Source organism: Lonchura striata, chromosome 15 (genome assembly GCF_050655825.1).
Source record: "Lonchura striata isolate lonStrDom1 chromosome 15, ASM5065582v1, whole genome shotgun sequence".
Lineage (NCBI taxonomy): Eukaryota > Metazoa > Chordata > Aves > Passeriformes > Estrildidae > Lonchura > Lonchura striata.
In genome coordinates this window covers 7619481-7691269 of record NC_140717.1, presented here as the reverse complement: position 1 = coordinate 7691269, position 71789 = coordinate 7619481, and positions in this window count along the sequence as shown.

The following is a 71789-nucleotide window of genomic DNA, read 5'->3' as shown; positions in this document are numbered from 1 at the left end:
TTCCTCACCTCACGAACAAGACTAATTGTTCTTTGTCACCTGACAAAAAGAGTTGAGAGGATAAAATGTTGTGAAGTTTCCCTTAAATTCAGGTGTGGGGAGAATGAAATTGTAGAGAAACTGGATATATCCCATGGAATTAAGGAGGTGAAGAGAGCTCCTTCATCCATCCATGAGGATATTCTCCACCTTGCTGCAAGACAATGCAGGCAAGCCAAAGGTGAGGGGCAACGAGCCATGAGCAGCATCTGAATGACTGCTTTTATACAGAATTGTTACATCTGTGAGATTTTAATTGAAAATACCTTTGAGATCATCCTGCTCCAACACGGGATTGTAGGGATTAGAAGGCACAGAGATTTCAGAGACTTGGCTTTGCTTTGCCACCCAAATAAAGAATTTTTGCTGCTCCTGAGGTAGGAGGATTTACCCACTGAGCTCCTGGAGCAGTATGATGGGAAAAGTCAAACAGCAAAGAAGTTAATGTAAAAGAAAAACAGATGCAAATCTTCCTCTAAGAGCTAAACTGATAAAGAACATTTTTTTTCTTCCCCTGACTTGAAAAACAGTTCTAGTCATTGTGATTATTCCTTATAGGGCTTTTTTTTTTGTGGCTGGAGGGATCCAGAAAAAGAATGTTCCAAATCTCTTCAATAAAGTTCCTTGTGGTGTCAGCCACGCCATATTCCAGATTACGCAGCAGTTAAATTCAGATAAAAATCTGTACTTGCTTTGATTCAGCAAAGCAATTAACCATGTGCTTTAGATCCACTTGGGATTTGAGCATAACCTTAGAGTTAAGCATGTACTTAACATTTTGCTGAGCAGGGCCCTTAGTCTTTAACCCTTGCTGGGACCCTTTACTAATGAATGTTGGCATGGAACAGGCCTGTTTCTCAATAATGTTTGATTTTTTGTAACCTAGAAGTCTTTCTCTCAGCTTCAGTGGGCTTTGGATCAGGGCCCAAGAATGCAATCCAGAAATAATAATTTACTGTATTTACATTGCATGTAAATTATATATGAAGAAATGAAATGGCATAATGAATCAACCACAGGGGCTTTTCTTCCCCTCTGATACCAGAAGAGAAAAAGCCTGTAGGCAGCTCACAACTTTTCTTACTAATACTCTTGAGCCCTTCTCTTATTAAGTCTTCTGTTTTCTCTGGCAAAGCCTCCCATAATGTTACCCTCAGTACAACCTTCTTAGTCCATAAATGAGATTTTGATTCTGCTGTTATTAAAATGTACCATTGAGCACAGGGTTTACTGGTGGGAAAATCCCATTAAGTATTTCTGAAATACCCTTTAACTACTTGATTTTTAAGATGATAGGCAAAACTTAACACTCCTCACAATTATATGTACAATAGCTGGTGCACTCACCAGTTTGGAGATCTGAAGGGGAAAAAAGTAGATATTGAATCTTGTGTTTTAATGGCTTTGCTGAGTGGAGGGTGTGGAGGACCCTGATTTTAATATAAATTACTGAAGCTTTGAAGCTGTTCTGTTCTGTGAAAATACACTGGGATAAGTCAGTCAAAGATCCTTTACAGGTGGCACAGTGAATCAAGAGGTGTGAGCTGGAGCTCTTAAAACAAAGATCTATTTTGTGTGGAAAATTGCTGGAGATGATAGTCCAGGGAGTTCCCTGTTCCTCTACACTGCCACAGCTGTGTCACCAGTGTGTCACAAATGAGTGGTTTAGGTCACTCAGAACAAAGGTATCAGCCAAACCAAGTTTACCAGTAAAGTGAAAGTGCAGCAGAGTTTGTTGGCTACATTCACTCTCCTACTTACTAGGTGGTGAAAGCACACAGAGAAAAATCAGACTAAAATTTAAATCAATTAACCTAAAACTAAAATCAACCTAAACTGATCTATGTGGAAGCTGGGGATGGAAAAAGGGTAAGAATGGGAAAGATTAAGGATAGAAGGGAATAAGGAAGACCCTTCCATTGACTCACAAGGTTCACTTTAAGTGTCTGGGTACATCAGTGAAGAACTTTCTAGGCAGAGTTGGAGTTGGCACATAGACATTTAGAGTGTCTAGTCCAAAGACATGAAACAGAGAATTTGCAATATTTTGTTCCATTGCTGTAGTCTGTGCCTCCATTTACTAATTCATGGCTGATTTTTTTCCCCCAGGAATCATTGAGTTAGAGAATTCTAGAAAGGGTTGGGTTGGGAGAGACCTTAAAGTTCATTTCATTCCACCCCCTGCCATGGGCAGGGACACCTTCCAGTATCCCAGGTTGCTCCAAGTCCCAGACAATCTGGCCTTGGACACTTCCAGGGATGGGCCACAGCAGCCACAGCTTCTCTGGGCATTTTGGTGTTTTTCCTCTCTTGTTGTCCACCTCTGAAATGGCTGATGGTGTTCTCTCCCACAGAATCCAGGGAGTCTCAAAGTACTTTTAGGCTGAACTAATGCATTGGGTGTAATCCCCAGGAGTGAGTGTAAACTGAACCTGTGACTCAAAATCAGTTCCTTGGGCCAGGTAAAACATGGCTACAAAAAGCACAGCTCTTCTTCTTCTTTGGCCAATTGTTATTACTCCATTTGGTGAAACATTAGAGTAAGAGTATATTCATAAATAAATTTAAAAGGATTAATGCATGATGAATAGACTGTGTAAGCATATTACAGGCATGGTTATTATGTGATATAGGTGATCATAAGTCATGGTTAAATGCAACCTATTGACCAACTGGACTCTGTAAAAGTCTGTAACAAGACATTAGCCACTTGTTAACAGAGCTAGTAATCATTTATTGATCTTCCATGCAGTATTTATACATCCGCCACCCTAGAAAGTGTGGAATTCAATTCCAGGATCTGCTTTCAAGTCCCACTTGCTCTAATGGGGGGCACAAATCTCTCACTTCAGAATGTTGTACTGTCAGAAACTGTCAGGGCTGGCAAGAGGTGAGTGCTGTCCTCAAGTGCATGAGGGTCTGGTGTTATTCTACCAGAGTGCCCTGAGCACTGGGATGCTTGGCTTGGAGAGAGAAGGAACTCAGCTTTTGTGCAGGATCTTGATATTTTTGCATTTGGTTTTGTTCAGGTTAGAAATGAAACATCCACATTTGTTATAACAGGTATTGAGACTATCAGCAGAGACAGCCCCAGTGATGGGCTCCCTAAGACACCACAGCTGGGAGTGTTCAGGTCCTCATATCTGCAGAAGTCTCAGTCAAGGCTCTCAAAGAGAAATGAGAAATGAGGCAGACCAATCCATACCTGCTGAATCTTTGTTTATTAATTTCCAAAAGAATTACTTAGCTTGAAATTTTCTCTCAATCTTTCTTCATCCCATCCAAACACAAGTGAGAAAGCAGAGGGATCCTACTGTCCCAACACAGTGAGATAAGAAGCCAATAAGATCCTCAAAAGTCAGAGTTAAAGTTTTAGAAATCACTCGTGACCAGAGATTTGGTAATGATCTCCCTTTGAGAGATGGGTAAGTGGTGTTAGGAGAGGGGCAAATTGTCAGGGTGGTTGGGCAGGGAGAAGGAACAAAAAGGTCAAAGGTGAAGGGAAATGAAAGAGAAAGGAGAGAAATAAGCAGTGTGGGTAGGGACAGAAGGAAAATCAGCCTTGTCAAAGTAAGGCAGTGCAATAATAAATACCTTGGAAAGCCCACAATGCAGTCCTGGAGTGTAGAGTGACACTGGAAAGAGCCCTGCATTTCTCTCCTTCTGGTGGGTGGAAGGAGTGATTTTATCATGAGAGTGAGAAAAAAAAATGATGGAATGGCATGTTTATGAAGCAAGAGAGTAAGGAAATGGAGGACACACAGCCCTGGAGGCTGGGAGAGAATGGCCCTTAATTCCCTGTCTCTCTGTGTTCCTCTGGCTCTGGGCCTCGGAGCACACACAGCCCATCTGATTTAATAAAGGCAGGAAGCAAATGGTGCTGGAGCCATGAGAGACTGCAGAGAGGGGTTGGAGAAGGGTCAAACTCATTTGTCATATGATGGGATGTAGAGTGTGGGGAGGGGGAGATGCTTGGAGGGTTAAGAGGAGTGGAAATAGTTACAGCACTGGAAAAATGGATGTTACCACAGCTGACCTGAGTGCTGTGCTGCAGTGTGACTTCTGGGGGTAAGGACAACATCCTGGCCTTTCATCCTCTCCCCTTTCTCACTTTGGGACGGGGTTTTATAGTTTCATTCTTTACAGCTTATTCAGTGTCCCTGAGAGCTGGCTATATTTAGTGTTTGTAGCACACAGGGACTCAAGTCAGGGGTCCCTGCAGGGCTGTTGCTGCTCCAAAACATCTGTCCTTCACAAACTGATGCTCCCTCCTAACTGAAGCAGGGGCTTCTCAGACTGTGTGTTCCTCAAGCAGCAAGACTCCAAATGAACTTTCCACTCACGTGCAGAGGGACTTCAAAGGTTCTTTGTTGACCATGGCAAGTGATGAAGCACAAACTCGAGAGATAACAAGGGAGAGAATGCTCACCCACAGCTCACACATTGATTCCTCTCACTTGGTGAGAGCCTAAAGAAAAGTTCTGGGATGACCACTGTGTCCGGGGGAGTTTTCCAGTTGTCTTGGGAGCAGGAGCAGCACAGGCTCTGGTGCCAGGCTTGGGGGCAAGGTGGTCACTAAATTTCCAGGAGGGGTACTTGGGTAGTGCCTGGACTTCATCCTGTCATTAATGAACTGCATGAATGTATATCCATTAAAAGCATATAAATAGTTTAAAAAGTGCTTTCATTCATTCCAGGAGGAAGTTCAAGAGTTCTAGGTGTTGTGTTGCATCTCAGGACAAACTTTGCTCATAGCAACAAATCTGTTTATTTCTAATGTTGTCTTTTTTGATTGAAAACAAATTGTTGTTTTGTTTTTGTTTTTGTTTTTTTTTTTTTTTTTAATATGAAACTAAAACCAGGCATTAGGCATCAGGTCAGCAAACAATGAGAACAGATCTGAACTTTCCCTCAGAGATGTTTATTAAAGTTCAAGGGGTTTTTGTCACTCCCTCTTTCTTGCTGTGGAAGGAAATCCTAAAATAGCTCAGTCAAACAATTTTCCTCAGCATATTTCTGGTTCAGCAAGGAATTAGAATTATATTGAGTCATAATAGATGGGAAAATACAATTTCTAAGAGAAAATATTTTCCTAATTTTTCCTAATTTCTCTGAAATTTTAAAGGTATTTGCAAATTTCAGTGTCTTATATACAGCTCTGGCAGCTGACTGAAGCAGGTACTGTTCCCTGAAGTCTCCATTTCTGTCCCCAGTTAAATAAGCAAATTTAATTTGGCAAAAACTCAGCCTGTACCAAACATTATGAACCCACCAGCCCTAAATATAATTTTTCCTTCTTCAGTGTCTGCTCCATCCACACTGTCTCTAATAAATGGGCTGATGAATGAGAAGGCTCAGGCTGATGGCTGATACAGGATCAGGAAAACTCTGCAGATTGACACCCTCGGAATTTCTTGTCCTAGGTTTACTCCAGCATCTGTAGTTTAATGTAGGATCTCTTAGAGATAATGTGATAGCTTCTCTCTCCTGGGGTTCCCTCATCATGTCTCTGCAGAGGATGGGAAAATGTCTTTCGGGGTCCTCTCAACACCCCAAAACCTCAGAGCAGGCTGCAAGCGCTGGCTGTACCAGGAGTAGGGTAGAGATGAGATTGACAGAATCAGGCTGACTGATGGAGGAGGGCTGGGTTTTCACTCTTACAAGTGCAAGTGATAAATGATGAATTAATGCTTATTAGCTATGCTAAATGGTTTAGAGCTGCAGCTGAAATCCTAGGAATGCAGATCCTATCAATTGATGGATTAGTCATAATCTCACACAAGCACTGTAGGACTGGGCTGTTTGAAATGCGACATTTGGGGTGGATTTCATTGCTTGTTTGGCCCGGTGTGTTCAGACACACCAAAGGTACCAAACATGGCCCAAGAAATGGATTCTGGCTTTTTCCATGCTCCAAAATCCGGCTCCTGCCTCAGGCAGGAAGGGTCTCTGAAACTGTACAATTAGGATTATGACAATGTAGAGAGAACACTTGGGTTTGGTGCTTTGATTTGGGGTGATGTTTTGTCATCCTGCTGCTGGTGGTCTTCAGACTAAGCATTTATCCATAAACCATTATACATTTAGCATGGGTTTTCCCTATCTTCCTGTAACCTACATTTACCTCAGTTTTTCTCTGTCAACAATGGCAGAGCCTTTTTAGACTCTTTACCATGTTTTAATACATAATTATTTCAGTTACCCTTGGATAAGGCACCTGCAGCATTCTGGGAGCAGATAGATCCCCTGAGCAGCAGTGATTTGTGCTGTACTATCCCCTCCTTTGTAATTAGGGTTTTCTCCCTTCCTCCTTCACCCCCCCCGGCCTAACTGTCCTGTTTGCTGCCTTCCCCAAGTCAGACAAACGTGTTCCCTGGAAGGTCAGTGTAACCTGTAGGAAATTCCTGCTGTCTCTGAGCTGGCTCATTCATCACTAGTCATAACCATTCTGGAATGTGAACTTGTAGTCTGTTATCTGGCTACTGCTAGTGATGATGCCTGGAGACGACAGCTTGGTTTTCAAAAGCTGGGTTGACCCTGAGGGGCGAGGAAAACTTGTTTTGACAGAGCAAACATGACACGGAAGCAGCACAAGTGCCAATATGTGCAGGAACAAGGTGTTATTTTCTCAAGGTGGATTTTTTTTTTCCCCACAACTGGGGAAGGCACAGCAGTGTACGGGAAACAAAATATTTAGTGTTTTTTCCTTCCCCAAAAATGCAATTAAAGCACAAAGGCTATCTGTGTGTGTATTTTGAATGAGAGAAAAAAAGAATGAAGCAGGTTCATCTGGGAAGGGAGCAAGGTGTGTCCTTCTCTCATTCACCTGTCCCACAGCTAGGTTGTGAGTTAGTGGTCCTGAGACCCCTCTGCTGTCCTGCCCTTGTTCTCTCCTCTCTTTCCCCACCTTCCCTTTGGGATGTTCTCTCTCTGAATGGGGACTCAGAGTGGTCTCTGGCTCAGTCCTATAAAGAACAACAATCTCAACTCTTGACCTTGGTGCAGTCATTGTTCCTACATGTTCTGCTTCCCTCAAAGACAGGACAGAACAGATGACTGTGGATATTTTAAAATGTCAGCCTGACATTGTGGCATTAGTATAATTTAAGCCAAGCACTGCCAGTTATTTCCCTTTGCTTTCTACTGGCTGAATGTCTTGCATGCCTTGTTTGTGGGGCTCAAAGTCATCTGGTTCCATGACACCCCTGATCCTGCTAAGCCACCGTTTCCAAACTGGAATAGCCACATGCTTTTTCCATCACTTGTACATGGCCAGGCCTGTGTCTGGAAGCTGTGACTGTCACTGGCTGTGTCAGAGAGAAGGAAATGTCTCTCTTTCTCAAACCATGGTGTGATGTGGCTCTTTTTTTGGTAAAAGAGCTTCTCCCTGGAAAACAGGACTGCCGCTGAACTAGGAAAGAAGAAGCAAAGTACTGAGGCAAAGCACTCCATGGATAAGGATAATGTCTGTGAAAGCCAGGAGTGGAATTTGCTTCTCAGTAGCCTCACTCCCTTTTTTTTTTTCCCCAATGACATCTGTGGCAGACTGGTTTTAAAGTCCCTGGTTCTGTGTGCTGCTAACACACCTGATGGACCTACGTGGTATTTGAGAATGTAAGTCAAAAATATAAGCAGCAGCTTAGTTCTTACAGAAATCTGTGTTTGAAGGTAGAACCTGAAAATATTTAGCTAAGTAGACAAGAGTTCCTTTCAGAGTCCCTGTAAAGTACCTCAGAAGTCTAAAGATATCTTTCACAACTTCTGTGTGAAGCTGAAAAACGCTTGCTGAAGACTTAGCAGCACGCTGTGATTGTGATAAGATGGTTTATGTTGTGATGCTGACAACTCGCTTCCTCTTTGTGCTGGAACCAGTCCTGACCTCAGAGCAGTGTCAAGGGGAGAAGCAGCATCTTCCCGTGGCTGGTGGGAGAGAAGCAGTGGGAAAGTCCAGCCATGGGCAGTCCCATGCAGGATGCTCCTCTGTGTAACTCCCACTGTCCTCCAAGGTTAATTCCACTGCACAGCTGCACTGCTTGGGGCGATAAGGATGCATTAAATAAAAAGGGATTTCCCTCCTTGGGAATCAAATTAGAGCAGTCCAGATGAAGCCAGTTCTTTTATCTCATTCTCACCCCAACAGGAAGTTTAGACACCAGTCCCCAAAGGTCCTTTTTTGGTCACAAATATCTGCAAGCACTGAACTGCAGGAGTGTGGGGATAGTGCTGAATATCCTGGCTGTTGGGAAGATGGACACTGCTACTCAGTGTCTTGGGAGAAAAATGAGGAGGCTGAGCTTGCAAACACTGCAGATTGCTTGGAGTCATGGATTAATGCCAGGTGTGAATGGTTGAGTGGCTCCTGGGGAGCAGAGCTGCCAGCAGTAGCACTGTCACTGCAGCACTCTGCTCTCTAACATGTGGGAGGCCCCCAGTCTTCGACCTCTATGCAAAGACCTCAAAATAGAGAAAGGAAAAGAAAGAGTACAGCTGAAAGAAAATATATTTGTCTTGTAAAGTTTACTGTCTAAGCATGGGTCAGAGAAGAGAGTTCTTGGTTCAGTGTTATTCCATAGAAAAAACCAAAAATAGCTCCATCAGAAGGTTGAAAATGCTGTATGTGTCTGGTTTCTGGGTAGGATTCTCAGCACAGAGCTAATAGGAAAATAGTACGAGCTGATAAAAATGAATGACTGTTGTTCTGTAACTCAAGTGAGAGGAGTTGGTGGTCTCAGTCCAATCCTAATTAGATCAGAGCTCACAGCATGGAAAACCAGCAGTGACCTTGCTACTGCTGTGGCTGGAGCTGGAACAGCTGATGGGGAATAAACTCCCCTGACACAGAACTGCTCCTGAAGTTGGGCTGGAAGGCTCAGCTTCCAGCATAAGGCTGTTCCCATCACACAAGCAAAGCAGCTGTACAGCACATCAGCTCTTTGTGTGTTTGTTGGCATCAAGACTTGTAAGGCTTTGTTCTTTTCCCTGTATCATACCTCTAAACCCCTCTGGGGACTGGCTGCATTCACCATGAAATCCTATAGAACTGTCTGGTAGCTGATGTAGCAGAACTTCCCTCCAGTAAGTGGCATAAAAGGTAGCACTGATGAGGTGCCTCTCTCAGGATTTTTTCTGTGTGCACTAAAACCACCTTTTAAAGTTGGTTCTGCCCAAGGTCAGTTGAATATGGCCAGTGCTATAGAAGCCTCTAATGCTTTTTGCAACAATAATGTCTTCATTGTCTGTGCAGCTAAATTGCAATCAGTAGAAACCCAGATGTTTGTCTGGAGGGAGACCATGCTGGGGCATTATTTACCTTACAGGTCACACCAGAGATGCAAACAATAGCAGCACAGTTATCCTCATTTTGGCATTAAGCCCATGAAAACAATGGACCAACTTCATCACTGATAAAACGCCACTGTTTTACTGGAGTCTCACAAGAAGAGACATTGCCTGGTAGAAAGATGGTGTTGCTGCTCTTCTTGGAGAGGGTGAAAAAAGATTTTGTCTCCTTTGATACCAACACAAATGGCCTTCTAATCTCCACTGGCACACAAGAACAATTATCAGCTTTTCAAACCAAATCCATATAAAACAAGACAATAATCGTAAGGTTGCCAAGTGACATCCTTAGATCATTTCCACAGGTTTTGTTGTCTTCTGTGTCTGGCCAGAATTCCTTTGGGCTCACTGATGTTGCTCTCTGTGCAGCCCGTCATTTATTCTGTTCGACAGCCAGCATCAAACGCTGAGAAATCCAGCAAGGGAAGGCAGAGGTCAGACTTGTGACATCTTCTGAGCTCCATGTGTTTGTGCAACCCAGCAGGGTTCATTTCCATCGGGGATGGAAGGAGCAGGATTGCTGCTGCTGGGAGTGAGGGTGGGAGTGTGGCTGGGAAGGGCTGTATGCAAGCAGCTCTCTGCTCTGCCTACAGCTCTCATTCCATACTGGTTTCACTGGTTTCCTGGGAGGGCCCATTCTCTTTGTGCATTCCTGTTAGAAGTTTATCTGTGAAATAAATGGGAAAAGGAGGAGGGAGAACCTGTAGCATCCCAAAGGGAGACACTTCCCAGTGAGCCACTCTTTGTGAGCTCTTCAGTGGTTGCAGCCATGGAGGAAAAGGAGGAAAAACAATGAGAACATTTTGGCTGCGTGCTGGAAAACCAATAGAAGTAGTGTGCCTTCTCTGCATGTGGAGAGATTTCAGAAGCCTATTTCTGCTCTTCTCCCCTGACTTGTCAGCTGATGGATATTCATGGCAGAGTGACCTCAGTCTTTGTGTCCGGTTGAGAAGAAATTGTCCTTTTCTTCTCCTCACTCCCTGGTTAGTTTTCCTCAGTCTGCGTTCTGCCCACAGCACTATCCCTTGGGAAATTGTGGCTAAAGTGGATTTGTTGCTGGAGGCAGCATTGTGGCAGTTCCTTTATCTTGTCATGGCATTGGTGGAACTTTCTGTGCCTTTCAGGAGGACACACTCTACAGGAATTACTCATAAAGAGTTGATTAACTGAGCTAATTGTTTCCCTGATTTCATAAGTTAAGGCCTGATATTAACTAAGTCGTTATTAGCAGCTTCTGATTTGGCAAAGAGCACTGAGGTGACTCCTGATTTTCATCTCCATTTCCATGCTTATGCTGTGACATTTCCATTTAAACTCACATGCTTGGAACAAAGATGAAACTTTCATTTATGGAAGCGTTGGGAATGTGTTTGTAAATGCCTGGAGTGTGCTTTAAGAGCCAGGCATAGAAGTTATCAGGTAAATTCAACATACCAAAAATCCCACAATGGAAAACTCTGAAAAATAGATATTTGCTATTCCTTCTCATGACCCTAAACAGGAGAGGAAGCTGGAGGTTTCCCCTAAAGACAAGCATTAAGGTGACTGAAATACTGCTCCTCTAATAACTAAATATTTATTTATAACTAACTAACTAAATTTATTTAGTTATTGAGCTACTTACAGTTTGCTGTCTGCACTCCTGATGTAGTCAGGGCCCAGCACATGAGGTAATGGCTCTGTGTGAAGTCAGTTCAGAGCTGTGCACTCTAGCAGAACCTCCCTTGCAGACAGTAAATCACTGTCCCCAGCAGGTTGAGGACAGCTTGGTGAGATAACAGTTCTCTGTGCTCCTGGGGGCTCCAAGCTGTGCCTCAATGGAGCCTGGCTGCTGAGTAAACACTCAGGGAAACATTTTTCTTGTCCTACAGAGCTTGCAGTCTCAATGGAGAAGGAGAAAAGGGGGAGTCTGAAGGAAAACAGAAGCTGCAGTTGCTCAGTAAACCATACTCACCACCCCTGTGGTGGAGTTTGGGCCCCAGTGCAGTTCCTTACATTCTGTGCTCATGTACAGTCCCAGGGTCGCTCTTCCTGAGTGTTCCTTCACTGGGGAGACCCCAGGGCAGCTCTGCTGCAAGGTCACACAAATGATGGCCTTATGAGAGGTGCATCTGTCAGGAGAAAGATGAGAAGAAACAGTTCTGCCCTGAGCAGTAGATGACCAGGGAAGCAGGAAGTAGCTGATTCACATTACAGAACAACTCCAGACTGCTCATGGCATTAGCCGGGCTGTTCTCACAGCATTTCTGCTGCTCTGGAGACCTACAGCTCCTTTGTGACCATTCTCATTAATTCCAAAATAATTCTTAAAGCTAGAAAGGTGCTTTTCTTAGTGTAGAACCATTTATTTGAGCATACACAGTGGTCAGAAGGCTGATTAAGACAGTGTGAGCATCTCAGCCAGTTACACAGCCGGAGCTGCTTTCCTGCAACTGGAATAAAGAATCCAGATGATGTGTTCAAGATTTATGGTTTCCACTGGGGTTTGTGCTGCTGACATTTGTTCTGCTTCACACGACGTATTCCATCCCATAATGAACTCTGTCAGGAGAAGAGAAAATAAAGCCATTGTCTCCTGGCAAACTCTGCCTGTGCAGTCACCCTTCAGTGCCAGGCATGAATATGTGAATGTTCCAGAGTGTGAGATATAGCTGGGGGCTGCTGAGGTTGATTTTGGGGGAAGGAGAAGGCCTTAGGGTGTGTCAGTAAGGGAAGGAGATAAAGGAGCTGGAGGTTACTCACAAAAACAGGTTTTGGCCTGTAGCTGAAAGAAGACTGTGAACAGGTGGTTCTTTTCCAGATTTCTTGACCCCTAGATTCTCTTCTTCTGCCATGTTATTCAGAGAGTGATTCTGTGAGGTCAGAGATTGATTCCAGGTTTTTGTCTTTCTTTGAATACTTAAATTGGCACCAAAATGGGCAGAGGACTGTGTTCACCGTCATGATTGATCACAGAGCATCAAGGTGGGCTTTGGTCTTGCTGTCCTGCTCTCACACTGGCATAGGCAGAATGTCACCCCTGTGACTGGACATGAGGATCTGGAGTGAAGGGAAGCCCAGACTGGGCAGTAGGGGAAGGTCCTTCACCCAGGGGCTGATCAGGCACTGCAACAGGCTCCTCAGGGAAGTGGTCACAGCACCAAGCCTCTAGAAGCATCTGGACAACGCTCTCAGCCAGATTTAGCTTTAAGTGGTCCTGTGAGGAACAAGGAGCTGGACTTGGTGATGCTTATGGGTCTCTACTAACTTGAGATATTCTATGATCCCTGAGTCACTGGGATTGTGTGGGAAATGGAGTGAGAGAGGGGAGAGATGCTTCCTGCAGCACAGTGCTCTCCAACAAAGGCATGGAATTTCACCTGCAGAACGTGGGCACTTAGAAATGCATTGTCCTAAGTAGAGCTGAGGGAACTTGACGATTGGAAACATTAAAATACCACAGCGAAGGTTGTTCTTGCAGTATTTATGATCAGAGTGAAAGCAGAATGTACCAGAAAGCTTCTGTTGGTGTCTCTTAACTCTTCTCACAAGGTTTCCCATCCTTCATCCTCGAGAGCCTGGGAGAATTTGGATAGGCTTCAATTACACACCCAAACTTTGTGTGATTATCTGTACTGAACATCTGACCCCTTTTGAGGTTTGGGCATCTTTGGGCAAATGGAATCTAGCAGAGATAAAATCAGGCTTTATTTTTCATGCCTGAACTTCAAAAGTACCTGTTTTGGTTAATGAAGCTGTGGCATGCCCGTGGGGGTTGTGTGCCTCTGGGGGTCTCTGAGCAAGGCCAAATCTTTTGCTGAGAGTGGTGCTCCTTGCCAATGTGCTGCCCACTGTTTTTCACAGCTCCATCACTTAACAATACTGTTTTCTGTTCAGATATAAATGTTCTCCTTGCTTTTATTTCCTGGATATCTTATGGGAGTGAATTTTAGCTCACAGTGGTGTTTGCTAATTACTGATTCAGACCTTCTTTTCAGTTGCTGGTCCATTTGTGTTTGTGTTGTCAGGTTTATATCTCTCACAAGAAAAGCAGTTCCTCAGCTGCTGTAAAATATTATTATTCCAAAGGCTGAGAAATAAGGATGGTTTCTGATTTCTAGCTGAGGATTTAGATTCACAGTTGGTTTTTAAAATTCCTCAAATTAAGTGAAACAGTTAAAGGAGAATGTTAAATGAGCATTAGTGAGTAGTGAGAAATCGCTATTATGAGTCTTTCTCATCCTCTGTTATACCAGAGGTCCTAAAATTTTCTGTATGTGCTTATAAATCATCATAGTATTTACAAAATGTCTTTGCTTCTTGAATTACACCAAAGTAAACTCACTGAGATTGATGGGCCTTTGACCTGCAAGTTGCATAGGGGTTTATGTCACAGTGAAGTGGAGGTGAAATGGGACCTTCTTGATCTGGCAACATTTGTGTCTCCACTTTAAACTGATTTTGTTGTAAAGAAATGACCAGACAAGGTATTGTCCATTATCTGGGATTCAGTGAGCCCTCACTCTGCCTGTGTCTCCTTCTGCAGTAACACAAACAGCCCCAAAGCCTCTGTACTCCAGGAGAATACAGATTGCCCACATTTCCATGTGGGGAAAAGAGACCATGTGAGGGGCAGTGTTTTGTGCTTGCTTACACCTCTCTACCTCCCCTGAACCCTTGGAGCTGCTCTGGACTGCAGAGGGCTGAGAGCAGCATCCTTCCTGCACTGCATAAACACGTTGGGGATGGAACAGGTGGCAGAGGAGAGGAGAGAAAAGGGTCTAGACTGACAGACAGACAGGGCTCCATAGACAGCCAGACAACAATTATAAATAGCACCCTTTTGAGCTCTGTTTGATGTGTTGCCCAAGGCCAGGTGGAAAATCTTTCCGTTGCTGCCTCTTCAACTAATCGCTTTCCCCTCATTTTTCAATAAAGATTCCAAGTTTGGTCACTTCTTTGGCACATTTGTTTCCCATTAGAATACTTTGTGCTATTTCACTGTGTTATGCTAGATAATTGCTCTAATAACAAACCAAGAGAAAGCTTTTGAACATTTTAGGAAGTAATTTTTTCCCTTATGAAAATTCAGCGAACACTGACAGAGATCTGGGGAATAGCAAAGGAAAGGCAGAGAGAGGGGAAGGAGTGTATTGACTTTTATTGATGGTATTTCTGCACTTACATGTAAACCACATGCCAAAAATTTAATTGCCGTCCAACTGAATATTTATATAGCACTTTATCACTTTCAAAGCTTTTTAGTGAGTATTGTTCAAATGAACCAAGGTATCCTGTGATTAGGGACACAAGGTTATTGTATTCTGTTGCTGCTGGAAAAGTGAGACAATGTCTTTTTTGACTGGCAAAATGGTTGCAAAGCAAAGATAGGAATTGAAGAGGTCCTCACTCTGCTAAACTTCCCCACTTCCCATATATCAAGGACATGATTGCTTCAAGTGCCCCAGTAATTGTCCAACTCGGCTTCCGCTCACAGCAGAGTGAGTTTTAGCAGAGTAGTGCAGAAGAAAACAATTAGAACATGTTTAGTACTTTCAATAAACTCCCCCTCTGTGTTTGCATACTGCCAAGATGCCTTTCAGAATTTAGTGTGGTCAAGGGGATAGGGAGATAAATAATACAAACTGAGGAAAGGAGGCTTGGGCTGATTTACTGAAGCCTTTTAGCTAAATTCTTTCCACTCAGACTGTGCTAGAGGTGGAGCTTTTGCTCTGCAATGCCTGTTCATTTCCCATCTTACACAAAAAGCTCCAAGTGCACTCAGGACTCAAAGTTTCTGGGATGGAGGTGTCTGAGGTTAGAGAAGATGTTGATGAGGGTGCAGGACACACAAAATGTGTCCCCACCTGCCATTAGGCCTTGACTGGGTTTGTATTTTCCCATCATTTGAAGCTTCAGTCTCATGTTTCACAAAGGTGGAAGATGGTACTTCTCTCCTTTGCAGAGTGTTTTTAAATCTAGTCTTGAAAAACACGTAAGAGCTGGGTTCATATCTGTTGGCTCCTCCCAGAACTAACCTCTGCTCTTGTCTTCAAGCAGGATTTTCACTTATTTATTGTCTTCCTTTTCTTCAAAGCATCCAGATATTTGTGAAGAGGGGGAAGGAAATAAGAAAATAATCTGCTAATTTCACTTATTTGACCTCTGGATTTGGTGCAGATGGCCCAGCTCTGATAGCTCCCCTTCTGTGATTCTGTGGCCTAGATTCTGGATTTCCCTGTGAGCCATGGTGTCATCCTTCCACTGAGCCAGTCCTGCTGAATCCCAAACACCAGCACAGCAATTTCTCCTGCTGGTCATCGCCCCTGCCTTCCCCAGGGCCTTGTTGGTGCCTGGTTTAGGTTTCTCTCTCTGTGGCATTGAGTTCTCCTCAGCACAGCAGCTGCTGGGTTACACAGCCTTGATCCTGCTCTGGGAGAAGATGGAGGGACAGCAGAAGCCATGTGTCTCTCCCCTTTTTTCTTTCTCCTTTCTGGGAAGCTGTTTGGACGATGCAGGATCCATGCAGGAGATGCTGAATCCATGGGTAAAAGGGGCACTGCAGCCTTCAGCCACTTCTCCAAATTCCTGAGCAGCTGACAATCCTTTGATGACAGCCCCAGGGAGTTAATGAACTAAAAGGGCTGCGGGTTATCTGTTCCCAGAGATTGGGGAGCATGAATTAAACGGTCTTTTGGAAGATGGGAAATAATTATTCTTCTGCTTCAAAGCCGTGTCCAATTGAATGATGTCGCCAGCCCAAATCAGCAATCACAATCTCTGATGAAGACCCATTAAACAGATTGGGCTGAGTAATGCACAGGAAAAAATGTCAGGAGCATCTTTAATTCTGAGTCTCTCAACCCTACAATGGTCTTTCTTTTTTTTTTCTTTCTTTCCTTTGCTTTTTTTTTTTTTTTTAAAGAAACTCTTTAACTGCCTCAAGCTTTTCTACCTCAGCACTTCCAAGCTGGAAATAGCTAGGAATGCATTTCTGCACCATCCCTGATGTAAAGGCGAGGACGTGAGTAGCCAAGTTTCCTGGGGTATCATCTGGGATATATGAAGGGTATTGTTTAGGATATGTGAAGGAAAGAAACCTTTTGGGAAAAGGCTTGGGCAAGACCAGCCCCTCCTCTGGGACATTGTTCTCTAGGTCACTTCCTTCTGGCAGGGGATGGGAAGGAGGGGACTTCCCCTGGGCCAACACTTTCATACACTTTAAGAGGAGGGAGAGTGTTGAGTGATCCTTACTGAAAGAAAGACACATTCTTCTGTACTTTAGCTATTGCAAAAGTGACATAATGAAGTCAAACATTAGGGCATGATCATTAGGGGAATTCATTAGGAACGCTTGGCTGTACAGTGAAGTCAGTTGGAAGTTATGAACTATAACTCCTTAGTGTTACTGGAGAGAGGAAAATCTTATTGCAGTGGTTTGCTTTTTCACCACATGAGCTGCAACTTGAGGGATGTTGCAGCAAAGGTAAACTTTGCCACTTGGTGCATCTGCCAGAGAAGCAGCTCCTTGGGTTGCGCTGCAGGTGAACTGACTGGATGAAGTCCAGCATCTCTTCCAGAGGGCAGCAAGTTCCAGAATGAATGAAAAGAGACTGAGAAAGGCCCTATTTTGGAATAAAGGGGTTGTCACTGGGGTATGCCTGGTTCCCTAGTGTGGCCCTTACTACTTGTATAATCTGCCTCCCCGCTATACCTCATCTTAATCCCTCACAGATCAAACCTTTTACATCACAATATTCCCAAAACAAATCTGGGAAGAGGCAATGGCTCATGTGTTTTGCAGAGATGGAGCAAAACCCCAGATGTTTTAGGGCTGTACTAAACAGCAGCCCTGGACTGTTTCTGAGGCTGTAGCTCTGGGGTTGTGTGAGGATGCTGAGAGGAGCTGTACCCCCAGCTGGAGCATCATCACTCCAAGGCCCTCACATCTGGCTGGGTTTCAGCTGCCCAGCTTTGCTCAACAGCCTGTCATGTCTCACCTGGACCAACCTCACTGGCAACAGTGAAAAGATGTTGCTGAGGCAATTTACCTTAAAGGTGACATCCAAAACAGGTCAAATGGTCAGGAAATGCCAGTTTCTTTCCATTTATGATAAAATGGAATTAAGGGGTTTTTTTCTTACCTGTAGTGACACCACAGCAATGGAATATACTTAACCTCTAATCTCATTTTCCTTCCTTTCTCACAGAGACTCCCAGATTTCCAACTGTCACAGATGTAAAGTTTGAAAATACAGCCTGAGTGGTATTTGCCTGGTTGTGCAGTCTGTCTGAAACACAAATTTCAAACCACAGGCCTCCCATTGGACACAAGATAACAGAGATGTGTGTATGGCAGGACCATGGAGCTTCTCCCTGGAACTTGGCTTGGCTTGGCTTGAGCCCAGAGTCAGTGAGAGGATCTCCACATACACTGGTCAAACACCATGTCCTTAATGCCAGTACTGGATTGTCCACATAAAACCTGGGAGAATGCCATTGGAGTGAAAATTAGTAGAAGTTGAGCTCAGGAGGGTTCCCTCAGGTCTGGAACCCTGTTACGGGCAAATTGCACACTGTGAACACCACAGTGCTCTCTGACCTGGTGTTGAGGAGTTACCAGTTGAGGCCCACTAGCCAAGATTTATTTATTGAAGAACAAAAACCCACTGACACCCCACACATCCATGGATCAGCCCTTCAGATGTCCCACTCAGGGCACTCAGAGGCACTGCAGGTGGGCTCAGCAGCTGATGCAGTGTAGTGAGGAAGGGCTTCACAACAGAAATGAAAAATATCTTGGGAGAGCACAGAAATCATCTGGGGACTTGGAGTCTGCATTGGCTACTCTGGTGCTGGTGACTGATGGGGATCAGAGCCCGTTGTCCTCTCTGGGGTGTGATGTGTGTGGGGAAGTCCTGTGTCCACCCGGATGTGGGCACGTTCCAGCTCCAGAGCAAACAATGCCTGCTTGTTTTGCCCAGCAGGTACAAACGCTGCTTTGGAGGCTGTGTCATGGCCTTGGAATGTGATTCGGTGTGAAAGACTCGGCTGGCCGTGTTTTACAGGGGTGTCTGCAGCGCCCTGCTCGGGATGGGAGGGGAAGGCTGCAGGGCACGTATTCCATGTGCAGGAACACTCTTCTTTCAACCTCTCTGTGTGTGGAGGGTTTGTTTTCTAAAGGTCTTCAGCATTTTTTAATCTCTGGTGGGGTTCATCCGCTCTTCTCTACTTTGTCCTTTGACATAGCTGAAAATTAGTTCTGTAGTTAGCTGAGAAGCTACCTGTGCTAGAAAAAGTCATTCAATGACCCCCACTGAATATGATACTCCTGGGAATAACCCCCGAGATTGGTCTGACTATAGGAATCAGAAAAAAACAGGGGTAAAGCAGGGAGAAAACCAAATTCCATGTAAAAACATCTTTTGCAAGCAGTTAAATCCAAAGAAACTTCTTCTGCCTCTAAAAAATGAAATGACAATTGTTGTTTCTCCTGATGACTGGTCTTTCCTAGACATGGTCACAGTTGGGTACAGAACGTGAGCTGAACTGTGGCCTCCCCCAGCATGATGTCATATAGTTTGAAAAATAAAGGAGGCTGAGGAATGAGTGCTGTGTTGTGCTCTGATGGGCTAGGCAGGATTTGTTCTCATGGCCTTCCTGCAAAGAGGAACAGTCGAGGGTTTGGACCAATTTGTTCACCAGTCATCCTGGCCAGCCCTGTGTAGCTGGGTAAAATTCACTGGGGTTAATGGGATGCATTCTTCAGTGTGGTTGGATGGGAAATTTGGAGATGCTGGAAAACTGCCTTGTGCCAAGCTGGAGTGAAAAATCCTGAAAAATGTCATGTGCTGACAGCTAAGAGGGGAAAAAACGTTAAGTTTTGCTTGGTTGGAATGTTTTGTTTTGTATCTCTATGTAAAGCTGAGAAAAAGGGGATGAATAAAAATGAAACATTTCAAAATTTAATTAAACCGTACAGAAAGCTCATTTGAAAAGAAAGCAAATGTTCAGTGACTGTTCAAGCAGCATGTTTTGCTTAGTTGGGATTTCTTTTTCCACAAATATTTTTTTTTCTTTTTTTCGCTTGTGTCTGGGAATTTAGTGACACCAAACCATTCCTAGAAAAAAGGTTCTGGTTTGGACAAATCTAAGTTTTTCAAGAGCAACATATTTTGTGAGAAAATTCCCTGCTGCTTCTGCTCATCAATAAAGTTGATGAGTTTAACCAGTCTCATGGCTGGCTGGGGGAAAAAAAGATCCCCCAGTTAGTGAAGTGGATAAATAACTTGGCACAAAGTCCCTCTCTGTTGACTCAGTTTACTTTGTGGACCCGGGCACGATTGTCATAATAAATTAAAGCATGAACATTCCCATTTGTCACTTCACCGCTTCCTTTACTGCCTTCCAACATGTGGTAAAACCATTAGTTTTAACAGAGAGAAAAGAGCAGAGAGGGGAAAGAATAGTGCTGGAATTATGGGGAGAGAGGAGAGGATTTGCAGGGTCCAGTGGAGGCATTGCTGAAGTAGCTCCAGTTGCGCATTTACAGGGCACAGTCTTATCAAAGTCATTGGGGTTTGTCATCTCCCTCTGCAGATAGAAAGGACATTGTGGTTCTTCTGGGATTCACTATCAACACCTTCCAAGTGCTTAGTGTGGCCCCAGATCTAAGGGCAGGGGCGGACTCCTCTTGGTCATGCCATGTCCCAGGATTTAATGAGCTGTGTCCTGCAGAGCTGCTCGTTTTCCTGTGCCATCCTCTGTGGGGATTTCCTAAAGCTAAAGGAGGATGTGCTCTTATCAGGCCCCTTGTTGACAAGGTGTGAACAGATTCACGGCCATCCCATCCCACCTGGCCTACTGGGCTTTCCGGGGAATCCCCCTCTGAACGGGAGCCTGCAGGAACAGAGCGATTCAGCTCTAAAGAGGAGCAGAGGTCACATTCACAAAGGGAGAAGGGTGCAGGGGGGTGTTTATGTGTGCTGGGAAGCTCAGAAGAATGCGAGTCTGGGATTTGAAAGCATCTCACTCCTGAATTATGATTATTTATTGTCATTATAGCGCCTAAAGGCCCAGCCTCGTTGTGCTGAGGACTCTGCAGACACAAAATGAAGGCACAGCCCCTGCCTTGAAGGTGAGTGAGGAAAACCTCCCTAAAGGGGGCTGGGAACAGGTGTGGCACATATCCATCAACCTGATGAAACTGTTTACAGGGTGTGTGTAAGTGTGGGCAAGTGTAGGAGAAACAGCAGGAGAAGGAGAAAGTTGGATGTCACTTTTCATCTCCCTGGCTCCCCTTCTAAAGTGAAGAAGGGGTTTTACTTTTTTGTGCTAAATATTTTTATTCTCACCTTTCTTCTCCGGTAATGATTATCCACAGGTAAGATAAGAATTAACAGAGCATTTTTAGTGGTTTTTCTAAAAGTCTGGATGCTGAAAGACATGATTGAATAATTTATTCGCTATCTTTATGCAAGTCACTGGACTTTTCTGGAAGGTAATTCAGTACCTAGACCCCAAAATCACTCTTTAAAAACATAGTGCTTTTGATCTTTTAGTGCTTCAGTTTTACTTAGCCTGTGTGGATAGGAAAGCAAAGGAGTAAAGAAAGAAATTTTTGCATGAGCTGCAAGTTTAATGAAGCCTGGTGTCCCCATGGACTTGTACCTTCTGTCTTACAACCCAGCCAGCTCATGACATTCCTGTCCTTGCTGTGTCCCCACCACCAGGACAAGGCATGGAATGTGTTATTTGAAGCTTTTGGGTCTTGCTGCTGCTCCTGCCAGGGAAACTGCTGAGTTTCAATGCCTCTCCTTCATTTGGAGACTCATTTGAAACCTCTGCCCCTCGATCAGGTTTGTCCAAGACTGGACCACGGGGCCCAAGTTGTGACATCAGCGTCACACAGAGGTGGAATTTTTAGGGGGAATTGGGTTTGCATAGGGATTCACTTTGCTCCTGGAAACCTGGGGATAGAAACTGCAAGATATTGAAGAATGCTGTGCATGTTATGGGTTAATGAAATAATGAAGCTCATAAAAGAAGGGAACAGAATATTTTGCACCTTGGTGGGACATGGTGGATCTTGAGTCCTTCAGACAGAAAAAAGAACAGGAGAGAAATGTATAATTTTTTTTTTCTTCTAGTTCTTAGAACAATCACCAACAAGAAGAAATTTAGCTATTCTTAGTTACATCTCAGGACTCTGCATAATCTTTCCTTCTGAATTATGGAATATGATAGCTTTTATTAAATCCATTACAATTACAGCTCTCTCTCTGCACAGATTTAGAGTATGGAATAACTAGGGTGCATAATTTCAAATAAATATTTAAGACTTTGATGCATGATATAGTTTTAGACTCTTAAGAGATTGAATTATATTTCGATAGGGCTGTTTTCTTCTAATTCACACAAACTTTCCTATCCAGCTACTTTATAGTGCTGAATACTATTAAAAAAAGAATTTCATTTTGAGGAAAAGATCAGGGCTGGTGCTGTTTTGCTCAAGATCTTGTCTGTGGTGGTGATTTGGGTCTTCTAAAAAGTAGCCAGACAAGAAAAGTTTTGTTGTTGTTTTTTTTTTTTTTTCAGTTTGGACTAATGTTAGGATGAGCATGCAACTGGAAAAATTGCAAACAAAAATTTTGTCCAAAAAATTAGTAAGTACAACATTCAGACAAGGTGATATTATTGCAAAATTTGGATTACGCATCTTTGCAGGGGGCCCAGGAGTAACAGGAGAACAGGAGATCTGAACTTGGTTCTTGCTGTGGATCTCCAGCAAGTGGCTGGTGGTGGGTTCTCCCTCCCTGCTCTGCAGTGCCTTGGCTTTGTGCTGGCTGCTTCCCAAACCCCAATAGTGGTAGGAATACCTGATCCCCACAGGAGCAAGGACAAGGACAGTCAGAAACTCCCAGAGGAGGCCAGCAGGGACGGATCACCTTGCAGGTGTCCAGGCATGTGGCAGAGGAGCTCCTGAAGACCCACATCCTCATCGCCTCTTTGAGAAGCAAGGGCAGCAATTTCTGAGCTTGAGGCCAAGAGGGAAAACCCCCTGTGGATGACTTCATACTCCTCCTTTGTCTTCCCCACACCTGCTCCCTCTTCTCTTCTGCTCTCCCCACCCACCCTCCAAGAAGATGCTCTGGGTGTTGGCTTTGCTCAGTTGCCAGTGCTCTGCGGAGACGTGTTAATTATGACTGGCAGCTTTTAAAAGCCCTGTTTCAACACCTTGCTGTCACCACACCTCATACTTCAGCAGCTTAGCACATGTTCCAAGGTGTTTAAAGAGCTTCCGTGAAGCCCTTTTCCAGGCACCAACCTCTTGCCAGGAGCAGTAGCTCCTGACCGCACTTTTCTGGCTGCGACCTTGTTGGTGTTTGCCTAAGACATGTAAATGAGCAGCGCGGTCGTTAGCGAGAGAAATGTGTAATGTTTTCCATTGTGTGGCAGGCTTAGAGCTGACAAGAGCCCAGCTCGTGTTCCAAAGTCTAAAGCAGTTGGCAGGTTTCTCAGTACCAGTTTTTTATGCCCCCGAGTGGGTCATGGAGCGGAAAAGGCGGTGGAGAGGGAAGGAGAGGGAGGAACGTGTGTGGATGCGTGGTGGGGGGAGAGTTAGCAGGAGAGAAGGGCCATTTGCAAGCCACCAGCTCCGAATGTCACTCGCTGGGCCTTGTGGTGGTGCTGAAGGGCCCGTTGGAGCGTTTGATTGACTCGAGGCTTGATGCTGCTTGCCACTTACCAGCACTTGTCTTTGCTCATTAGCAGGGGGACTGTGGGCAAATATTTAGATATTCAAGAGAGGAAATGTTAATCTTTGCAGTGTTCACTGAATATTTAAATGAGGCAGCAGGCAGTTCTGCTCTGTGTTTGACCTAGACTTCTAGTGCTGAGCAAATGCCTCAGTATTGGGATGAATTTAGTGCTGCACCTCCCTGTTCTTGGGGTTAGACTTGTGGGGTGGAGTCCAGACCCTCTCAGAAAAGGCAGCACGGTCAGTCTGCACGAGCCCAGCTAAATGTAAATGGCCCAGGAGCCTTGATCTGGCCAGTTTTAGGCACAGAGAAGTGCAGCCCCCATGGCGTCAGAGGGACATTGGCTTGTTGCAGACACTGCCCTAGGGAGGAGATGGCCTTGCACTGAAGGTTCAAGGTAGCAATGACTGGAGGGCTGGGCTCTTGGGGTGCTCTTTTTGATAGAAAATTAGGACAAAAAGGACATTTCCTTAGAGTTTGGACAGGCAGCTCTCCCAAATAACAGTGTTAATTAAGAATTTCAGGTATTTGGAGATGAGCATGGCACTAGACCACTTGTGTCATTGGAGTATGGATTCAGGTGGATTAGTCTGCATTGACACACTTGAAGCAGGTAATTAAAGTGTCTTGTACCACATTAATACTCAGAACTTTTCTCTGTATTTGCTCTAAATTGGCATCATTTCAGTTTTCTTTCTTCCTTTTTTCACTGCTAACTTCCAGCATTATTCTAGACAACAAACATGGAGGCAGCAAAATCTAATTGCAGAATGTTGCAGTGTTGCAGGAGATGAATATTGAAGTAGATGTTCCCAACATCAGCACTTGAATCTTGATTATTTTATGTCACAATCAGATCAGGAATTTTCTGTGTAGGATATATATCCTTTGGGATATTTAACATCTACTGTAGCTCCTTAGAGAAAACTCTAGACTATGAGTTATGAGAATTACATTATTGTATGGGGTTAAAAGACAAATATATCCACATACAACTTAATAGAAGGGCCAAGAGGATTAAATCTGGCAGCTGCTTATTTAATTGAAGATTTAAAGGAATATAGCTTAAAATGAGCAAGATATAATCTTTAACAGGAGTAGGTGAGTTCAGAACGTGCCAGGTGCTGAGCATCTACCCTGATCTGGCTGTATTTCTGTGTTTCACAGCCTCTTTATTTAAGGCAATTCAGTTAACCGGGAATTATTTTCATTGGATTTTATTCAGTTACAGCAAAATTACCAAGGAAATTATTTACTTATTCCTAAATACAGTCACTGGCTACATCCTGACAGGATGAAGTGAAAAACATTTATATAGATTTTATTATTGATGGAGTTCCTAAACACAGTTTATGTTTTCTGACTCTCTTATTCCAGTAGCTGCTAGTCAATTAAATATTTCTCCAGTAAATTTGAGGTTTAGAGAATCAGTTGGGATTTGCATAACTCCTTTTAGTGGGAATTAAAAGCCAGTTACTGTAGGTTTAGGCACATCTGACAGTTCTAGCCCTCTGTTCACAGCTGTGCCTTCCTACCTGGGATATCTTCCTGTTTTTCCCTTGGGCATTTTTTCTTTTTGTCTTTATTAGTCTTTTTCTTTCTGTCATAGCATTGCTCGGGGAGGACAGCCAGTCCTTGTTCCACTCTCCATCTGACCTTCACTCGAGGCAGGGGGTCAGGATTGCAAGGTATGGTTTTGTTCCACATGGGCCGGTTATCCCCTGGGAATGAGAGGCAGCAGAGATCTCACTGGAGCCAGCACAGCAGTGATTTTAATCACATCCACAGCTTTTAATCACACCCCTGCACACAGACTGGCAGGCTGGTGGTGACAGGTGAAGATCCCACGTTTCTCCCCTGCTTTCACCGTTTTGGCTTTTTTAGGTTGGCAGAGCAGTTCCATGTGCTCAGGAAATGGCTGAGTGTGTTGGATTTGTGCAATGCCCTCTCTGAGCTGCTTTCTTTGTCAGACTTGTGTTGCTGCTCCTCCTGGCTCAGGCTGGCACGGGGAGCCCTGGCCCGTGGCTCTGTGCAGATTTAGGGCACTGCTGCTCTAGGGGGTGACAGAGCTGGGCGAGAATAGCCCGTCCCTCCTGTGCCCGCAGTGTCAGCTGCACTCAGAGCATCACACCCAGCCACGGGAGCTCCTGGAACTGCTTCCACCGATCACTCACAGCCTTCCCTCCTCCCCCCTCTCCTCTGCCTGCAGCTGCTAGCACTACAATGCTGGGACAACTTGTGGGGACAACAGGAAAATAACCCTGGAAGTGTCCAGCACCAAACAAATTCCCACCAGTGGAGTGCAGCTCCTGCACAGAAGCATCCTCATCTTTGTGCTGTGTGAGCGTTGCTCTCCAGTTGCTGGGACACCTCCCACTAGACCAGGCATTTGAATTTAATAATTGTAGTCTTTTCTACATTCTCCCCTCCCATTTAAGATCTGTTTCTCAGCTGCTAGTACCAGACTGGAAATCTTAATTCAGAAAGCAGCTGAGACTCTGTGCAGTCACAGAAAGTTAAATCTCTGTCACTTCTTGAATTCTACCTTTGATGATTCAAATATAAAGTTAATTCCCTAATACTTGTTAGAGGCTGGTGTAAAACAGATCTTTTTTACTTGCTACTATCTAGAGAAGTTTGTCTGATAAAACACTCTCACCAGGCTGAGACAGTTGGTGCTGTTCAGCTTGGAGAAGGTTGTGTGGAGATCTCACAGCACCTCCCAGGATCTGAAGGGGCTACAGGGAGGTCTGAGAGGGACTGTTCATCAGGAACTGTAGTGACAGGACAAGGGAGAATGGGTTCAAAATGAAAAAGGGAAAATTTAGGTCAGATATTAAGAAGAAATTATTCCCTGTGAAAGGGGTGAGGCCCTGGCACAGGGTGCCCAGAGAAGCTGTAGCTGGCCCTGGATCCCTGGAATTGTCCAAGGCCAGGCTGGAGAGGCTTGGAGTGCCTTGGGACAGTGGAAGGTGTCCCTGCCCATGGCAGGGGGTGGGATGAGATGGGCTTTAAGGTCCCTTCCAACCCAACCCGTTTTGTGATTGATTTGGACAGGCAGTAACATGCTAGGACAGATTCAATGTTGGCTTGAAAACCCATTTACAGAGGCAGGATGGATTCTGTGCTGCTGGAACTATTCTTCTTCCCAAAGGAATTTACATTTCCTTTAGCCCTCACTACTGACTTCCCAACAGGAATTATTGCATGGACTTTTACATAGCAGTGAATGTCTGTCCTTGTGGAGAGACTCTCCTGTCCCCAGGACTGTTCCTCTCCTGTTTTTTCCCTACATTATGCTGTTATTGGCTCACTGATATTGGGTTTGCTGTTGTTGGTTTGGTTTTGTTACTTTACAAAAAAAAAAAGTAATAATAAAAAAAATGAACATTCCCTTCATTCCCAACCAAACTCAGAAGCCAGAAACAAAGCAGGCAGTTTGTGATCCTTGATTGCATGTGGCAGGAAGAAAATATTGAATTGAGTTTCCAGTGTGAGCCATTGTGAACTTGAAAGGGATGTCGTCAAGTAATTTGTTTTTCCCACAAAGTGTTGCAACCTTCCAAAGAGAGAAGAGTGTCTTTTTGGTGTGATGTGCGCCAGACTCCAGGAAGGAAAATGCTGCTGAGGCAGTGCCAGCTGGCTCTGATCCCAACCTCCATTCCCAAAGCCCAGGCCATGGCATCAGCAAGGCTGGCACGGGAGCGCAAACTAAAGAAATTCAGTGGCTTGACTGCCGGCTCCCTTTGGAACAGCTCCCACCTGAGGGAGGGGATGGCAGATGAGGAGGTGGGTGAAAAAAATCTTTTCCCAAGTAAAAACCATTGAAAAAGAAAAAGCCAGTGAAGCAAGTTGTTGACAAAATGTGGAGTTCTGTGGAAATCCAACACTCCAGCAAACAGTTGGTCTCAGTGAGAGATTTCAGCAGGAAAGGTCTAAATCCTTAATTTTTACAAGTAGCAGAATGGTAAATGTTGGCAGTGTTGAAACATACTGATAATAATTATATTTCAGATTTTTTTATGGGATGGTAAATTTCTAATTCTAAGACTGAAATGTTTAATTTGTTTGTATTACATTTATTATTATGTCAATATTAAATCCAGTAAAAACATAACTGTTGATATCAAAATGAAACCTTTGAGCTCTGCTGGACAAACTCTCATTCCCTCAGGGTTGCTGGATTTGGGTAATTCTCAGTTTTCAGTTTCAGGTTCTGGTTCAGTGCAATTAAGGAGTTTTATTTCTTTGATGATGAAGATTCCTATGGAAACTGCTTCCAGACCAGTTTAACCAAGGTCTGCTTTGGAAGCATTTTAGCTATGGAGACACAATTTTGTCTTTCCATGTATTTTAGAACAAGAATAAAACCTAGAAAAAATACATATAAAACACTTGGGTTGTAGTGTGAGGGTCACATTACCTGGGATACAGCCCCATCCACCCTCTGTGGAAGGAAACAACTTTGTGGGAGGGAAATGCTTCCATTTTGTCTGGAATACTTATTAGGAATGCATAGGAAGGATAAAACATATCCCAAAATTCCTTGACATTCTCAGGAGCAGAAGTTAAAGGTATATTTTGAATCACTGGAGAAGGAAAGGAGGCAGTCAAAGGGAAGAGGAAAGTTCCAGAGCAGCAAAATATTTCTTTGCTCCATCTTTCTTTTTTTGCAGTTCCTGCTGCAACCTTTTCAGGTAATAAAGGTGAGGTGCTTTGGTGCCAAGAAGTGGGAGAATGGATGGATTACATGGATCACATCCAAGAGCTATGGAGAAATAAAAGGTCCAAGGTGTGACTTAAACAAGCACCCTCTATGAAGTTTACTAGTGGTTTACTAGAGACAGTTTTTTCTAGGTCTTCAAGTAATAACCAAAATTGTAATTTCTTAAAGTTTTTGTTTCAGTTTCTTGGGTTTTTGTTTGTTTGTTTGTTTAATTTTTGGCAAACTTTCTGCAGGCAAGATAAGGCAGGATTGGGCCAGACAGTATTATACTGAGCTGTGCAGCTGAGTGCTGTGTCTTGTCTTGGAAATTACTGACTCCTGGGCTATATTTCAGTACCTGGTAACTAAAAATGGCTTTGTGGTCAGAAAGACATTGATATTTGCTTCAGAGGTAGTAGGTATTGGCAGATGCCCAATAAAAGGCAGAACAATTATATTATCTGTCAAGGAGACAGGATGGTGGGTTTTAGGGCTGCTGCCTTGTTTTATGATGTAGATGCCCACATCTGTTAATTCTATTCTTAATTACCTGTATCAGTCTGGGTTTGCTGCTTTTGTTTGATGCTGTGTTTTATCTGCAATTGCCTATTTACTTTTATTTTTTTTTAAAGCAAAAGATGTAAGAGCAACTCTTGGAGTCAGTCTTTATTGACTGCCAGTGTAGTTCCTGGTGACCCTGACCCACATCAAGAGATTGTGCCCAGGCAATAATTAGTGTGCCACAAGAACCTCCGTGTGGACCTGCTGATCACACCAACATCCCCCAGAGCTTCCTGTGCTTCCAGGGGAGCTGAGCAGAGAGGAGGAACCAACAGGCCTTTTCTACTCCCTTTGTTCTGTTCTCAGGCCACCCAGATCTGTTCGTGAGATAGATCCTGGTGCTTCATTCCTGCACAGCTTTTGTTTAGGGTCAGGTGTGCCCTAAGCCCCTGCTCAAGAAGAAGCAGCTGCAGAAGGACCAACTCATGCCGTTTTCTCCTTTGTGGTCACAAGATGTTGATCCTGCCTCACGTGGGGTTTGGGGTGAGGAGACCCCATCCCTTTGACCTTGGAAGGCAAAGGGAGCTCCCTGGCGGTGCTCATGCTCCTGCCCCCGTTGCGGCTGGGCTCGGGGTGTGGTGTTTCTCCTGCTGTGTCACTGGGGTTTATGGCCCTGCAGTGACGCAACCCTGCAACGTGCAGGCTTGGAAGATACGATCAGGACAAACTGAGATCTTGGAGCTCAGGCCCCAACAAGCAGCTGGTGATCCTGATCACCTGAAGGGCAGGGAATGCTGTGCCTGCACACACCCTCTTAATGAGTGCACACTCTCTGAAATTTGCATTTTCCTTTGCAAATTTGCCCTGAAATGGCTCTGAACCCAGTTCAAAATGACCTTGGGTCTCTGGCTCATGAACCGTTTGTAGCTGGGAGTGGATCCACCTGCAGATGTAGGTGTAAAAATGTCACATCTCCCAGAACTAACCCATACATATCTAGAACTGTTAGAGGATACATTATCAGCTCTTTGTTTCTTTCCCTTGACTTCTTACTCTTTTGTCAAGAATCTCTGAAGCTGTTTTGGAAATCCTAGTCCCCAGTAAGTCCCAGAAAGGGAGAGGCAGCAGTGCTGGAGGGAGCTGGCAGCGAGTGGAGCGAGCACTCACATGGCCTGAGAACCAGTGGCCTCACCAGCCTATGCCATCCTGGCATTTGGCACAGGACCTGGCTGCTGGACAGGTCAGGACAGGTTTGGCCAGGCCTATGACTGCCAGACATCCCCCAGCCCTGTCTCCATGTATCCCTGCATTTCCACATTCCTTCCTCTTTTTATGTGGACGTCTTCCTGTGCCTGTGTCTCCCCTCTCCCTTCCCTCAGACATCACTGCAGTGTGTGCATTATTCTCAAATGAATGATCTTATTCTGATAATTCCCTGCCAGAGGGAGGAACCTTTTTGTTCTGTTTTTTCTCTTCCTGCTTTTCCTCGTGCTTCCTTTTCTGCTTTCCTTTATCAGTCCTCTGCTCCTTTTCCTTGGCTCTCCTGATCTGATCACATTACTCCCATTAAAACCAACAGCTTTTTACCTGCTATTGGGAGAACTGTTCTCTCCTGTCCTTTGCTCTGTGGCAGCCCCTGAACTTAGCTATTTCCTTTGGTGTTTGATAAGTGTGGAAACTCCTTTGGCAAGCACTGGTGTAGCACAGGACTTGCCTGCTCCATGTGTTTGAGTGGATATTCATAGCTCCTCTTGGATCATCACACTTACACACTGTCATAGCTCAGTCCTGAGAGCCCTGCAGAGCTTTCACTGAACATCTAGCTACAAAATGAATTTTATGAGCCATATTATGGGTATGAAGCAGCTTTTATTAGGGAGGGATGTGCCAGGTAAAACCTTGCAGTGAAGATTTCCCAGTAGGAATGCACACTGCATCCTATTTTCAGTGGATGTAAAAGATGGTTCTTCCCTTATTCCTACTTCTCATGAAAGCTGAACAAATTTTGCATTTTTAATTCCTCCTCTGGGTAGAAGCTCTGGTGAGGCAGGTGATTGAAGCTTAGTGGTGTTTGCTCCAAAACACCAAATCAGCAGGTGCTGTATGATCCCTAAAGGCTGCCCGTGTTCTTTGTGGAATAAAGACTCTGAAGAAAGGAGAAGGAAAAAAGCAGCTCTGTTTCCTTATTGCCACTGAATTCAGAAGAAAGCAAAAGGGTTTCCTTTGTTGAAGAAAAGCCAGGCCAGCTTTAGCAATGTCTATGAACACAAAAATATGTTTCTGTGTTGGTATTTTTGTATTGTGTATGTGAGATATTTTTATAGAGTTTTGGACTTACTTTATTTACATATATTATAACCTCCCTACTGAGTAAACAAGAGATGCCCAGCTAAGCAAACAAGCCCCAGGGTGATGGGAGAGGGAGAGAGAAAGGAGAGGAATAGCAAGAGGGGAAGGAAAAGAGAGGTGGCAATAGGAAAAGGGTAAACAGACAAGCACTAATTAAAGCCTTCATCACAAGCAGGGAGATGTGCGAGGCTGACAGTCAGTCAAGCAGATAAGGGAAGATGAGTTAAAATCTAGCCCCAGGTTTTGAAGGCCCCAGGGCCCTGGCAGACAAGAGCACAGTGAAGCACAGGAAGCCACTGAAAGGTCATTTGCATGAAATGATGTTCAGGATCTTTGCTTTTGTTGTTGCCCTGATGGCTTTAACCCGTTCCTGGCACAGGAAACACGCAGAGCTAAGACACTGCACATGGCTGGAAGGCTTCTCTTGGTGGCCTTTCAGGGACCACTTCTCCAGGGAGTATGTGGGGAGGGAGAGAGGGCTTGCCTCCCACTGAGGATAAGGGGAGCTGAAATTCCTTGGCAAGGGATGGCCTCACTCTCCAGCAGAGCATGAAAGGGAGAAATCATCAGAATAGGAGACTCTGGACATGAAATGAACCACAAGCTTGACAGGCTGAGGGAAGGTGCAGTGACCTGCATTGGTCAAAAATATTCAGATATTTGAGATATTTGTGCATCTTTCCAAGAGCCCTGGACATAAATCGAGGTTTCCATTCTGGAACAATGTCAGAACCTATTGTCACTCACCCTTGCTGTGGTGTCACAAACACATCATGACTGTCAGGAGCACTGTGCAGGTGGCTCCTGTCTGCCCCTTCAGCTGCTATTGAAAATACATCCCAAATTTTTTGCTTAGCAAAGAATGGGCAAATTGTAGTTGCAATCTCTTCTCCCTGAGCTACTCCAGGAAACAAGATCTTGCTCAGCTCATGAAGGGAATTCTGACACTCTAATTACTGTTCTATGTTCTCAATGTGCTTAGTCATTTAGGCAGGTTGTAATTCTTAGTGGCACAGCAAGAGAAATGAGCACGGAAGTGCTCCCCACTTTGGAATAGTCAGGCAGCTTCACATGCTTCCTTCCAACCCCCACTTGTATTTGGACTTTTTGGAAGTCCTAGTCATTACTCTTCTGCTTTTTCTTTTGAAACAGAAGCTGGTTAGAGCCAAGTTGAGTAGATTAAATGGGGATCTGGGCTATTGGACTTCTGAGTTCTGCTCCAAACCGCGGCCACTTCATTACTGCCTGACCTTCACCAGCTCATGTCAACTCCCTGAGTAATGTATCTCTCTGCCACAGCAGGGCAATAAGCTCTACTTGCCTCCAGGACTGAAGATGATTGGAATGATTGTCTCTGGGATTGCTGGGTTTCTCTGGGATCCTTGGGTGGAAGGGCTAGTGAAGGTAAAGCCGTGGTTAACAGGGGAGCAGTCAGTGGTGAGGCTGGAAGTTCAAACTCCAGGCTTAAGGCCAAACCAGTGAGGTCTTGAGAGACGTCAGCCTGTTAAAATGTCAGACCTCACAAGGGAAATCTCACTGAAGATTTCCAGTGGGGTGAGCTCCATTCAGATAATCTTCAGGTACAAAACCCTTTCAGTTTCTTGTCAGAGCTGGGAGATTCCAATCTGAAGTTCACCTTACACTGAGGCTGAACAGACCAGGGGTCTTTTGGTTGGCAAGCTCCTGGGTTTTCCCATTAGGACCAGTGCTGTCCAAACCAACCATTCCCAGTTCAGGTGTGAAGGTTCTGGCTCAAGCCCATCAGTAGCAGATAATCTTGCGTAGTGCTGTGGCCACAGCTTTCCAAGAATGGTGGTGTTTCTTTCCATTTCTCAGCTTCTAGGACACAAATCATAATGAAAACAGAAACCTTTTTTCCTTAAAAGATGGCCAAAAAAATTTCCAAACTTTCCTTCTGTCTCACTTTGCTTACAGCTCACCCTGCATTCCAATGCAGTGTTAGGGCATGCTAGGATCCCATTTAGGGGAATATTTTTAAAAGCTCCTGTGTGGAATAGTGGAGATGATGGCACGTAGGATTACAGGTAATTGTTCTGTGTTATGAACACAGTGTCATAATTGAGAATGGACTTGTCTAAAGCAGGAGCTACAAGCACATGGAGTAGCAGGATATAGATAGCCTTTGGCTAACTGCTCATTGCTCCTGCTCTCAGTAGCATTTTAAAAGGCCACTGTCATCAAGTAATTTTTCATCTAATTCACTGTATGTAATAGCTTCTTTAAGAGCCTGGAAATTATTTTATTTGCCCTTTTACTCTGGACAAACAACAGTTTCTTTTTCTTGGCCTTACATTCCATTGGGAAGACAAACCCAAGCCCTGTTCAGAATGTTTTTGCTTCAAATTCCACATAATGCCAGTGCTAGTATCAGCCTAAGAGGAAGAGAGTTCTGAAAGTGTGATTAATCTGTTCAATGTATGACCTTGAAAGCTGAGCAAGTGGAAAGGAAATATTGATTATTAAAGGTGAGGTCTATGGTTTGGAAAGAAACCTTATGTTGTTGTAGTAAGAGAGATCGGAGAATTTGTATGTGGAGGGAAGTAATTTGTGTGAAAGAAGAGCCCTTATGCTCATTTAAGGAGGAAATATGTGTTGTTCCATTCTGTGTTTTATGGGAATACTCTGCTGTTGAAAGACAACCCTGTAAAAGTCCTGCACTGTAATAGTTTAAACTGATCCTGTACCTCAGGGCAAAACACAACCTGGAATTGCAGATTTCCCTTCATACCAATAGCAGAGATGGCCAGGGCTGAGGATGTGGAATGGACTCTATAAAGCAATTGGAGGAAATATTATCCTGCTGCTTTCCAGCCATTGGATTTGGCTGTCCAGAGTGAGTCTCCAAGAGGAGTCTTCACCCTCCTGGGTGGTGTAGTCTTGTTCTCCAGGGACCACACTCCCCTTGCCAGGAAGAGCAGGCCAGGCATCCAGCTCAGCTCCGAGTAAACCAGGGGGAGCTCCTGGTTCCAGCAGGCTTTAAATAACCTTGGGAGTAGAACTGAACAAAATATTTGCCAATGGCAGCAGTAGAAGTTGGAAAAATACTGACGTATTTTTCTGTCCTCTTTTTGTTCTTCAGCTTTAATAGCAAATGTGCCTAAAACCCTGCGATTCTGGGTCAGGGAGGAGAATCAGCCAGAGATTTGTTATGGACCTGGAGTGTGTTAAAAACCACCGAGCTACTTCCAACTCTCCATTTTTCAGTTCTCATTTTAAGACAAGGCCAGCCTCTGCCACGCCAGCGTGGTGTGATCCGTGCCCAGCAGTGTAGCACAGGGTCGGAGAGGTTCACTCCCCGCAGGGAGTAGCTTGTGATTTCCCAAAGCCCAAGCAGGCGATTTTTCTCTCTTTCTCTCTCTCTTTTTTCCCCTTTCCGCCTGGGAAGGATGCAGCATCACAGACCTTGTCACCCGGAGCTTAGAGGACAGCAACCATATGCCTTCCGACCTGCCCTTGCTTTTCTAGGAAAGCTTCAGCCTGCTGGGCATTTCCCATCAGAACCGTTAAGGGAGAAGGGCTGGGATGTGGCCCAGGCTGGCGTTCCTCTGGTGCTGAGCAGGGGTGGAGGGAAGAGGGAGGGTGGCAGGGGGAGGAGGGTGAGGAGATCCGGCTGCCAAAGAGGAGGAGGAGGAGGAGGGCTGGAGGAGAGGCGAGATTGGCATCTCCGTGTGCAGGGCTGGCCAGCGCCAGGCTGATGAGGCCGCGGGCCCGATCTCTCGGCTGGCACTGATTGCGGTGATGGGCCTGTCTGGTGGCTCGGACACCAGCGCTCGTTATCGCGCTCCGCAGCCTCCGCAGTGGTGGGGGAAGAAGGGCTGGAGGAGGCAAAGAAGCCCTGGAGTCACACGCACACACAAATCAGACACAGGAAAGGCAGAGAAACAGCTTTGGCTCCAGGCTATTGATTTTGTTCCGTGACACTTGCTCATTTCCCACTTAGTGCTTCTCGCTGTAGTACCTTCCCGCTCCGGCTGCAGCGGCTCTCAGAGGAGAAGTGACCTGGAGTGGCAGGGGCTGAGCAGCTCATGGCTTCATCCAGTGCTCTGGAGGCATTTTGGGAGCAATCCTGAGTGCTTGCAACAGCACACAAAGACTCCAGCACATCTCCACACTCACCAAGGAGACACTTCCAGGTGCTTTTCTCATGATGTGCACACAGAGCCTCTCCATGTCTGTGCCTAGGGTCCTTTAGGTGATCTTCCAAAACCTCCTTTGCTCCCTCAGCCTCTCCATCAGTCTTGTCCTGCTGTCAAGGTGGAAGAATCTGTAGGCAGAGCTATCTAAATAGTCTTCCTAGTGAAGTGATGCTTTCTTGGAGCTATGGCCCCAGTGTTGCACTGTCACTATTAAAGCAGCTTTACATTCAGTTGTGGGCCAAAGCACTGGTACAACAACATTGCACAGGCAGCCTCAGCCTGCTGGTTTTCCCTTGGTTGTAACTTAATTCCCTTTGAACTGTTGTGGCAACAGCAGTTCTGATCTTTGCCCATATTATTTTTAATTTTTTTTTTTTAATGCAACCAACTGCATGAGCTGAAGGGAAGGAAAGGGAAGGGAACTGCTTGGGAGGGGAGTGAAGGGACAGGGCTGTCACTGAATAGCACCAGAACCAAACTTGGTGGTAAAAGTCTATGAACCTCTGGAGTGGCTGCTCACAGTTCCTCTCTTGTGAGAATACTGATGATAGCAGACATTTGTCATCACATCAGTACCACAGATTTTAGGGGCACAGAGAAGAGGTGCTGGGTTGATGCTACTTTGCTGTTAGTATTATTTTCCTTTATTTAGCTGCTTCTGACAGAGCTTCTCCACTAAGCTTGGAAGTTTAGCTCAGCTGGGAGAGTAGGAAGGGGCTTTTGGGTTAATGTAATTTCTTGGTCGCTCTCTCCCCTCCTGGCCTGAACACACACAGATGCACAAAGACACACGGACATAGGCAATTTTCCCCAGCTTTGTATCAGGGGATGTTGGAATGCCATGGCTGGCAGGAGCTACTAACTGGATTAGCTGGTAAATCCATCTGGAGCTCCCAGTGGGAGGGATGGACAGGTTCAACATGAATAACAGCTTGTCTGAAGAAGCAAAATGGATTATTTTATGAAAAAGAAGGGGGGGAAATACCCCTCTTTCTTCTTGCAGACTTTTGCCTGACACAGGGGGGAGTAGTTTCTAGAAGGTAAGGAAATAAATTATTTTTAAAGAGGGGATGATTCTTGTTGACTTGCTAAATACAGTTGTCCTTTTCCAGTTTATCTGCACCTTGTGTTCCCCTTAAGGTGGTTTGTTAGCTCCTAAAACTTCATTATTAGTTTGAGGCTGTAAGGGGCGATGCAGCTTTTTTTAGTGGTTTCTTCTCATCTTTCTATTGTTGTGCAAGATTTAAACCACTTCTAGACCCACGATTCCGTGCTGCCCCTCAGGCCTCAGCCAGTGGGATTTCACACTGACTGATGGCAGAGGAACAGTGGCTTGTTTTATTTAATAAGAGCTGTGTTGAGCTCAGCCTCACCTGGGGCTCTGCAATAGCCTCACCTCAGATTTACCTGTGTAAAGGGAGCAAACCTGCAGGATCTGAAATGTTGTAGAGGGAGGCACCTCCTTCTGACTATTGATAATATTGAGCAAAGCTACATTTGCTGATACTGCCTAGAAAAGTGGCTGAGGAAATAAAATTGGCTTTTCTTTCCCCTGCCCTGACCCTGTTGTATAATTTTTGCCATATAAAGCTGGAATGCGAAGGGAAGAGCCTTTTCTTTTTGTTTGTCTGGTTGTTTTATCCATCCACAGTGATGCCAGTTGTGTTGCAGGATTATAAAATATGTGTGAGGTGCAGCTTCTGGAAGCATTTTGTTATCAGAGAATCAGAAAGGCTTGGGTTCGAAGGAACCCTGAGGGTCTTCTAATTCAGACACCTTCCACTGGACCAGGTTGCTCCAAGCCTTGTCCAACTTGGCCTTGAGCAATTCCAGTGTTTAGGGTGAGATTCCTGTGGTGGAAGGGCTGTAGGAAGGGCTGAGGAGAGTGAGGTGCTGAGGTTGGGAGTGTGTTGTGCCCTGAGCTGTATGTGCTCACATGCAACCTCTGCCATTAAGTGACCTATGTTATCTAAAGATTCTTGGGACCAGGGGTAAGGGCTATAATTAATAATAACAATGATAATAGTAACAACAATAATAAAAGTTGTTGCTGTGCTGCTAAGCTGTGACCTAAAAAAACAGAATGGCTGATGAGAAGTCATGGGCCTGATCTCTCCCCCCCTTCCCTTTCCTCTCCACCCACGTCTCTATGCTTATTTTTCTCGTTCTTATTTTACCTTTCTTAGTGATATGTTTTTTTTCTGCTCTGGACATATCCTTGAATCCTGGCCATTCCCCCAGCTTATGGGATTCCCATTATACACGCTTGATATTTAACAGCTTTGGCGTCTTCCATAGCTGGGAGTGAAAAGAGAAAAAACAGCTCAAAACCATAATGGAGCAAAATCTGCATACTGAGCCCTGGTTCCATGTCCCTTTACAGTGTTTATTGAGATCTTAAAAGCTACGAGCTGTGGCATCTACTCAGACTTCATCAGCCCATCCTGCCCTGATGCTGGCCTTGGAGACACTGCCAGCTCCCGCCCGCTCCGCAGCCACCTCCTCTCACCGGGAGCGTTCTGTGCTGGCCAGGCTCCTCCGTGCTGTGGAGCAGGAGGCAGCCAGGGACCACTTCTGCCTTTGTGGGGGCAGGATGGATTCCCTTTGCTGTAATCAGAAATGCTGGTAAAGAGCTAAATTCAGCCCGCTGGCTTGGCTCAGTAAAGTGTGGGTTATGCAGTGCAGATGGGGTGAGGAGGTGATGAGTGTTTTAAAATTACTGGCATCCTTTTCATATAAAAAATGTTATGCCACAAATGAATGGAAATATCTTCTCTGAAGTACTGTTTCCTTATGTGCCAACCTCTTCTCTGTGTGTCTTGAAATTCCCTTTTTTTGGTGAGCTTTCCTTGGTAAAAAAGTGTTGCTGTCAGGTGGACCTCAGTGTCACAGTCACCATCCCCAGACTCTCTCCCACTCACCTTTTGGTTCTCTTTTTTTAATATGAAGGTTTTTTTCCCTCCTTTCCCTCTCCTTTCCCTCTCCTTTCTCTCTCCTTTTTCTTCCTTTCCCCAGTGGATGTGAGTTTTATGGACAGCCAAGGATCAGCACAGCATTCACCTGGCTGTCATGTTAAAAGTGGAAAAGTGTCTTAAGAGTATTTAGATAATCTGTTTACTGTCCTCCTTTACTTGATAAAATTCAAAGTCAGACTGAACATTTTTTATGGTATTTCTTTTGAGTCAGTGGGGACAACCTGACATATCCAGAGAGCACTTCATGTGCCAGTCTTAAATATTTATTTTACAATAAGGTAAATTGCTCATTTACCTATGAGGAAAATAGAGGATAATTAGCTTCGAACCTTGGTTCAGACATCTGAGTTAGACCTGACTCATTCCATGCTTTAATTGCCAGAGTCCTTAGCAGTTTTGAAAGTCTCCTGATGAAGCACCTTCTTTTCTATCTTCCAGCATCTTTCTTTCCTGGTTCCCATCTTTTACACCTCAGATAGATCAGGCATTTCATTTTCAGTGCAAAAGCCAAAAGGTTTTCATTAGAGTTAACAGTGGCACATTTAAAGCTCATGAAGATAAATGTGCTTTTGGCCTAGTACTTGGTTACTGAGTGGGAACCACTACTATCAGTCTTCAGTGAGACTTCAATTTTTGTAGTGTGAAAGATTTTATATGGTTTGTGGCAGCATCCACAGTTTTATTAAACAGACTAAAGGTGCATGAGCATTAAGATGTAAGACAGCTGTTAACTGATGGATTTTAACAGTGAAATTCCCTTAGAGTCAGCTGTGATTAGCATGGGGAGGTGTCCTTTGTGGGCCTTGCTGTACATCCCCTTGGCTTTTTTCATTATCTCTGGTCCACAGAAGGAAATTATCCCCTCTATTACATCCTCTCTCATGGGCCATTTTCCCAAAGGATTTCTCCCTTTGCCTTAAGGGCAAAGCTCTGGGTGAAGCAGTGTTCACCTAGGGAGGAATTGCACTGCAGTGCTGTCATCTTTGGGTCTTGCTGAGCTTCAGGGCTGATGTTTGGGGTTGGTGTCATGCCCTCCCCAAGGGCTGAGACTCATTTGGGACTCAGCTGTTTGGAAAGCCACTGCAGACCAGAGCTCTCCAGACTGGAAGATCAGGATCTCAGGTTAACTCTCTCCTCTCCCAGCACATCTCAGAGAATCCTCTGGCAGCTCCCGCACTGCACTGGTGGAATCTCTTCTTTAGTGGCACCAGGAAGAAGCATCAGGAAATACAGAGTGAAGTTCTTCCACACAAGCTGCTGCCAGACCATTGTCCAGTGTGTCTGGAGAATCCCTACATCCTCAGGTAAAATCCCTGTTTTCCATCTGGAAGTGGGGTGGGTAAAAGCCCCCTTTCCTCAGCTGCACCTCTGAGGCTGGGGGATGTTCACATGTCTCTAACTCTGCACAAGCAGGTCAGCACATTCTGCCAGGGCCATTATCCTGCTGCTCCCACAGCCTTAGGAACACAGCAGGGAGCTGCATCAAGGAAATGCATTAAAGACGAATCAGCAAGAGAGAAGGGACCTCTGGGCAAACTCCCTGCTTCTCAATTATTTATACTTCATAATTTCCAGCAAATCACTGGCTGTTTATTGGTGCTCATCTATAATTGAAGAGTTTCCTAGATCACTGGCCAGCTTTGCTTAAGTTGTAGCTGGCCCTGCCTATGAAAGCTGTTAGGAAAACCCCCGAGGGAAAGGCAGGGCCTCAGGAGTGGCTGGTCATCCATTGAGGATACACACTTTTAATTTTTGGCTTTTGTGGGCACCTGGGACTGGGAGGTTTCCAGCATGTGGTTTACCATCTCCATTTGACCACATCACGTAGGGACTGCAGGCTGCAGTACCAGGAGGACCTTGATCAGGAAGTGTTCCAAGGATTCTGCCTTTCCAAACCCTTACTCATACAGTGTGTTGCCTGTTCTGCAAAAAAAAAAAAAAAAATCCCAACAAAACAACAAAACAAAAACCCACAAAAACCCCCAAAAAGTGTAAGGTTTTAATGTTCCTGAAATTCTTGAAGAGGCTGTGGAAAAGGAGCTACTGTTCTGAATTGAGATGAAAAGCCAAAGCCTTGAAAACTTTAGAGAGGTTAGAATTTGAAGGAAGAAAAAATCAAGTGCATACTTATGCAAGGAACAGAGTTGGCCTTGCATGCTTGGGAGGGCTCCTTCATCAGGCCTGGCTCCAATAACATTTAAGCTTCATTTTCCTCTTTTAACATCAAAATTAAATTATTTTGGCAGAAGCAATTGAACATTTCTATTTCAAAACACCAAAATGGGCTATTTTGAATTTTTTTTATGATATTATTTTCAAATTAAAATATTATCTGGAACCAGCTACTTCAGAGTGAATAACTTTACACTGGAGCAGCTAGGAAATTCTAATGAAAAAATGGTGAAATGTTCCCGACCAGCTCTATCCATCACTTCCTTTCACTACTACCCAATAAAAATAGCTCCCACATACCGCTGCAGTCAGGAGTGCCATGTTACAGAAGAAGAAATAACTAAGCCAACAAAATGACTCACATTCCAAAGATAATATACAAGGTAGGGCCTGGCCAACTGGTTTGATTCAAATTAGAACCAGCCTCAGTCCTCCTGTGCGAGACAAACTGATCACAAAATATGATCTGTTGTTGTTTTTTGATGTCTGCTTGTTGTATTTTCACACACTTCTATTCAGGCTCCCACTTCAGTGCAAGTGGACGTGCCTGTATTGCTGCAAAGACTGCAGTTTCTCCTCATTTTTAGCCTAACAAAAAGCTGGAAGCAGTAAGGCTGTGGCAAGGAGATTTGTTCCTGGAAAGAGGGATTTTAGTTCTGTTCCAGCTTGCAGGTTGGTTAAAGTAGATCTAGAGCCTTGCACAACTGAAGTTTTGCTCTGCTGGATATTTGGTTTTGAAGTGACAGAGGTGGAACCTCACAGAAACCAGGCAGTTTAATTCTGTGAGAAGTGTCAGGCACGAGTTTAAAGAGCTGGAGCACTGTGTTCCCACATGCCCTTAGAGCCTGAAATATCCCTCTTAATTTTAAACATATAAATCAACGGCATAAAACTTTTAATTTTATTGTTGTTGTGAGGTACTGAACTAATACCCTGAAGTTTTTAGCTCGTTAATTCTGTCGATCTTCACAAAAGCACTCGTTCCAGCAGAGTGAGTCCTTCATGTAAGTACAACTTCTCAGCCAGGTTGGTAGTGCTTTTCAGAGCAGCTCATGGTTTAGGTTGAATGCATTTTAAAGCAATCTATAAATCTTTATGATCTTTGTTTTTCTTTCTCTTGCATGCATACTTGGCAAGCATTTCCAGTTTGCATCATTGAAAATTTGATTCACCTATGTACAATGGGTGAGATTTGTCCATGTTTGAAAAGGCAACATCAAGCCCTTTGCACCTTTTAAATCTTCAAAATAGGACCAAAGCAGGACATTATGGTTTGCCAGACCGTTGCGCTGCCTTCCCTTGAAGCTGGACTGAGTTTCAGCCAGGCAGAATGAAGGGGGTGAGGGTGGAGAATGAATTACCATGACCTTGCAACGTGCTGTGAAAGAAAAAAGTATTTTGGAGCTGCAGGGCTGATTTTTACTTTTTTTCCTCCATGGCTTTGGTGCTTTAGATTCTGCTTGGACAACTGTATCCCGTTTGGGGCAGCCTGTTACCAAAAACTGGAAGTTTAGGAGAAAGTAAATTAATGTTAAAGGTCTACAGAGCCCAGCTTCTGGGGAAGAGTTTTTAGTTCAGGAGATTTAGTTTAGATGAGCGGTGTGGACAGAGTAAGAGGCTGCAAGAACAGCTGAGAATGGTGACTTGATGTGGAAAGGGGAGGTTTTTCTGGGCTGGAGGGGTCATTGTACTAGTGGGAGCTTTTGATGGGAGGCTGAGCAAATTCCTTGCTGGTGTGGAAGGCATGGCTACAGTCAAACCTGGCCTTGGACACTTCCAGGAATGGGACAGCCACAGCTTCTCTGGGAACCTGTGCCAGGGCCTCCCCACCCTCACAAGGAACGATTTTTTCCATGTATCTAAACTAAATTTCCCCTTTTTCCGTTTGAAGCCATTCTGCCTTGTCCTGAGGATTGTTGTATTTCAGGGTGTTGGAGTTGCACAAAGTCCCGAGGTGCTGCCGTGTGTGTGTGAGCAGTGGCAGGGACAGTGCAGAGGGGACAGCCTCAAACTGGGCTGGGCCCTTTTCCTTGGATCTGAAGAAAGAAATCCAGCCAGGGCGAGGGCACGAGGCATTTCACAGGAGAGTTGTCAAAAAGGCTTTTGTGCCATGTACCTTGGACTCCCCTGGCTTTGAACCAAGCCTAGTTGCCAGTGTTTATGGTGCTTGGTGGTGTTTAATGCTTGGCTGTTATTAAATATCTTTGCTGTGTGTTAACTTAGTGGTTTCTGGGGACACTTGGAGGAGTTAAGGGAAAACAAGCTGGAAATTAAAATGGGTGATGGGAGTGCTGCAAGGTTTGTTATAGCTGAGTCCCTCTTCCAGCTCTGTGGTTGCACCAGTGACTCTCCAAGTCCTGGGAAAGTCCCTCAAGGATCAGGATGCTTTGGAAATGCATTATCCCTGAAGTATCCAGTAGTATTTTCCTGTGCCCAAGTATAGGGGAACTTCTTAACACTGTTGTCAAACATCCCTGGTAAATCTAGTGATTATTGGACTGATCTTCACCAGGAAATAAATAAATAAAAGCCATAAGAACAGAAAATGCACCCTCCCAAGATAGCTTTTATGTAGCTAGAAAAGTGAGGTGGTTTCCTGTTCTAAATATTTAACATGATGTTTATGATATGTCCTCTGGGGGAAGAGATGCTTGAAAGCTAATGTTTATGAAGTAAGTCTGAAGGGATGGAAAAGGGAGGCAGGGCACACTAACTAGGAAAAAAAAAAAGGAAAAAAAAAAAAGAAAAAAGAACCTCAGGAGATGTCCTGATTTATGGCTTTACTTGCTGGAGAAAAATCTCTGTTTTGTTAAAAAGGTTGCAACTGAAGGAAAGTAACTTCAACTCTGCTCCTTTTGAAACCAGAAACCTGTTCCCTCAGTCCAGACAGGATCTGAGCCTGGGCCAGCAGGAATCTTTTACTGGCTGCTGCCTTTGTGCTTTGGAGCCCTGCAGAAGGGTTTGTCTCCCGTCACGTGAGGCTGGAATGATGGGCTGATGGTTAAGAAGCTGAGCTACGTTTCAGAAAGGAGGGGTGAGTTCAGTTTCCTAATCTGCCAAAGGCTTCTAGTGTGATATTTGGGTGTTTAATCTTCCTTTGTCTCTGTTCCCTGTCTGGGAATAGCAACAATTTCCTGATTCAAGGGGGAGATTGAAAATAAATCACTTTATTGTTAAATAGTTAAAAAATAAAGGCCTGCATAGCCATTATTTCAGGAGGGGTGACTGAGGTCCTTGTGAAGTATACTTGGAATGGATGGTGTTTTTCAACCCAGTTTATTAAAACCAATTCTTGGCTTGTTTTACCTGACTAATTCTGTGTGTGAACTGCAGCCACCCAGGTCCAGGGAAAGGTCTGGAGCACCAGGAGTAGCTGAAGGAGTTGGGAAAGGAGCTCAGCCTGGAGAAAAGGAGGCTCAGGGGGGCCCTTCTGCCTCTGCACAACTCTTGACAGGAGAGGACAGCCGGGGGTGTCAGGCTCTGCTCCCAGGGAACAGGGACAGGAGGAGAGGGAACGGCCTCAGGTGCCAGAGGAGGCCCAGGTTGGACACCAGGAGGAATTTCTGCATGGAAAGGGTTAACCATTGGCTGGGGCTGCCCAGGTAGGTGGGAGACATTTAACAGCCATGTGGATGTGGCATGTGGGGTCAGTGGTGGCTTTGCCAGCACTGGGGAACTGCTGATGTTCTTAGAGGGCTTTTCCACCTTAGTGACTCTGTGACTTCTGCCTGGCTTTGCCATCCCTGCCACAGGGACATGGATCCTTTGTGGGAAGCTGGAGCTCAGAGGGGTGCACCAACACATGTTCCCATTCTCTCAGCTTCAGCAGGGTGAGTTCCTGCCACTCCCTTTCCCAGCTGGGTCTGATGTAGGGGCTGTAGAAGGGAGGCTGCTGTGAAGGGGGTCAGTGCAGCTCCTGCCCCTGCTGCTGTGTCTGCTGGGCCCTCCGTGTTCCCTTGCTGTTCCCTTGGATCCCAGCACCGAGGAGCCTCGAAGGCAAAGGTGAGAAATTTCCAACATAATCCTAAAATGAAACTCCTGTGGCTTTAGCATTGGACTTTGAAGGTCTCAAAGAACTCAGAGGCCAGGTAGAAAAATCCTGTGTTTGGATCAATATTTTTAAGTTTCTTCCCTGTGTTGTGCTCAGCCAGGCTGGGAGTCAGGCCGTTTGTTTCAATTATTAAATACAGATTTATGACCTGTTGTTTTTGTTGGAAATAGAACCAGGCTTGGGACCAGTTTTCTCCTTGCAAATAATTGTGGCTGCAGTCAGTTCATGCAGGTAGAAACATATCAGTTGTGTTTATAAATTCCCAGTTTCCTACTGGTTTTCTCTCTATCCTCAAGGCTCTGACCTCTCTCATCAAAATGTAACAGTCCCACGTCCCTTTTTCTGGGATTATTGTGTTTTACACAGGACTAATCTGCATTTGATGGCTTTTCTTTGGCATGCTTTCAGCAAACTCTTACAGAACTTCCCAGCAGAGAAAATCCCTGCACTGTGACAGTCCTGGGCAGCCCTGGTTTGATGACAGCCAGATCTGGTGGCTTCAGAATGGGAACATTTTCACTGGTGTTGATAATAACAGAGTGCTTCTCACTCCATTCCCTGGGCTGCTGTAACAACTGATTTGCAGTACCAAGCATGGAAAGTTTGCTTTTATGTAGATATTCCTGTATGACTCTTATGGAATAAAACCATTTTGGTAACAGATGAAACATGGCTGAAAAGACATTTGAAGTGAGGGAGAGTTCAGGTGTTTTGGGTAAAATGTATTTAACAGAGAAAGCTGATAATGTGTGATCTAGTAACACATTAAAAAAGCAGGGAGAAAAGTCTGCTACTCCTTCCCAGTAATCAGTGGAGCTGCAGGAGGAGCTGGGAAGAAGGTTCTTTCTTTAAAGGTTCTTTTTCTTGTTGACAATACACAGAAAAGGCTGTTGTACGTACCTGGTGTTTAATTTTTTTAATACTCCCCTTTGCCCTAAAGTTGTGAATCTCTTAAACTCCAACATGAGAAATTACTGAACAGAAGGAAACCTGCAAACCCTTCCCCTCCCCACACCCCTGCCCATACCCACCCCTCCAAAACTTCGTGTATTACCTGAGCATCTGGAGCACTGAGCTGAGGGAAACATGTTTTCTAAAGTTTTTTTTAAACAAAAAATCCCTAACTCCAATCTATAACCCCCATTCAGACCTGCCTCTAGGGAGAAACCCACCAATTACTATTTACTTTACCAACCTAGAGTGATTTGTGGGTGTATGGAAGAATTATTTACGGTTTCATGCAGGAAAAACTTTCAGCTCCCTATTTGCCCTTGTAAGTAATGAGTTGCCTCAGGGGATCAAAGGTCAGATTTTGGTTTTAATGCCCACCTCCTTTTAAAAAATAAATAAAGCAATCTATGTGAAAAGAAGAAGGAGAAAAAAAAAAAAAAACCCTAACAGTCTGAAAAGGCTCTGACTCCTGCTCTGCTTTGATGTTTTAGGTCTGGAAGGGATCATAAATTTGCTAGTGTGAGATAGAGTGATAATAAATGTAGCTTTTAACTGCTGGGTTTTTAGCTCACACAGCATCCATTATCACTGGCAACTGCAAAGGGAATGCATTTTTTTCCTTGTTGCTCTTTAGAAAGATAAATATTCACCCTGTTATCCACTGATGTCCCAAAAGCTCTCATGAAGTCTTTCCTTGTAATCATTCCCCAATAACTTCCATTCTTGGCCCAAATGATCCAGGGGTGTTGGGGTCAGGCTGCCACTTGGTTCAGCATTCCCAGCTCTTTATTGAATGGGACCTTTTCCAGTGATTTGAGGTGAGCAGAAGATAACCAAGGAACAGCTGGAAACAGAAAATTGGTTTGGTGTCCCAAGCTCAAGGTTCCCAAAAGAGCAGGAAGCAGAACTGGTTTTAGGACTTTTGCATCTCTGTTGTCCTGTTGGCCTGTGTGAAACTCATCCCTTGGAGCCCTTCCTGCTTCCTCTTCCTGAGGAACCAAGGGACTCTGTGCTCTGTCAGCACCTTTGTGCCAGCCCCAGGGTGTGTAAAGCTCAGACAAAAGGCACTTCTGGAAATTCCTGTAAAGTCTGATGGATACTTTGTGCCAGCATGGAGCGGAGCTTCCAGCCCAGCAGCCTTAGTCATGTCATGAGATTCTGAAACAACCTTGTTAATAAATGATTTTAGCCACTTAGATGTCTATTAATGTCTTTTTGCTGAATGCCAGCTACCTCATATTTCAACAATTTCCACAAGCTCTTATCGATCATGTATAGATTTGGAATGAATTTTGCCAAATCAGTTTATTATCCCTATATATCTCTTTCTCTCTGCTTTGCTGTGTGGAGTAAACACTTCAAGTATTGTTTCTGTTTTTCCTAGATCAGCACTTAGGTCATTTTTACCCAGCTCACATCCATTATGGATCACTTCTGGTAGGTGTATCATTTATTATTACTTTTTGAAGTTCAAACATAGATTTCTTTCTTTGGTCTGCTGCAAAACTTAATGATTTCCCATATATTCTTTGAGGCCTCCAATCTAAATGAGAATGTCATCCACTCAAAAATCAGAAACTGTTAGAAAAGTCTGGGAATAGAACAGATGCTGGACAGCAGTTTTAAGTAAATAACATTCAGAGGGTGTATTAAAAAACATTGACTGAATCTTTACTAACAACTCGATGCAGTTAATGCTCTTATTTATGGTAGCTCTTGCTCTTAGTTCCTTTTTATGTCTTTATTGAAATTGCATTTATTAAAGTATATCTTTTCTTACTTGGCCATTCTCTTCCAATCATGGAAAGAACCCTCTTCTCATAGATTAAAACAATGTGAGGTCAGTGAAATGTGCTTTGTAGTCTGAATTCTTCTGCAAAGGAGGCCAGGCCCTTTGAGTCCATTTCTTTGTAACTTCCAGAAAAGTGGCAGTTAATTATCATGGCTTTGGAGCAATTAACTGTTAATTTGAGTATATCTCGGCGTGGCTTCTGACAAAGTTAATATACTCAGGGTTTTCTTTTAAGGACCAGCTTTACTTCTGGCTTTATCTTTGGAGCAGACCACAATTTTACTGAGTACATCATCTTGGGTTTCTGTTCCCGTGTCCTTGAGTATATCCAAGAATCAGTTTGGAGTATTGTCTGACCTCATCACAGGGACTTTGGCTGCTTGCCTTGGCCACACTTTTGCTCCTCTCTGGGTCCGTGCAGGGGGGCATACCTGGCACTCCGAGGTGGTGTTTAGCCTGACAGTGTGAGCCATTTTATCCCCAAAAGTTCACCGGGACAGATGGGATGTATTACCTTGGGACGTGCCTGTGCCATTGGCTCAGCCAAGAGCCTGGAGGATTATCTAGGCTAGACCTCATTTCCTGACTGCTAAAATTATCCAAGATGTATGCTGCTCGTAGTTACAAGTTTCTATAACCCTAGAAATGTTTTAATGGAGAAGTGTGTCTTGGCCATCTGATTTTATTGAAGGAATCTTCTTCAAATTGGCCATTATTGTCAGTTCTCTTTTTCAATTACCTCTTCTAAGACGGTCCCAGCTTTCAGGGATTCCATATAAGAAAGGGTACATGGTTGTCAAACAGAAAATGGATCGCTCATCCTGTGAGTAATTTCACAGTAAAAAGGAAAGCTGGATTTCAGTGACCACCTGGAACTGAGTCTGGGAAAATAGCACAATGTGAGCTTGAGCTGGACTTCAGTGGTTGTAAGGCTGGGCTGTAGATAAGGTCAGTTAAAATTAAAAACATCTGCTTTCCTGGGCTGAAGGTTGTCCATACTCCTTTGAATAGGACAGCTACTCATGGGAGATGTTAGCTAAGGTCTGGAACCAGCTCTGCTTGTAAAGCCTCTCAGGAAGCTCCTGCTGGTGTCTGGCAATGCTGAACGCTCAGGTGGGAGGAACTGAGGAGGGCTGTGTTGAAATGACACCTCAGTGACTGGAATTAGGCAGTGAAACACAGAGAACACGAGGAACTGGAACTGGGTATCCTCAGGTAACTTGCAGTTGCCTTTTGGGAGGTGTTTGTATCCATATCTGTGCATCCCAGCTGCAAGTTGGAAAGCACTGCTCAGCATAGTGAACACAAGGAATTGTTGTTCTGGAACCATGATGGTCTAAGGATGTGAAGGGCAGATTTTATGGGCAGAAGATTATTTTTTTTGTTGTTGTTGTTATTAATCTCAGTGGAATATTTAGAAAAGCAATCAAAGTTTTAGTTTCATCTCTCTTGAGTCGTTTCCTACTTTAGGCAGACTTACCAAAGCAGGATACCTGCACGTATGCATGTGTTGTCCCAAAAAGGTTTGGAAAATAATTCCAAGGGTGAAACCCAAAGAATTCCTGACTGACCTTAGGAATGTCACATTAACACTCTGTTTCCTTTTGTTATCAGTGACTAATACCTATTCCCTCCATGAACAAAATAATCTCTGTGGTGTGTTGGATCATTTTAAATGGGGGAGCAGGGATAAGGAAATCTGAACATCAAAGCAGTGGTGAAGGAGGGCTTATCTGTGGAGCAAAGGTGGAATGAACACACACCAATGCAGTTGTTGTTATCCTCAAAGTCTGATAATCTGCACCACACTGAGATGCTGTTGGATTTCAGTAGTCAAATAGAGACAGATAGAAAAAAAAAAAAATCACCATTTAGCTAATCAGGATTACACCCAGCTAATGGAGAGAGGTTGTTTTCCCCCCTTCCCTATCATCCTGGTCGATTCCAATTGATCTGAGTTCTGCTGAGCGAGAGCAGTCCTTCAAAGTTTATTCTGGTGTCAATTTTTATAGTTTCCCCTGCTGATCAATAGAATGCATAATCATTAAGGCAAAGTTTGTGAAAGCTAATCCTTCAATAGGAGTTTTATGAATGGCTCAGAGTGAGCTTGAAGCATTTGGATGTAAGTGGAACCTTTAATCAGGTGAGTGACAGGAGACAGTCAATAGGATTTGCTGAGATTGGATTCTGATTTTCTATACAGCTCTGCAGAGTGAGCAGGAGAGAGGGGAATGGGGGTGGCCAGAGGAACAGACACAGGCTAAAATGGAAGCTTCTCCTCTTTTATTATTTATAAAATGTATTTCCAATATTTTTAAGTAACACTTTGCACTTGCATATCATTTTTCACCTGGAGAGCTCAAATGGGGACATTTGCTGATTAAACCCTGCATCTTCTTGTGAAGGTGAATAAAAATTAGTGCTACTTTATGGTGTGAGCTCTTCCTGCACCAGGTTTTCTATGTGCAACACCTTTGGAGCTTCTTGGCAAGGTGAGAAAAAGCAGAGGCTGATGGAGTAAGACAGTGGCAGAGGAAAAGGAATTCTGGAAGCAGAATTACTTTGGGTTTGCCCACTTGGCATGTGGTTCTGTGGACTTGTTTTTACTTTTTTCACACATCCTAGTCTCTCTGGAAGGATTGATCTGAATTGTGTAAACTAAGAAGAGTAAGGAATTATCTAAAACAGGGAACTGGAAAATCAGAGGCTGAGTGGGATGAGCTGTTGCACTGAGCTCATTACTACCAAAAAACACTTGGTGTCAGCATTAATATCTCTCCTTTGCTCCTTCTCTGCTATTTTGAGTGCAGTGAAATGAGCAGAGCAAACCTGCCAGCAGGATACCTTTTCCAGCAGCAAGAAGTATTTTTGCTTGGGCAAAGAACTTCTTTTTGCTGAAGGATCTGCCTTAGTGTGCCAAGATGAGAGGAAAACAGCCACAGGAGAATCTGTTTGCTCTGTTGATGAATGAAGGGCTGGGTGTTGGTGTTAGCACAAAGACCTGTGTGCAGTTGGACACACTGAGCATTCCTTAGCTGTCAGGTTGGGCAGTGCTTTGAGGCAGGAAACCAGAACTGCTGAAGAGCAAAGCTGAGCTTTTCATTTGCAGTTTCCAAGAAGAACAGAGTAACAGATATGAATAATGTAAATAGTGGTCAGTGAATTCCTTTGCAGCTGGCAGATTGAGGGGCTGCTCAGAGAGTTTGAAAAGGAATTTAAAGTTGCAGTGAGTTGCCTGCTCTAAACTGATCCAGTTCCATTGGCTTCCCATGCTTTGCATCAGCTGAACATTGTCCTCAGGCTCATCATCTGGCTTTTCCCTCTGATGGTTTAACAAATGTTTCAAAAGCAGATTCTCATTTGGAGGGTTGAAAAAAATTGTCTTGGGCTCCTGGCACTGCACCTGCAGGTGGGCTCAGAGCTGAGGGTCCAGCTCATGGCCCTCTGTACATGAAGTCTGAATGTATCATGCTCCTCATCTTTTGCTATTGTCCCATTGGGAACTTAGTAAAAGTAGGAGTTGTTTGTTTTAGCTGAATTTTGTTTCTTTATTTATTGCTGTTTCATAGTCCCTGGGGCACTTTGTCATCATGATTGCACAGCAGTATGAGTAGAAAGATAAGAAATAGAGAGATTCTGCTTTTGGCAGCACCTTCAGGAGTTCAGAGGAGTGAGACCTATATGGGAAATTCACCACCACTTGCTAAGAAAATAGAACATGCCAGCTAAATTTGAGGTGCTGGCCCAGACCTGGAGAAATGGACTGAAATGCTGTTAGGTTTCCAGGCACAGACAGGACTATGAGAGCTGTGATGGGGCAGCGCCTCCACTTTGCCATGGTGAGGTCTGGGGGAAGCGTGTGATGAGTGAAAGCTCTCTTACCTCACAGAGGAGTTACCACCCTGTGACTGTTGGTATTTTCACACCTAGACCTGCATCTGAATGTTGTTTCTTGACCCCACTGCTCAAAGACTGGGGTTTGGCATTCTGTGTGAAATGCTTGCAAGCCTCTACTCTGAACTGCTTTTGAGTGACAGAGAGATGGGGACAGCTCTGAACTTGGAAATTATTCATTGCTGAGATGTAGTTCAAAGCTTTTGGTCTGACAAGTGCTAACCTTTGATCTGGTAAATGAGAACTTTACCCTATGGAGGTGAGGGAAGGGGAGGAGAAGGGAGGATTAATAAATAGGGGAAGGGGAGGAGGCTTAGGAAAGGTCAGTGGGACCTGAGTTTGTTGCATCAAGCTCAGGTGGAAGGAGATGCTGAGGAGGCTCAGGAAAATACTGTAGATTGTGAGAATTCTTCAACTTCCATTTCTCCCCCAAGCCCTTGTCTACCTTCTCCTGGAAATCCTGGTTTGCTTTGCCAGGGTGACCAGGGAGGACACTGGAACCTGTGGTCAGTGTTGGAATTGTCCCACACAGCCTGGGCTGTCCCAGCCATCGAACTGTGGAGCACAAATGTGGGTTGTGGGCAGCTGTGGCTGGAGAGGTTGTGCTGCCAGGGCAGATGGTGGCTGTGTGAATGTCACTGGATCTTTTCTTGATAACCTTGAGTGTAGCTGTGCTGTCCTGCAGCCCACAGAGCCCCTGAGAGTCAGAGAGCAAAGGCAGCTGAGTTTCAACTGCCCTTGGCAGGACACAGCATCAAAGGTTCTTTCCCAGAGTTATTCCTCCAAGAAATCAGGGGAATTTTATGAGTCTTAGCTCACCCCAATGCTGCAATGCTGTGTTTATGACACATCAGTTTTTCCTTCTCTTTTGTCGTTGCTTTCCCTCTGGCTGACCAACTAGTTTTCCTGCTCCACCAAATGCTTCATGTTATGCTGGGCTTCTCCAGAGGCTGCTGGTGCTGCTCACCAGCACTGCTGGGATGCTTTCCATGAGTGATGACCCTGTTCCCAGCCTTCCCCACACCCCCTCCCTCTGCCTCCCACTATGGTAAATATTTTAGTACTCGTTGAAATCAATTGAGCCTCATCAATTGGAAATAGAGTGTAAATCACTGGGACTTTTGCATTCACCCCAGAAATCAATTTTCACACATTAGGGCTATTAGCTTATTGAGAAGTGTGTGATAAATGGCTGTGGGCCATGGTGCAGCCACACCTGCCAGCTCTGCATTTCGCATCTCAAGTAGGCTCAGATCAGGGGGATGCCAAGGAGAGGCAGGTCTCAGTGTGGGGTAGGAGACATGAGGCTCATGAGCCAGGCAATCTGTGCCTGGAGATCAATAACACCACGAGCACTAACTCATCCTCGCCGGGGCTGGAGGCGGCTCGCAGCCAAAGCTGTGGTTAGGCAGCTAATTTTTATTTTTTCACAAAGATGAGTGTAATTTGGGGAGGAAAGGTGAAACATAGATTCCAAACATTTAATAAAACTAATGCAGTAGTTTAAAAAAGAAGCTTTTGCTTAAGTCAATATTCCTCCTTCCACACAGCAGCTGCAGGTAAGGTGTAGAAGTGCCTCTTCCTTCTGTCATCCCAGCACTCCAGAGAAGGAGGATGCACAGTTCATTTCCAGTTGTGATACAGGGGTAAGTGGGATTTCTAGCCTGTCTCTGTAATTCCTTCCTAACCCCTTGATTTCTTAAAGTGGCAGCTAATTAGCTTCTTGCTGAAGGAGTCTGGGAGAGGTGAGGGATCTGGTGGCCTTGGCCAGTGCTCAGCAAGTCCTTCTGTGGCCATCTGGAAGAGCTTGGTCTGTGTTTAAAACATAACTAATTCTTCTCAGTTACCAATCCAAACCATGGGTGACTCCAGGGCCTTGGAGGCTCTCCAGGGCTGCACTCTGTTCATGTGCTGTGTAGTTTGGCATTTTACACATGTGAGCCACCCCTGGAGCTGTGGCAGTCATGCATAAGTAGGGCAGTCTCTTTGGCTAGAGATCTCATCCCAATCCTTCTCCTAAAAACTTCTCCTAAAAAAGCATATGTTTCCCAATATTGGATATTTGTCTGTACAACAGGAAAAAAGGGATCCTGGAGCATTTGGATGGACTGTGCAATGTCAGGAGCAATTGAATTTCATGCTGTGCAGTGGATGCTGGGCTCATGTACCCTTGTCATTCCAGGAATAAAACCCTGAGTTATGTCAAGGGACACAGGAGATCAATGTCATCAAAGGTTCTTTCCCAAGATGAGCAATGTGGGCTTAGAGGAAAAGCTCCCTCCTGTGAACATCTGGAAAGGAGTGACTGGGATGCTTCTAAGCCTGTCCACTTTGGAAGCCCAGGCCAGTGGTGCAATAGGGGCTTTCCTTGCCCAGACACTACAGATGTGCTGTGGCCTGGCTTGTTTTAGTGAGAGTGCTGCTGGATGGACTTGAATTGCATCAGGAGCAAGCCAAGGACAGGCAGCAGGAGAGCCAGCCCAGGGAATAGAGATTTCCAAGAGGAAGTTCTTGGCGGTAGCTTTGATCCACCCCTAGGATCCACTGTTTTGATGCTGATGCTTTATCACTCCGTGTGCTTCTTCCCTTCTTGCCTGTTTGCTTTGAAGGACCAAATGGAGGGACTGAGAGTCCTGACTCACTTTGGGATGATCTTTGCTGACCCAGCTGGGAGCAGGAAGCAATGACCTGCTCTCCAAAGAGTGCCAGCGAAGTTTGGCAGCTCTCACAGCAGCACAGACAGCTGGCTTTAAAATGTTCACACCTAAAAGCTCCTGGGTTTCATTCAGCCACATTACTGGAACATTTTCCAGTTGCTCCATCCAAAATTTTGCCTTTCTTCTTCCTTACAAGTTTCGTATGGAGCAGCACCCCCGTGCTGTGCAGACCTGTTGGGTAAGGTTATTCCCAGGATCTGGAGCTTGAGGCCGGCCGGCTGCCATCAGGACTCCCGGGCAGGGGCTGCATTGCTTCTCTGACAGTCCTGGGCTCTCACCCTCAGCTAATTACTTTGATCCTTTACACTTTGTAAAAATTCTTACGACACAAAATAAGTCCCCCCTGGCTTTAACCTTGTGACCTGACCGGCCCTTGTAAAAGGGAGGGAGAAAACGCAGCCGTGCACGCCCAAACACACGCACCCACCCCTGCGCCTGCATCCACATCCCCACAAACTGCCTAAAGCCTGGGGCTTTAATCGTTTCCTCCCAGGACTCCCACAAAAAGGCAAATAAAACTCCTTTTACAAGATAGCAGAGCAGCATGAAGGATCAGCTTCACCAACAACAAGTTCTTTCTTCAGTTCATTTGTTTTAAGCCTCCTTTTCTTGCAGATTTTGATCCTCTGAGTGCCTCTCTCCTCCCATCACCATCCCTCTTGCCTGCCCTGCTGCCAAGAGTTTAATGGCTAAAACAAGCAGGGTATTTTTTCAGGGTCTCCTTGTTCACAGGGAGTAACCTGTGTGTGAACACATACTTTTAAATTCCCTTTTCACAAATAGGGAATGTTTCTTCTTTCTTCCTCACAGGACACAGCTAAGAAAAGAAATGGAGAAGCAAGAGAGGGAAAACCATCATATTTATGGAGGGCAGTTAAATAGAGAAGGGATCTGTGAGGTAGCTAAGCAGAGATACAATACAGGTCTATAAAATCATAAGTGGTCTGGAAAACTAAAGAGGTTGTTACTCTTTTACCTTGGTTAGTACAAAAAGCAGATTCAGTTCTTCACATAAAGTGTATGTCCCTTTCCCTGAGCTGGGGGAAGCATTTCAGAGAATGGCAACTTGATGAACAGCAGAAAAAAAAAATCTAATGTATGGTTTAGATTAAGGATGGGGAAACAAATTTGTATCTTTCTCCCTTACTGGCTGACTTGTATTTATAAAACTTGCAGACACTTAATAATCTTGAAACTTCTTTCTCTCTGACATATTTGGTGAAGAATGCTCAACATTTTCTGAAGTTGCCATAAACCAGAATGTAGTGCAAGCTGCACACACATCAGGATTTGGGAGCCTTGCCTCTTTAGGAAAACAGAGTAAAAAAAAAACCCTTAATTTTCCAACAAAACCCACATTTGGATACCTTTATCATTTCCTCAGTTAAACCAAAACCAAACAGTTTGAAAGATTTTAGGCTTTCATTGATTTCTCCCTTCTTTCTAGTATTTTTTATTTCCTATGCTTGAATGAGAATTGGTAAGAGAAGGAGTTCAGGAATAAAATCCTGCAGAGTCTGTTCTTCCTCACACATCGTCTGGATGTGATTGGCAAAAAAACCCTCTAGACTCAGATGGAACCAAAGGTGTCATTTCATGTTCTCTGGGGCCAGAAAATGGATTCTGCAAAAAGTGAGGGGAAAAGCACCCCAGCCTTTTGGTGAAAGGTCTGTGCTGCTCCGTTTTGCTGGACATCAGGGTTTTGGATCCAAGGCTCAAGACAGGGAGTGAAACTTCCATGCCATTGGTGAGGATGGCTGTGGAGGCAATACCTGCACAGAAACATGTGTATGTTCTTTAATGAGAAAAAACCTTGCACTGTGATTGTGGACCATTTTTCCAAGTCCATTTGGCAATTCTAACCCTGAAATAAAAACGGAGGCTCTTTTTAGCTCCCCATATGAAGTCCCTGTGTATCTTTTCTCCTCTTTCACCCCTCAGGGTGAGGCACAGCCACAGTGTCTGGTTAAGATCTGTGGAAGCCTTTCAGCAGATAGTGGCATAATTAGGAAATGTGTGTGTCTGAAGCAAAAGTGCATTTTGCCGATTGCTTGGGCATTAAGGCTTTGGGATCAAAAGTGTGACTAAGAGATTATGAAGGATCCAGGAGGAATCTTGGTAGGATTTTCATACTCAGCCCCCTGCCTTTATTTGAAGAGGATAATTATTTGTATGGGGAGTTCCCTGGACTGGGATCTCACTTGTTTGTCCATGTTTGTGCAGCACCTACCACAGAGAGCCCTTGCTGCTTGCTTGGGAATCTTTGGGATTCTTGCACTGTGCTTTGCTGATGCTCAGGGAAGAATCCTCCCCAACGCTCCTTCCCCTGTGAGAGATTATTTGTGTGGGTTTCCTCATTCCCTCCAGGCCTGTGAGCCTGATTTTATCCCATCAAGGGGGACTTGAACTCCCCAGTGCTGAGTTTTTTCTCTGTTTTTGTCTGGGTCAGCATCCCACACGCGAGAGCCTGAGTGGAGCCACTTCCAGACTCAGTCTCTGTAGGGTGCTGACCATGCCAGAGCTCTGACCACAGCCAAATTCTAGTCCAGGGCTCCAAGCTGGTCCTCTTTCCCCAAGTTGCCTGCTTGTACTAAATACTGGGGCAGGTCTCTAAAATACTGAAGGAACAAAGCATGCAAGGCAGTAAAATGAGGCAATTAAACCTATAAAACCAGGGTTTACAGGGGAATTTATAGTGTCAGAGGCTTTTTATAGCTTTTTTAGATTAGTTTAAATAAAAAGGGGGGAGAGAGAAAGAGAGAAAGAGAGAGGGAGAAAAAGAGGACCTGAAACTTGAGGAGACTTAAAAGTTTCAGAGAGAGGCTTTTAGGAAGAACAGAGGGGTAATAATTAGAGGCACATTTTCCATTTCACTGTCTTTGCAAATTGAAATTAAAGAAGAGGGGGGTTAAGGGGGGGAAACATGCACAAACAACAGGCAGTTTACATTGCTCCCTCTTCCTCCTGGTAGCATTTGATTTTTCTATTTCTGTTCTGCTGCTTCTGGCTGGGTGAGAGCGTCTCATCACCTGGGCAAGGAGACTAAAGGGAAAGAGTAATCTCAGGCCAGGTAAAGTTTAGCTTTGGTTATTTCCCCTCCTGCTGTGCCTACTCACTGGTTAGTGTGCCTTGCAGATCTGGGAGCTCATGTTCGAGAGGTGAAATGGAGCCAGTGCCTGATTAAAGCAAATTTGGCCAGGGGAGACAATGGACCCTGTGTTTTAAAGGGCTTTTAGTGTTTTAGTTCCTCCAGCTTTCCTTGGCATTCCACAAACACAACATGCACACACCAGGAGATGAGACTACCTTGGGAGTGTCCAATCAGAGCTTTATTGGCTTTTGTCTGTTTCTGTGTGAACTCAGGCAAAGGTGATTCACATCTCCCAAATCCTGCATCCTTCTCTGTGGAAGCACCACAGCAAGAGAACACATGGTGCTTTCAAAGGGGTGCAAATCCACCAGCATTTCTGGGCCTCTCTTTTCTCCAGCTCTGTATCCCATGCAATTCCCCAGAGTAGATCCTTGGAAAGGCCAAAGACTGCTGTCCTGAACTCCAGGGTTGTGGTTCTGCTTTTTGCTTTGTTTTCTGCTGTCAGCTGTGATCCCTTTAGAAGTGGCCCCAGAGCCTGTGCTCTGTGATGGCAAAAGAAAACAGTCTCACCTCATATATGTGGCCTTTTTTTTCTTACATAAAGAGGAAATGCCTGCTGGAAAACTTGTCATTATCACTTTCTCATTTATTACATTAGGAAAATTACCCTTTCCATGGTGTTTGTAGGATTTTGCCCAAGCCAGGGGTCTTGGAGTCTGAAATACTTTGCTCCATTCATTCTCTTTACACTTTTCTCTTTTTATCTGTATGTAATAGTTTACTTTGGTAGAGTGCAGATCCTGGTTGGTTGCTAGAATATGCAATTAGTAAATTACTAATTAACCATAGCAATTAATCATCCTACTGCTGTACAGTTTTTTATGTACCCTTGTCTGTTCTCTAAAGTAATATAGGTAAAGGGCCCATCCTTTGGAAAATAAACTTACAGGGAATAGGAGCCAGCAGCCTGTGTTCCAGAGCAGCTTCAGCACCTGAGTGTGACATTTCTGCTACTGGAGAGAGTGACAGAGAGGAGTTCCACCACCCTCAGGTGGGTTCTGCAGCAGAATGGGAGTTTGCTCATGATAATCTTCAGTTCATCTGAGCTGAATCATTCCTTTTGTAACAATGCAAAATACAGGGTGAAGGGTGAGCAGGAGAGACAAAATCTGAAAGGAGTGAGGGTGTGTGGCAGCAATAGAGAAGATTCAGTACAGGAGGAGGAGTAAATTCAGATCTGAGATGAGCACAAACAGCTCCAAACTACTTTTCTGACCAACTTGCAAAAGGCATGAACTGCACTACAGTTCTAAACTGCATCTCCACACACCTTCCTGCCTGAAAGAAGGTTAAAAATGAAGCACAGTGAGGCAAAATTTCCCATTTTCAATCCCATGGACGTGAGGGTAATTATCTTCATTGGAGATGTTACCATTTTACAGTGAGGTTGGAGTCAAGCCCAGTGTTCTTGAAACAGCGCTTGAGTTTTTAAAGTCTGCAAATGTGTGTTATTGCAGTTACATGATAAATAGTTCTGAAATCAATAGAGAAAGCTATTAAAAATGTGGGTTTTGTCTCTGTCTAGTATGGTACATTAAGATACATGTATCATCCTACAGTCTGTCTTCCTCTCTCTCCATATATGTGTGTGAGGGTGGAAATTTTAGAGTACTCAACATTGGTCAAACTGTCCCCAATGGAAAATACAACACTGACCTCAAACAGCATCACATTTTAGGGCAGTGATGAGTGATTTCTAAAATGCTACCATTAAGTATATATATTGAAAGCAAAATCACTAAAGTAAGAGTGAGTCTGACTTGATCCTGAAGTTTTTTTGAGAAATAGAGATGACAGTGAGCTCTGGCTGGGCAGAGCTCCCTGTTTGGGTCATCCCAGTCTAATACTGGTTTGGGATTTCTATTACAATTTTCTACCTGGGAATTATTTTTTGCAATCTGAACAGCTCAAGGAAGAAAGTGAGCCTGGAATGACTTGTTTGCATCTTCTATGTTATCAAATGCATGAAGAAACAAAGAGCTGGCTGCATGAAGCTCTCAGAAGAACAGGATAAAAAAAAAGCCTCTCATTTGCTAGTTGCTAAATGCAACTTTGAGTAAGCACTGGAGTCAAACAAACAACTTTTATGAGTGAGAAGTTCCATCTGCTATCACTAATCTTATAGATCTTTCTGTTCTCTGATACTTCAGTATTTTAAATGACATCTAATGGGCCAGGATGTCCAAAGCAATCAATGCAATTCCAGCTCCAAGGTCTTGCTGTAGGTGTGGGCTGTTCCAGCACAGTGGGCTTGAAGCTAGAGCCTCAGCTCCTTTCAATCTATGTCAGCACTTCACAGCTTGCTCAGGACCTGGTCCTAGAGAAAAGTCTTGGCCAGTAAATTATCTTGGTCTGCACTAAAAAAAGCTCCTTGGTTGATCCCATTGGGATGTAGAGCCACTGTGCTGCTTCAGTGCTTGGAGGAGCGACTGCTCCTAAACCTGAGCCTGCTCAGAGCTCAGGAGAGAGGTGATGACACTCCACGAGAACAAAGAGGATCTAGCAGGGAAAAATGAAGCCTGTTCTTCATGCCTGTTAAGTCTTCCCTGCACGGTTTGCAGAGGCAGTGCTGCCAGGGCTCCTTGTTGGGGACACAGCAGCTGCTCCTGGCAGGAGGCTCTGGGCCTGGCTGGCTGAATCCCACGGGCAGCAGCGATGCTGGGCACCACTGCAGAGCCAGACAGCTCCCTGGCTATGCTGCTGCCTGGCAGTCTGTCTGTCCCACTCTCAGTGTGTACCTGGCTGTGCTGCTGCCTGGCAGTCTGTCTGTCCCACTCTCTGTGTGTACCTGGCTGTGCTGCTGCCTGGCAGTCTGTCTGTCCCACTCTCTGTGTGTATCTGGCTGTGCTGCTGCCTGGCAGTCTGTCTGTCCCCTTCTCAGTGTGTACCTGGCTGTGCTGCTGCCTGGCAGTCTGTCTGTCCCCTTCTCAGTGTGTACCTGGCTGTGCTGCTGCCTGGCAGTCTGTCTGTCCCACTCTCTGTGTGTACCTGGCTGTGCTGCTGCCTGGCAGTCTGTCTGTCCCACTCTCTGTGTGTACCTGGCTGTGCTGCTGCCTGGCAGTCTGTCTGTCCCACTCTCTGTGTGTACCTGGCTGTGCTGCTGCCTGGCAGTCTGTCTGTCCCACTCTCAGTGTGTACCTGGCTGTGCTGCTGCCTGGCAGTCTGTCTGTCCCTACTCTTGGCCAGGACAGTCCGTGGTTGGCCTGAGAGCCTCATGGTCTGTCTCTGCCTCTCTTCCTTTCGTTTTCTTGGCTCCATAAGTTAGATCAAATGTCTTTAAAGAGCTCAATTTGAGTGATGGAGCTTATAATTCCATCTCAGGAGTTGCGATGACTCGAGCTTGGTTCTTGTGGTTTATGATGTCACCGGGACCCATCGATGGAGTCGTAGCCCCATTATTCACCATTGCCCTGTTATTTATTCTGTGCAATAAATGGCTACAGTTTAATCACCAGAGTAAATTGCTGAAGCATCTTGTTGGAAATTGTGATGTTACTGTAGTGGTTTCTATGGCAATGGCCATCCCATCGGGGAGGCTGATGCAGAGGGAACCAGCAGCACTGAGCACCCAGAGGACAGGAGGAGAGGGAAACCTGGGGGACAAGTCCAGACACAGCCTCAGTGGGGAAAAATCCATTAACTGCTACTGGAGATCACATGTAATGCCTGGAAAACTGGGATGTGAATCTCACCAGCCTTGACAGACTTGTGGCATTGATTTCATGCAGAGAGATTTTTAGGAAAAACTCCCAACTACTCTGTAGAGATGGAAAGCAAAACCATCTTTCCTGCACACTTTTATTTTGTTTAGGCCTTTTTGGGTTTTTTTTCCCCTTCTCCACTTCAGGTAGACAAAAAGGATTGAGGACACTTGAACCAAATTGTTCAGAACTTCCTACAATTAAGGTGTGAGTTCAGTTTTAGTGTAGGCAACAAAAAGAGGAGACTTATCTGCACTGTCTTAATTCTTTTTGCCTTGTGACCTTGTGTCACTTGCCTTAAAAGGTCTGGTAAGATTCTGGGTTTTAGTGGTGGTGGGGCAGAATGTTCCTTGATAGTACATAAAGTTCCTTCTTTTTAGCAAAATACATTTGCCAACATCTTTAATGGTTGTGGATATGCAGTTGGCATTGGAATAAACATAGGGCTGGGATGTAGTATCATAATAGAACCTTATTATAACATAATTATTATATATTGTTTCTTACTGAAGGGATATTTATGAGATGGTTTTGCTTTCCATATCTTAAGTTTCCATTCAAGCCTCAGTTTTTCTGGATTTTTTTCTTTTTCTGTGTTTCTTCTTTCTCAAAAAAGTAAAATCAAAGCTTTAGCTAAAACCTCTCTGGTTTTTGATTTTAAGAAAAAGGCAAGACACTTAAATTTCTCTCCCCACTTTCTTAATTCATTCATTTTTCTCCATGACAAAAAAAAAAAAAAAAGGTAAAAGCTTTCTCTGTCCATCCTCTTTCAACACCTTGGGAATGGTTGCAGTGCTCAGCTCTTTTTTCTCATTTCCTTAGCTGAGCAGCCCTAGAGAAGTACCCCAGCACGTGGTATAGTGCCCTGACAGTCTGCTTCTTATGGGAAATGTCATTTTACAATGTAACTCTTTTTTTCTACCTCAAACTTTATGATTTTCTACAAGGATTCATTGTTTTAAGCCATGGAACCAACACGTGTTTCTTGAGATATCACTTAGCTTTAGTAGCAGTTGAGTTTTGGTCACCAGGCTGGGCTGTCTCTGGATTCCTGCATTTATTCTGTTCTGGTAACCTGATACAGCCCAGCCAGGGAAGAACAGAAAGAAAAGCCTTTTAATTTATGGTAGGTCTTGGTTCTAATCATGTAGTTGTGTAGACTTTGGCTTTATCGTGAATCATTTTTAATGACAGTTGAGGAGAAAAGAATTGAAAAGCAAATCTTACCTTTCTCATCACTGACAGCTTTTCATACCAGATCAGACTTTTTTATGGCACAGCCTTGCAGTGAGGGTAAGATGCAAAGGAAGGGCTGGACCCAAGGGCTGCCCAGCAGGAGAGCACGGAGCCTTTTCCTGCCTAGCACAAGACAGGCCTTTACAGAAGCAATTCCAGAGCTCTCTGTAAACAGAGAGCAGTTTTTCACCATGTGGATTCCTAAACATTGTCTGCGGAGTCTCCATCAGGAAACTTGTGTTTCCTTGTAGGAGACTTGATTTTATTGGTCACCTTTCTGAAGGCCCTTAGAAGTTCTCTAAGGAAATCCCTGGACAAAAGGGTGAAAAAAGTTGATGGCAAAAGCCCTCATGGACTTGAATGTACCAGATGGTCACTGCTTCCCTGCAGTGAGCCTGGTGACATGTCTGTGTGATCAGTCAGGGGGCTTGGGGTCACCAGGTACAGCCCCAAGGCTGCCAGAGCTCCAGGAGCATTTGGACAATGCCCTTGGCACAGGCAGGATTCTTGGGGTGTCTGTGCAGGGCCAGGGGTTGGACTGGGTGATCCCTGTGATGGTCCCTGTGAGTCCCTTCCCACTCAGGAGATTCTGTGATTCCCTTCTGTTCTATGATCCTATTTGCTTTGGATTCTATGCTATTGTTCAGAAAATAAAATTATCTGAGGAAATTGCTGGTTTGGCATCATCTTGCCAAGAGAGCTGATTTCAAGGGTCATGCTCCTTCAGCAGAGCCTGTGGCTGTGCACTCAGGAATCACAAAGCAGGGGTTTCGTGCTGATCCCCTGAGCAGGGGCAGGAGGAGGCACTGCCAGGCTGCTGAGGTGGTGCCCAGCAGAGTTAACAGGGAGATGCTCTCTCTGTAATTGGATACTGGCAGGATCCTGCAGCGCGTCTTCGTGGCCACTTCCCATCAGCACTAATGTGGCTTTCTGAAAGCTCATCCCTTTTCCTGGCATGGCCACTCTTCACTGGGGCCCTTGTTAGCTCCCTCACCTTTGTGTGCTTTGACCTGCTGTGCTCTGGGTGTGCCAACGTCCTGTGCCAGGCTGGAGCTTTTCAGTGCTCCTGAAACAAACCCAAGACATTTGCTGGAGGCTGAGGGAGCAATGAGAGGCCTGCATGGTATAAATCCCACATAACCATGGGCTTCAAATGGCTTCTGTCATCCTTGTGTTTCCTCCATGACCTCCAACTTTCTCCTGTATGGAAACATTTTCAACTTAGGTTGGCTACACACTGCGTTCTTTCTGACACATTTTGACAAATTCAGTTTGATTTTGCCCTTGAGGTCTTTCTAGGCTTAATTCTATGGTTGTGGAAGGTCATCAAAAGGGTAGTGCTATTTAAAGACCAAATTGTGTCACATTTACTCACGGGACTGGTAACTCTTCCTCTTGAAGATGTCCATTCATTTCAATGGAACTACACCCAGAGTAAATGGTACCCGTTGTAAGTAAAGGCTCTGGGGCCTGTCTTACTCCTCCAATTGGACTACTCAGAGAGTAAAAAGTCAAGTCCTTGGCCTCAACTTTGGTTTTCCATCCCCTGTTGTTCTGAGGTGGTTTTTTGGCCCCCTCTAGTGACTGCCCACATGGGTTTATGAGTGATGTCCAACCTTTCTTTGATCAGAAACAGCCATTTCCACCCTAACTGTAAATGGCTTCAATTTTATAAGTGGCATTCCAAATCCTGCCATACCGAGTTTGTTCCCCTCTGCTCACAACATTCTCAGGAGCATCCCATTTCCAGCTTGGTGGGGCTCCTTGCAGTGTGGTTGAAGGAGAGTCAAACCACACAGCTGTTGATGTGGTGGCATGGCCATGGTTATAGTCCCACAGCCCAAAGGTTCACCTTCTTTAGAGGAAACAGGATGGTTTTGGTGTTACAGCTGCACTACCAAGGAACAACCATGGGTTGAATCATAGAATCATCCAGGCTGGAAAAGCCCACTGAGACCATCGTGTCCAACCACTGCAGGCCTATCACTGACCCATGTCCCCAAGTGCCACATCCATGTGTTTTTTGAACACTTCCATGGATGGTGATTCCACCACTGCCCTGATCAGACTGCTCAGTCTCTGACCACCCTTTCAAGGAAGACATTTTTCTCAATATCCAACCTGAACCTCCTCTAGAACAACTTAAGGTCGTTCCCTCTCCTCCTGTCCCTGTTCCCTGGGAGCAGAGCCCAACCCCTCTTGGCTATCCCTCCTGCCAGGGAGTTGTGCAGAGCCAGAAGGTCCCTCCTGAGCCTCCTTTTCTCCAGGCTGAGCCCCTTTCCCAGCTCTCTCAGCAGCTCCTCCATGGTCTGGGATTTATGACCTTCTACTGAATTACAGTGAAACCTGGAGTGACACTTGGAGTTGATACTGAGAAGGCATTTTTCAAAGCCTTTCTTTTTCTTTTCATACTACTGGAACCACAAAAGGGAATTTCATTTAAAATATGGATTAGAAACTTTATACTTCTTATGGCTCTGTATTCTGGAGAAGCAGATACTTATCACATGCCTGTGTCCTTGGGGGAGTGTGCAAGGAGCTTTTGGAATAGTTTTCTACTTTTTGGCTAATGGGGAGTGGGGCAGTTACTTATTCCAAGAAGCTGGAGCCAGGCTGACAGCCTGGGGGCAGACCTGAAAGCACTGTAACACTTTAGGCTTTAGATGCTCTGAGGTCTTTTAGAAACAACTGCCTTGATCTTTTAGTGCCCTGGTAAATCATTTATTCTGATCACCGGCTTACGAATTCCTCCTCACCGATCCTGTGGGATAGAATGATCTGGGTATGCAGATCCCAGAGCTCCAGCAGGTGAACTTCAGCCGGGCCCCCAGAGCACCTGGCAAAGCTCCTCACTTGGGAGCAGCCTCAGTCAAGGCAGAGCTTAAATTCTAATTCCTCTGACAAACAGTGTCTGGAACTGAAGGTTTTGGATGGGATTTTTTCCCTCTCAGGTTGCAGGCTGCAGTCAGGACACGCTTCCATCCCTCCTCCCACCATGTGCCTTGCTGCTCCTTGACAATCTGTTTCAATTCCCCTTCACTCCAGCATGACCAGGTTCCCCCAGGTTACCCAGTGATTCATCTCTGTGGAATTTGGGAGTACTGCTTCTCTGCTCCTACCCAGATTGGCAAGAGGGTTATTAAAGCAAAGAGATCAACCAGAACCTCTTTTGGTGAATATTTAGGCTAAGAGCACTTGATGCCAAATGTTATTTTATATGTGCATTCTGACACCACACTTCACTTCTGTGCCTCCCATTCCTCTGTATGCATGGGTTTGAACACCTTTTCCAACTACAATCACATTAGAGGATCCCTGATGCTTTGGGAATGTACATGGGGAATGACTTCAAGTGGAAGCGTGTTTGGATTGTCCTATTTCTATTTCTGAAGCCTCTCAAGGAAGCTCGCTCTCTCTTCTCACCCCATCGCTTCCGATGGGGCCGAGTCATTGCATTCCGTGTGCGCACAATGACACCTCAGAGAGACTTGGACTGTTCTCTTGTCTCACTTCCACTCTCTTCCAGGCTGGATGCACACCCTGGAGGTATGTGGTTTGTCTCAAGATATAAGACTTCCCCCCTCAGAAACTACATTACTTCAACAAGCCACAAAGGGCTGGCAAGAAGGAGAAGGATGCTCGTGTTAGTGCAGCTTTCCCCTGGGAGCTCTTCTGCAGACTCCATGCAGCTGGAAACAGACCCTGCTGCTCCTGAATCCCATGTGTGCACAGGCACACGTTCCCTCATACAGCATTTCACTGATCTGTGGGTACAAACACTCACAGGTGCCCATTCCTTCCCTTTGTTGTCCTCCTGCACAAATGTAGAGGAAGGAATTCTCTGGGTGCACACGAACATGGTTCCCTGCAGACACCAACGTGCAGCAGTGTCCCAGGGGGCCTGGGCCTTCTCCCCTGGGATCTGTGGACACAGGAACCTTTACACACCCTGCCAAGGTGAAGTTGGTGGGAGAGTTGAGTAAATGGAGCCTGAAGTGACCTCTGCAGTATTAGTCTGTGGCATTCACATTCTCTCCCTCTCAGGATTTTTGTTGGAGAAGCAACGAGAGAAGAAGAGAAAACAATCTTTATCTCTGCTCCTATGTTTTCCCCATATGGAATGTGGTTGGAGATTGTTTACCTAGAGGTAAACAATTACTTGATTGGATTCTGGTGAAGGTTGTTTGGGTTCAGTGACCAATCAGATCCAGCTGTGTCTAACAAACACGAGTTTGTTAGATATAGTAAGTTAGAAAGTAAGTATGTAGAATAGCATAGTATCTCTTTAAATAGCATATTAATGTAATATAATATAGTTTTAATAAAGCAAGTGTTCAGCATTCCAAAGCCTTTTGATCTGGAGCCAGAGATCATCATTTCCCTGTGTCGGGTTCATCCTCGTTCTGGTATTAGTCCAACCACTGTCCCAGGCAGGCTTGCCCTGATTCAGAAAAGGTTGCTTAGGGCTGTGTCCAGTCAGCTGTTTAAAACCTCCTGAAGCAGAGATGTGATATCCCAGTTTTTTTCCTTGTGTTCAGACAGAACCTTCACTCTTTCCATGTTTATTCTCCTCTTGACCTTTAATTTGTCTTTCATTCCCCTGCCACAACTCCTGACCAAAGGGCCTGGGTGTTTTTCCCTATACCTGCCATGGTATCAAGAAGGCTGCTGTAGCTGTCCCTAAAACTTGAACAGGGTGGACAAACTCCCTTCCCTCAGGGTATCTCCATGGGTCTGTGCTTCAGGCCCCTGAGCATCCTCTTGGTGCCTCCCTCTTGGAGTTGTTCAGGTTTATCAGCATTTTCCTTGTACTTGTGAGCTCACACCTAGGTATGGACCAGCTGGGGTCTAACAACTCACACAAGGATAATTGTGTCCCTTGACCTGCTGGTACAGTTGAGTTTGCTGTGAGCTTTCCTTGCTGCCTGTTGCCTGTCAGGTGCTCTTGGCTGGAATTGGACTGATAACAAATTAGTGAATAAGAAAATTAGACACTGAGCTTTGCTTCTTACTGGTCTGGGCTCAGATTTAATGGTTCTGAGATCTCAAGCAGTTCCATGACTCTTTTCAGGAGATCACTGTTGATCCAGCTTTGGGAGAACAGAATGGATCAGATGAACTACCAGACTTCCTACATGTGTTTCATCTTTGCTCCTTTTTTTGGCCTTGAAGATCCACTGAACATTTTACCTTCCCTTTATTTGGAGGGATTCCACCATTTGAAATTTCCTCCTCTTCCAGTGGCAAGTGTCTGCACTGGTCACATCCATAACTGCCTAAGTCACAGATTTAAGATCTTGCAGTACTTAATTTGGGGAAGAACTTCAGGCTCTGTAGAGACTCCTGCCTACCTATTAACTTGCAAGCCATGAGCCAAAGGGAAAGGGTATATTTTTTCAGAATCATGGAATGATTTTGATTGGAAGGGACCTTAAAGCTCATTTGTTCCAACTTTATGGGCAGAGACACCATCCACTATCCCAGGTTCCTCCAAGGCCCATGCAGCCTGTCCTTGGGCACTTCCAGGGATCCAGGGGCAGCCATAGCTTCTTTATGCCAAGGCCTCTCCACCCTCACAGGGGAGAATTCCTTCCCAATATCCATCTAACCCTGCTCTCTGGCAGTGGGAAGCCAATCCCCCTTGTGCTATCCATCCATCCATTGTCCCAAGTCCCTCTCCAGCTCTCTTGGTGGCCCATTTGGTACTGGAAGGGGCTAGAAAGTCTTCCCAGAGTCTTCTGTTCTCTGGGCTGAAAGTACTGTCCATGCTGATGGCTAGGGTTGCAGGCTGTGTACATCTGTGTCAGGATACACCTCTGTCATTGTGCAGTTTCTCCAAACAGTCACACAAGCACATTTTGGAATGAACATTCTAATTTGGGGAGTGATGCATGAACTTTCAGGGGACAAATCCAGATTTTCCTGCTGAAGTCAAAAGTGTAAGCAACACAATTCCCACTGAGCATGTTGCCTCTGAGTGACAGTTTGAGTGCAGGGGGGTGACTGGGTTTGGCTCAGCTCTCTGCTGCTCTGAAAAGAGCAGTCGATGTCCTTGACTAGCAAGTGCCACGTGAGTGATAATGGCCAGAGGCCTGGTCACTTTTCTCAGCCAGCCCCTGTGGGTTTGGGTCTGGCCAGCAGAAGCCAGACTGCTTTGGAGACAAGCATCTATAGGAAATGTGTGTTGCTGCTCTATTATAGGAACTTAAATTGTAACCTCTCATCTGTCTTGGATACAGAGCACAGAATAAGCTGTTGTCCTGAGGACGTCTGCAAGTTCCCGGGTTGCTGTTTGTGCTGTGGATCCTGGTGTAGGGTGAGGATGGGTTATGCTGCTGTTGGCAGGGGGAAAATCTGGAGGAGCTGAGGCTGCTCACACGTCCGTGTGCGTGCAGCTGTTGGTGAATGCTCATGTTCGTGTCGGAGCTGTCTGGGGCAGAAAGGTGCGTGTGGCACTGCAGAGGTGTGTGTTATTCTCACATCCCTGCTGGCTGCAAACAATGTCACCTGGACTGCAGCATGACATACACCTTAAAAACAGCAGCAACATCAAGCTCCAGAGCCACGGGAGAAGGCAGAGCTGCTCTTTTTGCTCATCAGTTAGGAAACCCTGCCAGCCCCAGCAAAGCATGCCGGGACCCAAACTGGCTTTTGGACTGGGACTTGGAGAGTGAGAGAGAAGCAGTAATTTGTTTGCCATTGCCCTCAAGCCAGGAAATCCAAACCTCAAGCATTTCCCAGGCCACAGCACACTGGAGTGGAGAGAGAGTGTCAGGGAATGGCTCACACATCCCGACAGGAGGCACGCACACGCGCGCGCACACGCGCAGAGACGGCGCCGGGGAAGGGGGATTGTTCCAGCACCACTGCGGTTAAGATGCTGAGACAATCTCGAGTTTTCAGGCCATAGCTGTCAGGATGCTTTGGTATATTCATCACCCCCCACTCCATGGTGATAAAAATTTACACAGCCAACGAAACGAAGATTAATTTCATGTGAAAAGCTGACAGAATGGCCCATGTCATTGCTTTATTTGTGCCAGCACTCAGTAACTCGGCGCAAGTTCCATTGAGGTGGCAGACACCCCGTCCCCTTGAGCCATCTCATCTCCTCTCTAATGATGCCACCGTTTTGACAAAACCAAGCAACACAGCCGGTATGTGCGAATTTGGAATTAATTTTCTTCAGAAAGGTCAAGTATGTTAATGAGCTTTTGGCTGCCTGTGTTTTCTCTCTTGGGTTTTTTCCCCTGTTAATGGGGAAAGAAGGGGGAAAAAAGAAAGGGGAGAAATAATGACAGAAATAAAAATGAAGGAAGGAGGAAAGAAGGAAGCTGTGAGGATTTGGAAGAGGCAGGATTCAGTGTAGCTTTTCATGGGTTCTCCTTTTCAAGGGCTGGGGCAGACTAATTGTATCAGCTCAAGCCTGTGCAGTTTGCTTGGAGCTGTTGAGTGAGGCCAGGGATGTCATGGATTGTGGAGTTGGAGTAACCTGGCAGAGAGGAGGTGGATTGCACCTCCTTTGCACTCAGGGACTGATGGCAGCTCTGTGTGTTGGCAGCTGCTTTCGTTTTCCATCCTGGAACGGCTGAGCTCGGCTCAGCACAGGGCTCTGTGTGCTGGGAGAGTAGAGAGCAAAGGGAGGTGAAGGAGAGAAAAAGTTCATGGGCTCCAGCTCTTGTGGCTATTATGAAAGGAAGCTGGAAGAGAGCTCAGCACTCTGGGAGAAATCCAGAGCCCCCTAATTAATGCAGCTTAGAAATAGGACAAATAGGCAGTTTCCAGAGAGGTTGTCTCCTCATGTGACTGGCTCAAGAAGCTTGAGCTAAGTGTGATGCCAATCACCTCACATCAAAATTCATGCCTTTTTTGGTGCCAGTTAGAATTTGCCTCTTTCTGGCATCCTGGTGGCAGGAGCTGCCTGTATTTCTCTGGGGGTTGGTTGGTGATCAGTGGGAGAAAAGGTAGTGAAAACAGCAGATGCTATGTCAGGGCATGAGGGAGTGAAGCTGGACTTTGTCAGATATGTGCCACACTCACCTGGATAGGACATTTAGGGTAGGATTCATCTCACCTAATTTTAGTCTTAAACACAGCATCCAGACCAAATTAATTGTCTAAGTTTCCCTTCTTGTTAATGGAGAACAGTAAGGAGGAACTCATATCCCACCTAATTTCAGAGAAATTCCATTCTGGCAAGGACTTTTTTTCTCATTGAATATAAAGTGAATTTAAACAATTAGTTTGGACTGAATCCCTACCTTTAAGAGGCTTAAAATTATGGGGTGTGATTTCCTCCTCATTCTCTTCTCCCTGCTCCCATTCTGGCTCTAATTTCCGTACACAGTCCAATCCAGCAGGCAGAGGAAACCCAGTGGGGCTCCCAGCACCTGTATTGGCAGGGGTGGATCAATGCTTTCACTCCAGCTTGCCCAGGCTGGCTCCAAGCTTATCCACTCCTTTGCAATCCAGCCTCTGGCTGTGATGTGGTCCTGCCTGCCTTCCTTTGCTGGAGGCAACCCAGCACACAGATTCTGGGCATTGTCCAAAAAGCCTGTGTTGACTTTGGAGGGTGCGTTTTGCCATCCTGGCTATGGTGCAAGGAGAAATGATGTGGGATGTAACAGTGCCAGTGCCACGTGTGACATATTTCAGGGTGTCCTTAAGAAGGAATTTTCCTTAGTTTCACACCTCTCTCAGCTGTGTTATGTGGGTCCCTGTGCATGTTGGATCCTTGTGCGTTCCCCACATGAGTCACTCCTGGCTGGGACACGGATTTCAAAAGCACACAAGTCACCAAACTTAATGATTTTCAGCTGACTCCAAGCATTGTCCCAAACATGGAATTCCTACCCATACACCAATGTGCTGCCCACACTCTTCCCCTTGTTCCCAGGCTCTGGGGTGTGTGTGGAGTCACGTCCTGCTCTGCTCACCCTGCTGCAGGGTAGAGGGGTACTGGAGACAGTGAGAGGAACTTGTGGGCTATTTTTCTCATTTGCTTGCACAAATGGTCTCAGAACATTCATGGGCATCATCAGCACCTCTATATTTCTCTGCAGAAGTTGTTGTGTTGCTAAGTGGCAGCTCTATTTCTCTTTGGAGAAAGTTTCTGTGATGGAAGGAAATTATTTGCTAATCCCTGCTAAAGTACTTGTGTAAATTTAACAATAAGTATTAATCAGTGCACAGACAAAGTGGGGACAAGAGATAACTGAAATATTTCAGTGACAAGTTATATTTTGAGTTGTCAGTTCTAGCAACATAATATATGAAGTGTATGCACAGAGACTACCTCATTCATGGCCATGGTGGAGTGGGGAATCCCTGTCCTGTAGTTGCCTGGGATGTCAGGATAAAATCTATAAGAACTTGAATTCCTAGGGAAATTCTCACCCAGCAGCTCCCTGGGGCTTTAGCTGAACTGTGGGATATTCAGCATTTCCCAACTCTCGTGTCAAGGACCTTCCCAGCTGTGAGATGTGGCTGTGCACCCCTTCTGTGTCCTCCCCTCCCACGCTCTGCTTTCCAGAGGAAGGAATCCTGGGCATGTGAGTCAGAGAGCCGTGGCACGTCCTGGCCATGTCACCAGTGGGATGATTCAGGACTGAGACAGCACAGCACACCTACCCCGTGATCTGCAGGGAGCCCCTGGGACACTCAAAGCCACATTTTCTCAATGTGCCAAGCTCTTGAGAAAGCCCAATTTGGTGCATAAATAGAAACACAACCCCTAAGAGCAGAAATGGAATCTAGAAGATGCTCAGGGCGGTGAGTCTGCTGTCCCCTCCTAGGATGGTGTTCCATCATCCCTGCATTGCAGGGACTGTTTGTGCCAGCTCCTCTCAGCTTGTTTCTTCCTCTCCCACTGTTTCCCCCATGTGACAGCACTGGCGCCTACGATGGGAGGTCACCACCAAGGTTACTCAGCCATCTCCAAGGATTAAGACTTCCTGCTCTGCTCCAAAGAGCTGCCAAGTCCTCCCTCCCCGCTGCTCACCACAAACCCAGTGCCTGTTTGTCTCCCTCTCTCCCCTTCCCATCCCTCCTCCTACCAAGAAATCCAGATCTCTCTCCAGACAGAGTGGGAGGTCAAGACAGCCCAGCAACCTCCAGAGGCATTTGCTGGAGCACCAAAAGCAGTGTGGCCCAGGGTGATGTTCTTGATGTCACTTACCAATGTGGCCAGAAGGTAAAATGAGCCTGTCTGTCCCTCTAGAGTCTGGGACAGGTTCCCATCAGGATCTGACCCAATAGTTGGGCTCACAAAAGGCTTTTCTTTCTACTGGAAAATGCCATCAAGTTTTTCTACCAGCAGGC